The sequence below is a fragment of the Canis aureus genome, chromosome 1 (genome assembly GCF_053574225.1).
Source record: "Canis aureus isolate CA01 chromosome 1, VMU_Caureus_v.1.0, whole genome shotgun sequence".
Taxonomy (NCBI): Eukaryota; Metazoa; Chordata; class Mammalia; order Carnivora; family Canidae; genus Canis; species Canis aureus.
In genome coordinates this window covers 26,569,766-26,641,854 of record NC_135611.1, presented here as the reverse complement: position 1 = coordinate 26,641,854, position 72,089 = coordinate 26,569,766, and the positions used below count along the sequence as shown (strand labels likewise).

Here is a 72,089-nt window from a genome sequence, read left to right as displayed (position 1 = left end):
ATCCCTGCTTCTGACTAACTGGCCATAGATCCAATGATCCTCCTCCTCGTACTCAATTAATTTCCTAGAACAACTTGCAGAACTCAGGGAAACATTTAACATCCATCAGTCCATTACAGGATATGATAAAGGATACAGATGAATAGCTAGATAAGGACACATATAGGGCAAGCCCTGGGAGGGTCTGTCTCTGTGGAGCTGAAGGGTGTCAACATCCCACTGTGGATGTGTTATCAATCTGGAAGCTCTCCAAACCCCCTGCTATTAAAATCTTATGGAGGCTTCCTCATGTAGGAATGACCAATGAATTTCATTTCTAGCCCCTCTCCCCTCTCTGGGAAATCCAAGCTTCTAATCCAAGCTTCTAATCATGGCTTGGTCTTTGTGATGACCAGCTCCCGTCTAGGAGCCCACACAGAATAGAACAAAAAATGCTCCTAGTGCTCTCATCACATAGAAAATAATGAAGATTTTAGGAGTTCTGTGCCAGAAACTGGGGACAGAGATCAACACATACATTTTTTATTATCTCACAAACTCACAGAAAAATTTGGGCTTTCCTCCCATCTTTACAAGTTTCTGGATTTTTTTCTGGTTTACAAGAATCCTTGATTTGCTTCCTTATTGGTTTATTATCTCAGATGTATCAAGCTTATATTTTCACTACATTAATGTCCCAGTTAAGAGTAAATGAACTTTTTCTTCCTCAACAGCTTTAAAACATACTTAGGTTTTGTTATTCTAGTATGATTTTTAAGGACCTCATGGAAATATTTAAGCAATTTTGAGTTTTATAACCTCAATCCACCAAGTCTGGTGCCACAGATCCTTCTTTCCATTTTATTTTGTTCTGTGATGCACAGCTTCTCTCTTTGCTCCCTGGTACTCTTGCTCTCAGTTACCTGCTGTAACATGCAGTGTCTATAAACTGTTCACTGACACATCATTCACCACACTCCTAGTTTTCTGTGCCCCTTAAGTACCTCGGGATGGCCAATTCACTGACTTTTAATGTCATTCAGTTTCTGTGTTCTTTCTGTACATTCACCTTGCCACAACACAGCTGATTTCCTTTCTCTTGTCATATCATTTTTCTTGCTGAAATCAACCATATGTCCTCAGTGACTCTTGCATATTTCCTCCAAAAATCTTTGCTATGTGATGTTTAGTCTTTTGTCACTACAACAGACAGCACTCATAAAATGCTGTTTTTTAATTTGTGCTACAGAGCAAATGCATATGGTCCCCTCTGAATTAGAGAAAATGAACAGGTCTACGACTCATTATGGTAACAACCTTCAAATAAGTATCACTTTTTCCCCCAACATCCTGTGCCCTGCCACACACACACAGAGTACAGCCATATCAACTCCCGAAGTCAGTGTAGGGAGAAACTTCTGGATGATGGCATGCTTTTGACAGTTCGTTTCTGTCTTATCTTTGAAATAAGGTGATAGGCACATAAGACCCTCTAGCCAAATATGGTGGCCTTCTTAGACCAGAAGAATCTTTAGTTGAATTTTGTCATTATTTATTACTGGATTGAAAAGCAAAAGAGTTTAGCTGATGATGAGGATAGCAATATTAAGTGTCTTATTTGCAAGATAATTGGCAGAGCTACAACATCAACCCTTTACAAGTTACCAATGCTTTCTAAAAATATGTATATATTAAAAGAGCATTCATTAAATGCTTCCGTATCTCTTGCACTAACTTGGTACTGCCTTCCAGGGCTCTAGTGTCTGGTTATAGCAGAGGGAGTAGGGCTACAAAGAGCATAGTGAGTGGAAGGAGAACCCACTGATACACTGTCAAGGACTTTCTTGCGATATCTGGGTTTATTACTGTTACCTTCAATGGAATAATAAGCTAGGCCCCACACAAGGGGCCACTGTGCAGATGACTCCGACCTCTGTAACATTCTAACATCATTGCAATTTGTTTTCACATCCCTCCCTGTTACCCCTTTGGCAAAGCCCCTTTTCTATCCACCCATTCCCTAATGCTCCCCTGCTTCCATGGCCTCCTAGCATCACTGTCATGATTGATGATGTTCAAGGCCAAATGATGTTCAAGCTCTAAAGGCTTTCTGTCCTTACTTCTTCCATTCTACACATAACACTTTTCTTATTTTCTCAGCCTCTTACCCGATTATCAGTCCTTTGAGAGACTGAGCAACATTTATTTTTTTCTCCCAGCATATAGAACAGAGATATCATACAAAGATACAGCACAGAACAGAGGTTCAATGTGTGTGCATTGAAAGGATGAATATTGACCCTATCCCTCAAGATCTTACTGGCTTACAGTGACTGATAAAATAATGTTTATAGGTCAAAATGTAATAATGCTTTAGCTTTCTTAGAAAATATTTGAATATATTTATTATGAAGGTATATGTGCTTCTTTCAAAAATTTTAGCAAAGCAGAATTATATGAAGTGGAGGCCTTCTTTTCTTGTTTATCCTCTAGTACCCTGTTCAGAGATCCATTATTGTCGTGTGTCCTTCTGATCATGTTCTATGCATACGTAATCATACAAATATGTTTATAATATATGAGTTGATTTATAATAAAGAGGTACATATACAATGTATCTTTATTTTAATGCCTGTGAAAAAATGCATAACCATTCTTCAACAGTGAATAGTGAACTTCATGTTTCCTTATGACTTAGGTGTATCTACAATAAACACCTATCACCATCACCAGACAATAATAATTCAGACCCTACTATTTCCTGAAATTCTGTGATGCTCTCCCATACTATTAAGCTGGTAAAAATCTTATTCTATTAATGATAGCACTGTTTTATTTCCAATGCCTGATTTTAACATGTCCAGACTCATGCTTAGCTGTCAGTTAGTGCTTTTTGCTACTATCAGTTTTTTTGTTTCTTTTCTCCTAATTTGTTACCTCTAATTTATTATATGTTTGAAAATTAGATTATCAAGCTTGCTGAGGATCTGCCTAAGTTGAGGGTGAAGTCCTAAGAGAGATCTTCAGAGGTTCTTCTCTTAAATGAGATGTGTATATCTTTGGTCATGGGCTCTGTGATTTGAGAGTTACCTTGCAGAAAACTTCCATGACAGGTTGCTGACAGGTGAGACCAGCCAACATGACCGAGACGGGTGTCTTAAGAAGTGTTCCTAGCACAGGGCTTGATTGCAAATTGGAGAGAATCTGTGGTTGCCTGAGATTCAAATAATTCAACTCTGATCTATAAAAAAAAAAAAAAAAATCTTACAAAAACAACAAAAATAAACTAACAGCTACAGGGTTGCTTAATGTTCAAGTCATGTGGATTGTGAAAGTAACTAAGAACCATTGGCTTCAATATTCAGACATATTAAAGGCAAAAGAAAATAAAGGGGCAGGGGCAGGGGCAGGGGGAAAAAGCCCTGTCTATAACTTTGAGCTGCCTCATTTTTTTTTTTAATGGAAAAATTGTTACAAATGGGTTCTTCAGCATATGTTATTAATTTCATTACCTGGCTTTTTGCCAGCTAAGCATCAAGATCTGGTTTTTGTGATTTCAGTTGCAACTAGTAAAACTCATGTGGGCATTAACAGAAATAGACAAGAGAACTCCCCCCTCCCAAATCAACTCCAAGTGAGTATTTGAAAAACTTTTATTTCATAAAACTAGTTGGAACATTTGTTTTTGTTGATGAGAAGAGTTATGCCTTCCTAAAATATAGTATTCCCAGCTTATACCAATCTTATTTGAATGACTTTGAGTAAATTATTTGTACTGACAGATACAAAATATTTAAGTAATGTTTTAAAATGCCTGAAATTTTATAAATGTTCTTGTAATTTTTACTTTTTATTTTGTTAATGCATTACATAGTCTTAAAAAAAATAACAAAGACTATGACCAAAAAAATCTTTCCTTCTAAATGAATAAATGATGATAAAGCTCAGCAAACAGAATGGCAAATTTAATATTAAAAGTGTGCCACAAAACATTCCTTATTAAGCCTTTAGAGATATTACAATTCTGTTATGAAAAGTCACTGGGGAGTCTGGGTGGCTCAATTCATTAAGCATCTGCCTTTGGCTCAGGTCATAATCTCAGGGTCCTGGGATTGAGTCCCAAGGGGAGGGCTCCCTGCTCAGCAGGAACTCTGCTTCTGCCCCTCCCCCCACTTGCACACACACAGTCCCTCTCTCAAATAAAGAAATAAAATCTTTAAAAAAAATTCATTGTCCAAGTCACAAAAAATAGTCCAGAATTAGCATCCTCCCTCATCGTTAAGCTGTCATTTATTGAAACCAATTATAAGCCAGGCACTTTAATTAACAATACCCTTTGCTGTTTATCAGCAATCATTCTGTACCAGGAAATGTTTAAAGTATTTTCTATATATTCCTTTTTAAGAAATCCCTATAAACTTTGACCCAGATATTTCCATTCCCAATTATGAATGTTTACAAATGAGAAACCAAAATCAGAGAGAGTAAGTATATCTTGCCCCAAGTCATATTGGTAATAGATGTGAATAGAGAATTCAAATTCATGAGGGCCTCTTAAAAGCCAAGGTGATGAACTGTCCGAATTTGCCTTGGGCAAAGTGTTGCATGGGATGAGAGATTTTTTAAGATTTCTAGTCTTAAAACTGGAAAAATCCTAGGTGATTGGAGATAAGTTGGCCCAAATGGACCCTACTGTTTTACCTGTTATGCTAGCTCTTTATTTTGCTCGCCCTGCCCCTAGTGGTCTCTCTTCAAAGCCCATCCATTGCCTGAATTTTGCATTCTTTATTTCTTTTTTTAACCGTGAGCAACAGTCCCTATACTACTTTATATTTTTAATTTTTAAAATCCTCCCAAAGACTCAGGATATTTGAAACTGATACATCCATTTCACGGCTGCATTCATTCATTTATTCAGCAATGCCCTTCATGTATCAGGCTAGGGGTTACAATGGTAAATAAGACAAAGTCTTATTGTTACAGAGCTTACGGTGACATGAAAGTGGACAGAGAAGAAACATACAAGTACATTTTATATCTGCTGATGATCAGATGTTGTGAAGCCAGGCAAGGAAGGTAGGAATTGGTCATGTTCTGTTGTTTCCTACCTTTTGGTCAGGGAGGTGTGAGCAGTACTGAGATAAGAAAGAGCTTGACATGAAAGCCATGGGGCTGCAGCTGAGAAAGTGAAGGGGGTGATCCATCAGATAGGAGGTGCTAAGAAAATTGTTAGGGAGGGATTTGGGTATGAATGTGAGCTTCTTCATTTTTTTTTTCCTCTTTCCTTTTCTCTGAAAAGCAGAGCACACAATTTTGAAAATTCTTTCATGAAATCTACTTTGCAATATCGACCTAGTTGCAAGGGCCATCAGGTTAAGAGTTAAGATTGGATGAGTAGAAGGAACTATGAGGTGATGGAAAGAGTTACACCTGAAGTCTCATATTTCCCCATTTTATCCTGTACACAATATACGACTAGTGATTGGAAAAACTGAACCATTCAAGTTGAAGATTCTTGAGCAGCAAAATCAAATTAGTCATGTATTGGTGGTAAGTTCTCTCAGGTTTTTTGGTCCTAAGGTCTTAGTTGGGTGAAGGTAATAATGACAGTGACCATGTGAATATCTTGAATTTGAATGGTAACTGACAGTTCTCAATGCCCTTCTCTTAGCATTATTACTTATTGAGAAAACCCAGTGAGGTAGGCAGGGAGATCATGCCACCATTTCATACATAATGAGGTTGGAGGTTCACAAAATAAAAGTTAGGTGGCTTATTGGAAGTCATATTTGCTGAAAGTGGTGGAGTCTGGACTAGAACACAGTCTTTACTCTTAGGTCAGTGGTCCTATGTAAGGTCTGCATATCACCTTGAAGTGATGACACTATTGAAAAGTATACACCAAAGGAAGCACTTGTCTGCCTTGGCAATGTCAAGCATATCTCACTGTAAAGCCAAAAGACCCCAACACATTCTTCTGCTTCAGATTGAGTTCTATGCTCATCCTGGAAATTCTTTTATTGGTTTGAGAAGAGAAAGGGCAAGTTATTTATCTCATTATGGGCACCTTCCTTCTTGCCATCTTCAGATTCCCATTACCCTTTCTTGCAGAGCATCTATTTAGTCTATATGAAGGTAGATCTGTCAACCCTTTTTTCTCCCACTCTTACTAAGAAAAGTGCAAACTTTAAATATTTCAAACACATTGATTTCAACTTGGAAAAGCATATCACTCTCTTTGTTCCCAGGGTCTCCTCCTTAATTCACATGCTCAAATCTCTCTTATCCTTAAAAAAAATCTATTTCATTCTAACCCCTCTTCATATTACTTCCCAATTTCTCTGATTTTTACACTAAGTTTCTTTTTAAAAATTTGATCCTCTATTTTCTTTCTCCCCCACCTGTTCTCCCTTTAATCAATCATTCACTGTTGTTATGTTTGCTGATCCATGAATTTACTGCTCTCCATCCTTTGAGGCAGAGTTGCAGCCCTCCTGATCTCTTGCATTGAACTCAGCCCCCATTGATCACGTTTCTTTCTAGTGGAATCTGTCCTCACATTGCTACAGAATGAGCTCCCCAGGCCAAACTGATTGTGACAGTCTCCAGTGCCAAGAAGCCTCTGTTGACTTCTCATGACCTGCAATACAAACTCCAAATTCCTTAGCTCGGTACACAAGACTAATCACAAGCTAATCCAAACTTCTTTTTGCAGCTTATTTCCTGTTGTTCTTCCTCCTTTCACAGCTCTACACGGGTGTAAATGCTATTCCCTGGGCCTGAGAAATGCATCCATCCACTCACACCCAGAGCAAGGGGCACCTACTCCCATCCCCCCGTGTGATTCCAAAGGACTCGGATTTACAGCAGTTCTTGCCCATTGTTGTCCCCAAGATTTCGAATCCGAGAAACCACCAAGGAGCCGACACCGATGTAATCACACAAGGGTTTAATCACAAGCTCGAGCTTGGGTCCAAGTATACCCCACGCAGTGGAGCAGGGACTTGGATCCCGAGACTAAGAAGCATAGTAGTGTTATAGGGGTCCATGGCCAATGAGATTGTAACATACGCAGAAAGTTGCACAGTCATGTCGGTCCACACACAGGTGGCCAATTGAATTATGATTCACCCTATAGTGACCATTTGAACTAGCCTATTATTCTGGTTAGAATTGGTGCGCAGGTTTGGCGGGCAAAAGAGGGGTTTTCATTTCTTGGTGGTTAAAGGTCAGAGGTCCCACATTCCTATGTGTGCTAGTTTCTGGTAAGGGTGTGCTTAATAGCTAACCTAGGGTGAGGGAGTGCCTTAAACAATAGGCAGGTCGTGTGGGGGGTTTTACATGAGATGGCGGGTGTAGCACAAAATGGAGTTAGTCCTGCTCTGCTTGTCCAGGGGTAGGGGATTTTTGTTAGATTTCCTGGGTCCCACACCCATATGGCAATACTGTTTTTCTTTTATGTGTTTTTTCTCCATGATGGCTGTGTTTGGTTCACTGCCTGGCACATAATAGGCTCTTCATATGAATATTGGTATGACTAAAGAAATGAAGGAATGCAATCAGGGAACTGGGTAAATTTATTACGTAAATATCAATGCATCTGCCCTTTCTTTTGGCCACGAGAATAAAGAAATTCAACTTTACAATAAGTGACCTACATGAAAGTGTGTGTGTGTGTGTGTGTGTGTGTGTGTGTGTGTATACACATTTGCCCTGGTAACTATTCCCTAAGTGTATTTCAACTACTGTAGTTTTAACAGCTGCCATATATGTAAATATTGCAATAAATTCAAGGTTGCAGCTTTATGGCACTGAAGTGAAAATGAAAAATTCCAGTGAAACACTAGACTACAGCAGTATCATAGCGGCTAAATATTACAGATTATATCACAAGATGTAAAACCACATAAAGCAGTGAACCTTTTTTGACCTCTGACAAAAATGCACCATTAAGGGACTAATAACATGTAGTTTTTACAATTAAAAGATAGGAATATATCACAAACTTTGGATTTTACTGAATTCTCCATTTAAATAGAATCAAACAAAACTAAATATCCAATAATATGTGAATTGTTATTACCCTCTATTCTTTTAACTTTCTAAGTTGTCTGTTACAGCCATGTGTTATTTTAGTAATGGGAAACAAAATAAAAAATAGCATACTTACATAACTGCATGTTCTTTAGGTCAAAGAAAAGTTAACTAATGGCTAGATGTGATTTTAGTTACTTATATTTGATATTTTAATTTTATCATTAATGCATCTAATATTTTTACATTCCTTTAAAAATAAAAATTTAAAAATAAGACTTTCTTCTTATTTTAAAAAATAGGCTTAGTTTCTAGAGCAGTTTGAGGTTTATAGCAAAACTAAGAAGGTACAGAAATTTCCCACATATTCTCTGCCCCCACACATATACAACCTTTCCTACTATCAAAATACCACAGCAAAGTGGTACATTTGTTACAATCAATGAACCTACATAGACTTATCATTACCACCAAAGTCCATAACTCACATTAGGGTTCACCCTGGGAGTTGTACATTCTATGGGTTTGAACAAATGTAGAGTGACTTGCATTCACCACTATAGGACCATATAGAGTAGTTTCACTGCCCTAAAAATTCTCCATGCTCCTCCTGTTCATCCTTCTCTCCCCTCTAACTCCTGACAACCACTGATCCTTTTATTGTCTCCATAGTTTAGCCTTTTCTAGAATTCATATAGTTGAAATTATCCAGTATGTAGCCTTCTTAGCTTGGCTTCTTTCACTTGGCAATATCATTTAAGGTTCCTCCATGCTTTTTTATGGCTTGATAACTCATTTCTTTTTAGTTCTTAGTAATATTCTATTGTCTAGATGTACCATCGTTTATTTTTCCATTCACCCACTGAAGGACAAATTGGTTGCTTCTAAATTGTTTTACAATTATGAATAAAACTGCAATAAACAACTGTGTGCAGGTTTTTGTGTGGACAGGATTTTCAACTCATTTGGGTAAATACAATTGCTAGATAACATAGTAAGAGTATGTTTAGTTTCAAGAATGATTTGTTTGTTGTAGTGAATTTCTTAAAGACCAAAAAAAAAAAAACAAGACAAAAAAAACCTCTTAAGAATAATTACCTATAATTATACTAATCATAGCAAACCTGTTAATATGTTGACTTATTACCTCCTGTGTCTCTCTTAGTCATATAGTGTACACATTTTGTGTCTTTCTTTTATCCCAATCTTTAAGTCTTTCTCTGAATTTTGGAATATTTCCTTAAGAAAGTGAGCATCTACATAGAGATGATTCCAAATTTAATCTCTGGCCCTGACCTTTCCACTGAGTTCCAAACTCACATAAAATTTTCCCTTAACAACTTCAGACATTTCAGTCTAGTGGGCATCTCAACATCCATGGACCCAAAGCTACAACTGATTTCTACCCCCACCCCACACTGCCACTTCCTTGCTGAACCTTTCCCTTCCAAGTGTTCCCATCTCATAAAATGACCAAAAATGGGCCTAGTTGCTTAGGTCAATATCCCAAGGATCATTCTGAACTTCTCTCCTTGCACCTTCTTACATCCACCTGTTGGCACTCCTGAATCTTGTCCTACAAACCTGTCCACCACTCTCCTTGTGCCTATCATAACTCTAGCCCAAGCCCCAACATCTCTTCTCTAGATTGCTTCAATCACCTTCTCACTAGCATCCTCATCAATATAGTAAGAGTCATTTTGACTCATTGAATGACTCAAAGGTGCCAATCTTCACACTTAGATTGAGATAGAAATATTTTAACATGACATTTAAGGCCCAAGTCTACCTCTTTCTTTCCATTTTTCAGTACTACGCTAGTAAATGTTTAAAAAGTAGGAGTAATCAAAAGCCCTGTTTAGTGGCATTTGCTGATTTCTCTGAATGATTTCAAGCTGCTAGCATCATATCACTGAATGTGGGGTTAGAAAGAGAGTCCTATATTTAGCTCTTGGGAGACAATATGAGGAGGCTCCAGCATGCAACTGGAACCCCAGCATAGAGGTCTTGTTTTTGTGCCCAAACTTTCCTTCCTACCTTAGAATCTCTGCATCTGTTCCACTAGGACCACACTTGGCTGATTACATCTTGTCATTAACTTGTCAGGCTGAAATACCACCTATGGTGACTAATTTGATGTGTCAACTTGGCTAGATTACAGCACCCAGTTGTTGGGTCAAAAATCAGTCTAGATGTTTCTGTGAAGATATTTTTTTAGATGTGATTATCATTTAAGTCATTTAGATTTTGAGTAAAGCAGATTAAATCTCATTATGGGTGAACTTCATCCAATTAGTTGAAAGCCTTAAGAGAAAAGACTGAGGTCCCCAGAAAAAAAAAAAAAAAAAAAAAGGAATTTTGCCTCCAGATTGCCTCTGTACTCAAGACTGCAACATTAACCCTTCCCTGGGTTTTCAGTCTCCCACCTGCCCTGAAGATTTCAGACTTGATAGCCTCACATGCATATCAGCCAATTCCTTAGAAGGTCAAATGATGGTATGCCTGGGTGGCTCAGAGTTGAGTGTGTCTGCCTTCAGCTCAAGGCATGATCCTCAGGTCCAGGATCAGGATCAAGTCTTGCATGGGGCTCCCCACAGGTAGGCTGCTTCTCCCTCTGCCTATGTCTCTGCCTCTCCCTCTGCATCTCTCATGAATGAATAAATAAAATCTTAAAAAAAAAATAAGGTCAATTGATCATTAGATAGATAGATGGCTGATAGATCTCTATCCTAGTGGTTCTCTTTCTCTGGACAACTCTAATATATCACCTCTTCAATAATAATTTCCCTGAAAATCCCCTGTCACTCTTTAACAAATTTATTTTCCTTATTCTATGTATCACTTTCTATAATATCTTGTCTGTTTATTTATGTACATGTTTATTGTCTATTTTCCCCCCAGCCCCATGAAAATATAAGTCCTGTAAGAGCAAACACCTGGCCTGCCTTGTTAAGTGCTCCATCACAACCTCCTAGTAAAACATCCAGCACAAAGGAGGCATTTAAAAACAAAAAAAGTTTGTTCAATGAGTAATTCTTAGAAGTGCAATTAGGGGTCAAAAAGATATATTTAAAAAATTTAAAACTCTTACTACCTTACATGCTTTATAGAAAGCTTGAAACAATTAAAGTGACCAATATTAGTATCAGACTCCCTCAACATTTTTTCATTTACATCATAAGTGATTGTTTCAGAAAGGCTCTGATAATTTCTTAACCATCCTCTCTTGCTTACAAGTCCATTGCTAGAAAGATCATCTTTGGCTTAGAAAATGTGACACACAGAAGTGGCCCACAAAATGATAAGAACATCTTTTTACTTTTCTCCTAAATGACCAACTGTGCATTGGAAGGTTATTGCTGATGGACTTTAAAAAGTTCTCCTGGGCAGCCCGGGTGACTCAGGGGTTTAGCACTGCCTTCAACCCAGGGCGTGATCCTAGACACTCAGGATCGAGTCCCATGTTGGGCTCCCTGCATGGAGCCTGCTTCTCCCTCTGTCTGTGTCTCTGCGTCTGTGTGTGTGTGTGTCTCTCATGAATTAAAAAAAAAAAAAAAAAAAAAAAAGTTTCCTTTTTCACCATCTTAGTTTTTTTTTTTTTTTTTTTCCTCTTCATCATAGTTTTGAGGTCGGAAAGGGATCTACTGCAAAGAGTCATGATCCTGCTGATAAAAGATGAGATGAAAAAAACGATTCCTCCAGGCCCAGTACTACATTGAAACATCAACATAAAATAAACTTGCTCATATACTATAGCACCTGTGCTGTCTCTTTCTTCTCTTTGACTAATTCTTCTATCATTCTTAGACTAGGGACTCCTAAGGAAGGGTGGGTGACAAAACCCCTCTTTTATGAGGGATAGTCTGGGGGCAGGGTTGGGTATGCATGAAATCCCACTGTACCTTCCTTATCCCCTACCCCACTAGACTCTGGGTCATGGTGCTATCTTATTTTAAGTTGATAGGTAGTTAAAATGTATTTGGTAGTGAAGGCAAACATGTTTTATTGTATTCATTAGTCACATCTATATTCCTATCAATAAATTCTATCTTCAAACTTTGGTCCAATATCTTATTGGCAAATTTGCTAATTGGCATGAGTTATATGTAATGGCATAATCCTGTGTCATTTTTCTGAAAATGCTTTCCAAGTTTATTGCTGACTCCTTAGTTTTGCCTATGATAGGTTTTGATATATCATGGTTTGGGTACTTTATGCACTCGAAAATATTGAATATTTTTTTTCTCCCTTGGTGGTTACTTCCTTTTTTTTCTAAAGTCAGGGCTCAGATTACTATTTATATAAATTATTTCTTTTTGTGAGTTTTATTTCTTGACACTACTTTATAACGTATCTGAAATTCATTTGGATGTAATATTAAGATCTAGCGTATTTAACCTGCTCTCACAGAATCATACATTAATTTTTTTCCTGTGTGGTTTATTTTATTTTAAAATTTTAGTTTTATTAAATGATTTAATTTGGTTTCCTAGAATTATTTTTGCTTATTTTTATTTGTGATGGTAACTATGCCATGTAATAAATACTTACAATTATTGAGATTTGTCTCTAGATCTCTTATCTCTTTGATCTGCCTTTTGATTCTTGAACCTAGGAAACTCTGCTGTGTTATTATAGTTCTATATTATGGTTTTAATAGCCAGTAGAGCAAGTCCCCCAGCATTCTTCTTTTTCAAAAATTTCTTTGATTTCTTACCTTTTTATTCTTCTGGATGCTTATGAATTCAAGAAAATCTGACTAGGATTTGTACTATTAATAATCTAACTTGAGAAAAACTGCCATCTTCACAACACTAGGGCTCTTATCAGTAGAAAGAGTGCTGCTCTTTATTAAAATAATCGTGGTAAAGTGGTTAAAAGATAAGGATGATCAAGTCAAAACTACAGAGAAACTGTAGTTGAATGTCCACTGTAGATGTAGATGAATGCCCACTTTCGGGATTCAAGGCCAAAATACCAATCTCCCCATTTTCCACCCATACACAACTGAACATTCTCATCCTTATTGCACTCACATTCTTCATGATGAGAAAGATTTTGTCTTCTTTTAACTCTTACATGTACATGCTGTAGATTCAGATCACTTACTCAAATTCTCTACTGCATCTATAACATTGTATGCCTGGAAAATGCATTTTAGCTTCCATTTGAAGGGAAAAGGAAGCATCATATATCTTACAGTACAGGCAGGAGATTACAAAAGGGAAAAGGAAAATGATCAAGTTTAGCTAATCTCATAACTCTTTTTTTAAACAGAGGGTAAACTAAAGCTAAAAGCACTCAGATGTATGAGCCAATTCTCTCCCTGATCCTGGAGAGTTAAAGGTTGCGTGTTCCCCACGTTCAGGCTTGCTTCATGTAGGAAACCACAGTGAATCTATTATGTGAGAGCTCTTATTTCAGGATGTTGCTGCAAGAATTCCTTAGAGTTTTTCTTTAACCTTGAGCAATCCCTCTAGACGTCATTCACTAGTCACACAGAACTATATATAATCATACATTACAAAAAGTTTTCTTTATCTTCAATTAGATTATGAAACAGTATATTTTCAAAAATGTTCTGTTATTCTTCCCCCTAAGGTTTATAATTATTGCCTTTATTTATGACTGAATGGACAACCAGAATTCTTACATTAAGAGAATCTCTCAATAAACTTCAGCTCTGGCTAGCATAAATACCTGATTTTTATTTGATTACTTATAATCAGATTGGACTGTGGGCTCTGAGCTTCCCATTGCATCTTTTTCTTTTTTATTGGATGTTTGGAAATATAATAAAAAATAAAAGATAAAGCATGGAAATTAGGAAAAATGTGGTGAAAATAAGGCTTTTTTTTTTTTAAATAAAGGGTTTTAAATCTATTCCCTAAATATGAATTTCTTACAACCAATTTCCTTCTCACTAAAGAAAAATTACATCCTTGGTTCCTAGCAAAAGAGTCAATATTAGGATATGTTTTACAGGGACATAAATGCTGGACATTTTCAGAAAAACACATTTTTTTTCTCAAGTGGATTAATGACTATATTAATTCACTGGATAATGACAATTCTTATTCCCTTCTACTTTTGCAATAGTGTAATCATTGCAACACTTTCAATCTAAGAAATGACTGTATCTACTTCTTTGATCATGTTTTGTGATTATATCTTGTAATTTCCATGCCTGCCTGTCAAGAATACCATATTGAATCGAGAATTATTAATTTTGAGAAAAGCAGTGTATACTGTTACTAGCTTCCTTTTCAAAATGAGACTAAAATCTGTAGAGTATCTTAGAGGTAACTGCTATCAACAAGGAATTCTTAGATTAGCATATATATACATTTATAATTTTTATAAATTAAGAACATGACAAAGCTCATGCTATATACTAAATATATGAATTGTGTTCTAAAGTCTCTATTAATCTCAGGATCAAATCAAGATTGTCAAACATGAAGATGAAGCTGGTACAAATTACTCTTTGGAGATACTGTGTTATGGGATTCTATCATCATTCTCTGTGCTTTAACTGGAAGGTTTTCTATAGTTTAGGGCCCAAGGATAGAGCTAGGAGAACATTTCATAATGAGTAAAGGATTTGAAAAGGTGGCATTTAGAATACACTAACACTCTACCTCTTTCATTGCCAGGGCTTTTAGAGCATCACTAGAAATAGTACATTTTACCTAAAACATTTAGACATTAGCAAGTGTTGAGGAAAAAAGTGTACATTCTAAAAAAACTGTTCAAATCATGTTTAAAGTACTTGTGTTCACACAAAAAGAAAAACAGATTTAGGACATTAGATATAATCAACTTGCTTTGTGTTAAATGATTATGTGCTACCTAGTAAAGGGAAATAAGATCTCTGTGGCATTTTTTAAATGAAAAAATCTATTTTATAAAACATGAACAAATCTTTATAACCAATAACAAGGAGAACTGGTATGTATAGCATCAATATTCACTTATTTATACATTTTTATTAATAGTTTAATACATACCAGATAATGGTAAAAAAAAATTTTTCAGTGGGTTCCTATTGTTTACTAGATCTACGGTTCTCAACTGTAGTGGATTCGCCTAGAAAGGTTTTTTTTTTGTTTTTTTTTTTAATGATTGTGCTTGAATATCTGCCTCGGTTTACAATTAAATCAGTATCTCTGGAGGTGGAGCCCAGGTATTGGTGATTTAAATAGTTTCCCAGGTGAATCCAATGAGCAGTGAGTTGAGAATAAATATCAAATGCCTGTATTTGACATTCAAGATCTCCGCTGTTCAAGCCTTCACTCTCATTTTCCTGTAAAAACTAATGTTTTACTCAGAATGACCTAATAACTATAATTGCTTTGTATTTTCCAATCTCTCTATACATCTTTGCTAATACTCTTCCTTCTTTAGACTTACATAGCTCCTACCAAAGTCTAACCACTTTCAAGGTCCTTATATGAAACAAATAATTATTGAGTGCCTACATACAGTCTTACCTTTCTATGGCAGTATTTACATTGCATACAGTGATGCAACTGACAACCAAGAGGTAATGTGGGTAACATAAAATGCAAGAATAAGATGGGGTTATGATAACAGACAGAAAAGCTATTATGAAAACACATTGCAAAGGCACCTTGTCCAGACTTTGGGGTTCTAGAAAGCTTCCAAGAGACTGAGCCTTGAGAGATGAGTGGAAGTCAGTTAAAAGAGGAAAAAGATGTCCAGAAGAAGGAAATTCATGTGCAATGTATTGGAATTAAGAGAAAGTATGAGTTCTTTCAGGGCTAGAGAAGGGGGTAAAGATGGGAAATAGTAAGCAAGTCTAGAGAGAAAACCAGAGGTCAGATTTTTCAGGATATATCAGTGTATGTCAAGATCTCGGACTTTGATTAAAGAACAACGGTGAGCCAGAGAATGGTTTTAAGACAACAGATGCAGTTGAGAAAGATCAACTAGGGGATAGGCTGGAGACATGGAAGCCAGTTAGAGGTTATTGCAGTAATTCGAGATGGGAGATTACTGTGCTTGAGCTGTGGCATTCGGTAGATTGAGCTGTGACACTACCTGGCACCCAGTTGAATATGCAAAATTGCTCTTTGTAGGAAACTCTCTAGAAAGTGGAAGAGAGTGTTTTCAAAGTCATCTACAGAGAGGTGGTGTTTGAAGTCATGGAAGAAGAGTTTTCCAACCAAAATAAGTTAGAAGAAGGCTAAGAACAGAATGATAGGAAACATTGACTCATAGGGAAGCATAAGGAAGAGGCATTAAGAGCAAAGGACTGAAGGAGACCAGGAATTGACAAAGGCATCAAGTATCAATGTATTAATTAAGACAAGCTTCTTAAAATTCTTCTTTACAAACTTACCTGTGAGTTGCATAGGTATCTTTTCTTGCATTGTTACATATTTGTGTGAAATTGGAGTATTGATTAACTTAATTTTGTATCTCATCCTAAGCAGAAAGAAATAGAGTTCAGTGTAATTATACTGTACTGTATAATTAGAAAAAGAAAAAATAAAAATTTTAAAATGTAAAAGAATAATTACAAGAAAGGGGATGCAGAAGGAGATGATGGCAGAAAACAAAAAGTGTGGTCCTAACAATTGATTGAGATGAGGAATGGCAAATATATTCTCCAGTTTTTAAACTAGATGGCAGCTATAAAGAAAGAGCTATACCTGTCCCAGCTAAGACAGATCATGGGTGGGACATTTGGGTGACTCAGCGGTTGAGTGTCTGCCTTTGGCTTAGGTTGTGATCCCAGAGTTCTGGGATCGAGTCCCACATCAGGCTCCCTGCAGGGAGTCTGCTTCTCCCTCTGCCTATGTCTCTGCCTCTGTGTGTGTATGTGTGTGTCTCTCATGAATAAATAAATAAAATATTTTAAAAATGACAGATCATGGGAGCTCAGATACTGTATGATTTTTCCCTCCACAGAGCTCTTCAAAATTGTAATTACATGTAATTATGTTGTTAGTTAAAGTTTACCTCCTTCCAAGGCTGGAATATAAGCATCTAAAGGTCAAGATCTGTATCTCCAGTTATCAGAATAATATCTGATATGTGAAACAAGTTTATTAAATAGTTACTGACTACATGAGAGAGGGGACAGAGGTCCATAGGAAAAATGCTGAAAGAGAAAAATCTGAGATGAGGGGAGATGGAATTCAGAGATATGGGAAGTATAGCCCAGAATGCAGGAGTCAACATTGTGAAAATTAAAAAAAAAACACAAACCCACTAATAAGAGGATAGACACATGTCCTGGTTAGGACAGTCCTAGTTATCTGTCACCCTAGCATAATGATTGAAAGTCCCTCATTTCATTCTCAAAATCTGTCAGTTTGTATGACAAGTAATATGAACACCTTAAATAGATATTTGGGTGGAGTAGTAGGTAGAAAAATCATACTTACGTATTAAAATAATACAACCTTCCTTACATTTTATTCAGGATGAAGGTTTATGGTATGTAAATTATAAATAGAAATCACCATAACATACCAATCATTCATAAAAGTTAATGTGTTAGATTTCCTCGATAATCTACTTGGTTAATGACTACCATTATTGTTTCATTGCAAGAATATAAAACTGCTCATAGAATATTGTTTTTATTTTCCCAAATCCTATTTTCCTCAAGGCCCAGTGGAATTTTTAGGAGCCTAACTCTGCTTTCAGTGGAAGATACTACCAGGCTGTTCTGCTACTTCAAACAGCTGTGTGTAAACTCCATTCTTGAATATCAACCACCTAAATTTGCAAAGCCTTTGGAATCCTTAAGATCAAAGCATCTTTTAACTGTACATTTCTATTATTAATTTGGGTATGAATTTAAAAGTTGGCCTGGTAGGTAGAATTGAATTGCACTGCTGATTTTATTAAGCTGATCAAACTTCACTAACTTGTAACAATTCTTTTCTATCTACTGCTCAGGATAAACAGATGCTCAAACTAATCCCAGAAAATACCGAGTAATAACTTTTCATTTCAGTGTGGGCCATGACAGGCACAGGTGAGGACAGTTAAGCAGTTGCAGGCTATCCTGGTGTTCAAAGCAGCCAGCAATCTCTCTAGAATCTTGTTATTACTGCAGCCAATGCCCCTGTTGGGTGAAGAGCTGGAATTTTTTCTTGCCTGGAGATGCTATAAATTTGTCTTATTCTTTTTGTATCCATAATACCTGGTGCAAAATAGTTGTTCATTATCATATATTGAATAATAATCATATATTGAATAAATGGGCATGTAGTTGGCATTGTTTTTGTTTTGTTTAGTAAGTTTTTTGGGCAATGGAGCAGAATTTAGATAGCACACACAGATCCCTTTAAAATATGTTTTGAACTGTTAAGATTATTATCTCCCTAGATCCCCAAAACGAATTTGGGAGATCTTGTAATGAAAGACATTTATCAGTTTTTTTAAGAAGTAAATGAGGCTATAATTTTGAAAATTTTTCTTGGTTTGACAAATTTTAATCATCATCATTATCATCATCTTCACAGTCATCATTGTTTTCATTTAGCCAAACTTTCCCTGACCTTTGCCATAGATTCTCGGACTATCCCTGAGTGGTCAGTGTAGAAACAGCATTCTTCGTTTAGGGCAGCACATAACCCTCCCTGTTGTAAGAAGGCTAAGTCTAATCCTCTTCTGTTTTGAAAGACAACCTTGGACAAGGATGTTAGGGAATTTTGGAGGTGGGAGATAGAGGTTTCTATCCATTCCATGTTTAGATCAATTGTTGCTTTAAGACTGTCGTAGTGGAGTTCTGGAGCGACTAGTGAGGCTATACCTGTCCCTGCATCTGCTAACTCAAGTCCCAACAGCATAGCGATGATGACAGCTGAGATGGGCTCTCTTCTATCTCATTTGTGGGTGCCTGCATTGAACCATTGAAGCACCTGCTCATCTGAGTGATAAATAATTTTAGGAAGTAGTTGAACTAATACACAGAAGCCCTTTGTCTGATTGAGTGTCTAGCCATGAAAACAGGAGGTTAAGCCTGTAGAACATGCCCATCAACTGTTTTGAGGAGGTAGGTGATAGTCCTGGCTGGATATAGATTTGGTATCATTACATAGGGACTGGTATTGGGATGAGGGGGTGCCTATACAGAGCCCCTGACCTGATATTGATTGTAAAGTGAGTCCTTGAGTCTTTTGCTGCCATCTACAGTCATTGGGACTGAAGGTTGTTTTATATTAACCTGTTATTGCAATTCCTCATAGAAGAAGGGGTGGATGTCATAGCACAGCCAGCAGGATCGGGTAAGAGCGGGCTTAGTTGTGTTGAGGAATTTGTAAGCCTGGGACATTAGGGTCAAAAGAGGGTGCTGAGAGGGGTCGAGGGGAAGGCAAGTCAGAACTGGGGTAGCCCCATCGGAGGGGTTACAGGAGGATTTTAAAGGGGGTACTACAGCAGTTCTGACCACTAGTGGCCTTGTTTTTGCCTGAGATTGGGATGGCACTAGTGGCACTAGTGCAGGGTTGGGGCCTACCCCTTGAGTTTGACTTAAAGGCTTTTCAAGTTGCCTGATCATGAATTGGACTCCATAATCGTGCTCGTGTAGATAAAGCCAGAGTCCCCATAGGAGTCTTATTCCCCAATTTGTATTCTGTTTCCCAGCCTCCATAAAGGAAATGGTGACCGGGTTACAGAGGAGATGGGAGTTTGCTCCCATAATGCCTGAGCATGAGAGGCCTGTGGTGTTTTGTTGGATTTTTATAAGGCCGTCTGGAACCTGTGACAGCCAACAACATGTCCCAGTTTGTTGCAACCCCATGTTTTACAGTAGTAATCCTCGGGGCCTCCACATTTGGAGACCTTATTATGGTCAGATAGAAAGGGGGCCAGGCATGCCTAAAAGCAAGTGGCACAGAGGGAGCTTAAGCTCCACACACTGGCACATGGTACTTGGCCAAGGAGAGCCGAGGGGCTGTGGCAGCCCCGGAAAAGTTTTGGGTCACAAAAGTCAAAGGTTAGATTGGGCCACCAGGTTCCCCTAGGGTGTATTCCTGACAGCTGGGTGATTATTTCCATAGAACTCGGGGTGAGGATCTGCCAAGTTAGATTTAGTGGTTGATGAGGGTTGGTTTTAGTCGCGAGGGGATACAGCACAAGTAACATTAGCAGGGTACATGAGAATGATGCAGTCTTAGCTTTAGGGGATTGTCCTTGTCGGGTTGGCTTTTCCATTCTGGAACAAAGTCCTTGAGAACAGCGTGTGGATCAGCTGGCTGGACGTGGGTGTAATGGACCCAAGGAGTAATCCCGTCGACCTCGATAGTGGTGGGAGTGGTCAGGATCATGATGTAGGGTCCCTTCCAGTGTGGTTGAAGTGTCTGGTATTGGTATCTTTGGACCTACACCCAGTCACCTGGCAGACATCGATAGGGGCCCGGGGATGGCCCAGTCTCGTAGAGGGCCCTCAGCTTAGGCCACACCTGCTCATGGGTTCATTGTAACATTTGGAGAGAGAAAAGGAGTTGGTGATCATCAAATTCAGCAAGCACCTCAGGTTTTAAATTAGGAAAAATAGGTGGAGGAATACCGAACATGATCTCATAGGGGGTCAGTCCCATCTTATGTGGGGAGTTTCATACCCTATGTAGGGCGAAGGGGAGGAGAGTCACCCAGTCCCCACCAGTCTCTGGGGCTAATTTAGTTAAGGTCTCCTTTAATGTTCTGTTCATCCTCTCTACCTGTCCTGAGCTCTGGGGCCTATATGCACAATGTAATTTCCAATCTGCCCCAAATACTAGTGCCCCTCCCTGTGTTACCTTAGAGACCAATCCTGGTCCGTTGTCTGATCCAATTCTAACAGGAAAACCATACCTCGGTAAGATGTCTTCCATCCTTCTTGTTCCCATATGAGTATTCCGATGCATTTTGGATAGGACTCGTCATCCTAGTTCCTCTGGCAGGATGTTGCTAGAGTCTGCGGCCTTCAGGAGTTCAAGGATGTCTGTTTTGTTTTTAACAGTCTCTCCTTCTGCTGTCAGAAGCCCTCTCTCTCTGTAAAGGGCTCAGTGGATGTGAGCAGTGGTGAAGGTGTACCTGGTGTCGGTGTAGATGTTTATTCGTTTACCTTCCCCCATGGCCAGCGCCTTGGCCAGTGCGATCAGTTCTGCCCATTGAGCCGATGTTCCGGCTGCCAACGGCTCTGCCCAGATGATCTCCCTTTCCGTGGTTACGGCTGCCCCCGCATATCTGATAGTCTGTCCTGACCATATCTAAAATTCTTTTCTAAGGATTTCCCTTCACAAACCTTCTACACACACACACACACACACACACACACACACAAAACCTTCTACACCTTCCTTTGCATTCAGAATTTGTCCCAAGCCATTTTTTTTTCAGACAGACTCATTTAGGACAAAATTGCTTTCTTTTAAAAAATTTTAGAAATTCTTTTTCTTTACCTTGAACGAAAATATATTCCCATTCCTTATATCTTTCTTACATATCTCCTTTCCTACATACAGAGTTGCTTCCTTTCAGTCATCAGTCTTATTTTAGCAGAGTTTCTCATTCTTAGAAACCTTAGTCTCCAGTGAAAACTAAGGAGTAACCGATTTTGAATTGTCACACCAGAATTCTTTAGATGGCAAATTTATGAAACAGTTAAGTACAAAGCATGTTCACCAACAGATTCAAATGCACGTTTCAGCACTTTTTCCTGTTTGGAAAAGACCTAGATGTCCAGTGAATTTAATCCCATTTGTTTTCTTTTGATGTCTGGAGTGGCCTGGTTAACAAAAGCCATGATAATTGTGGCCTTTGTTTCTGGGGCTTCTGGGTTCATAGGTGTGTACTGCCTAAAAGCCTCTATGATTCTAAGAAGGCTGCTGGACTCTCATCCTTACCCTGTCTCACAACATATACCTTGGCCAGATTGGTCGGCTTGTGCGCGGACTCCTGGAGACCTGCCCCTAGAGTCTGGCGGTGGACCCGGAGTCTCTCCTTACCTTCAGCCGAGTTGTGGTCCCAGGTAGGGTGGAATAAGGGGAAGGCAGTGTTTATGAGGTCTGGGTTTTCCAATTATATAAATCACTGGTGGAGAACGGCCAATATAACATTGGCTGTCCACCGGTCTCCTCGGGGGTCCCATGGGGCGGAGGGGAGGGTCGGTGGAGTTGGCTGGCCCTGCATTAGGGGGTGGGGCCGCCCGGTGGGTCTGTCAGCGTGTCTCCGCTGCCTGCCCCTACACAGGGACTCCCTCGTCAGGGAGGGGTGGCGCCCCTTCTGCAGCCCCCGGTGCCTCTAATGGGGGGGGGGGGGGGAGGCCGAGGGGGCGTCGGGTAGGGCGGTGGGAGAATCAGGTCCTCTGGGGAGGAATCCTGCAAGACCAGATAAAGGGGATTTTTGGAAAAAAAAAAAAAAAAAAGTCTTAGAGTCAGTCTCCTCGGCCTTTGGCAGGGCTAGAGTCTTGGTAGGTCCTGCTTTGGGGGGTAAAAATGGTTTTAGCCAAGGAGGGGGATTCTCGATCATGTCCTGCCAGGCCAGGATGTAGGGCCCCTGGTCAGGGTGGCCATCCGGTTTATCCCTGAAGATCACGGCCTTAACCTGTAAGATAATAGGTAGGTGGAAAGTTCCACCTTATGTCTGTGCTCAGATTGTGAGCTCTTTCCCTAACGTCGGAGAAGTGGGAGAGCATAAGAGACAGGGGGGTGGTTTGTGTCTGCCCCATTATGTCCCCAGTCCATACCAAGGCACAGACAGTTATGACACTTAACAAAGACACAGTAACACAGACAAATGCACAGTTAACAAGGACACAGTAACACAAACAAACGTTCCCGTGCGGCCGCGGAGACAAAACAGAAAGTAACCCGAAGGGCTGGCAGTCGGCCCTCCTTACAGATGGGGACCCCGTCCTCCAGGCGGGGGCAAGGGACGTCTCCCAAGACCCCCCAGATGAGGACTCCGTCCTCCTTACATATGAGGACCCCGTCCTCCGGTCGGGGCCAAGGGACGTCTCCCAAGACCCCCGGTGGATGGCCTGCCAGCACGTCTGTCTCAGCCAATGTCGACCTAATACAGATTGGAATTCCTACAGGTAAAAATACAGTTTAGAGCTCTCAGAGACTATGCGCACAAAAGGTGGAAAAAGTTGAGTACTCACCAGGCGTGAAACCCTCCGGATGGGGTCCTGGGGGCCTCTCGGGTCCCGGAGGAGCCCCCAAATGTTGTGCACAAGATTGCAAATCCGAGAAAACCACCAAGGAGCTGACACTGATACGAGGACACGAGGGTTTATTTACAGGCTCGAGCTTGGGTCCAAGTGCACCCGACACAGCGGAGCAGGGACTTGGACCCTGAGGGGGGTTACAGTTGGGTTTCTATGGGCTGGTCTAGGGGATCTTCTCAGAAGGGGGGGAGGAATTTCTTAAGCTCTGTTTTCATTCCAATACTGGACTTTCTGTCAAGGGCGTTCTGAGCTCTGTTCTCATTCTGATATGGGACCATCTCTGTCAAGGGTGTTCTGCAGTTTTTCCTGTAAAATTCAGCTCTTATTCACAGGGGCCTGAGATGGCTGTACTTGTGTTAACGTTAAATTTGAGGTGGAATGGCCTTAATTTTCTTGGCCTCCAGTATTACCTTGTTTACTGAGTATAATGCCTTAAACTATTGGGTGTCAGGGTTAACTCATTTCTGTTCCTGGTTCTATTAACTCACTAATTTTGTGAATAAAGAGAAGTCACTTAACTCACTGAGCCTCTTTTTTTTTTTTAAATCCATAAAGTGCTATCATTGTCTGCTCCTCTGTGCTCCCATAAGACCTTATAGTTACCTCTATTATTAGAGCTGTGTCAAGTGCCATTCTAATTTTTTAACTCTATTAACTCATTCAATCTTTACAAAAGATGAGGTAAGTTTTCCCCATTTACCCTCTCCCTTCTTTCCTTCTTCCTTATTTCCCTTACTTTGTTTCATAGCATATTTAAGCACATTTCCAAAGGCACACAGTTACTAAGCAACAGTCAGGATTTGGCAATTTGATGCCAGATTCCAAACCCCAGCCACCATTTTCCATCTTATTTTATTTTACTCTATTTTAATTAAATGAATACACATCTTTCTTCACCACTAGAATAAGAGCTCCTTTATGGCCAACTATTTTATTTTGTTAATCTTTATCTTCCTCATCCTCAAGTATTTTGTTCATTCCTAGCACATAATGGATGGGCCATTAGTATGTGTCAAATGCATGGATGAATATTTGCCTTGCTATCTCAAAGGTATTTAACTACTGTGGAGAGGTTATGTTAGATTGCAAAGGAATTTTGCAGATAAATTAAGGCCCTTAATCAGGTGGCTTTGAGTTAATCAAAAGAAAGATTACCTTAAGTGGCCTGACTTCAGCAGATAAGCCCTTTAAAAGAGACTCTACAGGAGCAGTAGAGATGTTCCTACTGGCTTTAAAGGAGTAAACTGCCATGATGTGCAGAGGAGTCACATGACAGGAAATGGTCAATGGCCTCTAGATGCTGAGGGCTTCAGTCCTCTGCCACAAGTTGAATTCTGCCACCAACCATGATTCAGAAGAGAGCCCTGAGCCTTAGACAAAATCAGAGCCATGATGGATAGTTTGAGGTTAGCCTGGAGAGACCCTGGGTAAAGGGCCCAGTTAAACTGATGGCTAGACTCTTGACCCATGGAAACTGTGTGATAATAAATGCATATTGCTTTTAGTTGAATTTGTCATAACTTGTGAATAAAAGGAAACTTGTCCAAGGCACTCTAACATTACAGTTTTGGTTCTATTGAATTCCTAGAGTTTGCATGCTATAGTGGCTGGAAACATGAAGACAGAAGACAGAATGCTCAGAGTGATTTAACTAGAATAAAACATGCTTGTTGGAAATCTGTTCGTATTCATCCTACTCCAAAATCTGCTTTGGACATCAAGCACTGGGAAATCAGTTTTTTCTACTTCCTAGTACATGGCACCCATCGTCATTGGTTTGCACAAGTTTCCATCCTGTTTTATTTTTCTCCTTATTTCAGATTCCTCTCCCCTCCCCAGGCACCTTCTTTAATGTTGTGCTATATGTCTTTGGCTGTGTAATGATCCTCATAAGAGTCCAGTGTTATTGAGCTATTGTATGTGTGTGCCCTTACTTCATATGATTGATATTGTGTAATAATTCTTATTCTATTTCCAATTTTATTCTATCATGTTTGTGATTTAAAGATCTAGCCACAGTAGTACTATTAATTTGTTGTTTCTCACTGTTGCTGAATGTTGCTGAACATACCATTTATCTATTCCCCTAGTTTTTGGAACTCAGGTAGCTTCCAACACTCTCTTCCTACACCAAATCCTATGACCAACATCTTCAAACATGTCTCCATATGGAGCTGTGCTAGAGAAATGCTCAAGTGGTATTAATGGATCCTACGGAATCCTTAGTTTTATGAGTGCTGTCAGTTGTTCTCCAGAATAGCTAGCTTACATTCAAACCTATGGTGCATGAGAGTGCTTACTTGCCCATAATCTTACCAAAAGAGTATTATATGATTTTCTAGTTTATTTAATCTGATGGGTATAAAATCTCATCTCATTAACCATTTGAGTTTCCCTTTCTGTGACATGCCAATTTATTTACTTTGCCTATTTTCCTCCCTCTTCTCTTCCTCCCTCCTCTCTCCATCACTTTCTTCTTTGCAGAAGATTTGCAGAAGTTCTCTATGCATCAGATATTAATATCTGTTCTTCTAAATATTCTAATTATCTTCTTTAAGCCTGTCACCTGTTTTATTCTTAATTTTGATATACTGATTCATTTCTTATGACTTGAGACTTTGGAGTCTTTTTTTTTGTAAAATCTTTCTCACTTCAGTATCCCAACAATTTTTTTCTTTCACATTTTGTTTTCAATTCAGTTTGGAATTATTTTTGTACACATTGTGAAGAAGACATACAATTTTAACTTTCTCTCTGTAATGAACTAATTTCCTTCAATACATTCAATTAGCAAGCTATTCTTTCCCCACAAGTTTGTGGTACCACTTTTTTTTTCTTAAGATTTTTTAAATTCATTCACGAAAGACACAGAGACATAGGCAGAGGGAGAAACAGGAAGCCCAATGTGGGACTCAATCCTGTGACTTGCCCTGAACAGAAGGCAGATGCTCAACTGCTGAGCCACCAAGGCATCCCATGTGGTACCAATTTTTAATCATGTATCAACTACAAGTAAAAACAGACTAATTTCTGAGTGATTTATTCTGCTTTGTTCTGTTTGTTTCTGTGCTAATGTCATTCTGATTTTTCAAAAAAATAAGAACTATGTAATATGTGTTAAGTCTGGATACATAAGAAGCAGATGCCAAAATGGGGGAGTGGGAGAGCCACCAAACTATAATGCCAATCTCACCTCAAATGCAGAAGAGAAGTAAGGAAGAAAGCTCTTAAGCTGCCATGTAGTTCTAAAGAGAGTTTTGCAAGGCTATTTGAGAGTCCTGGAACCAAAGTTGGCCACCAGAAGCATTCGATGTCTCCCAGTAATGGCATGCCCTAGTATCCCTTATGTCTTACAACATTCAGGCTGTCATGACAAATATAACATAGACTGGGTGGCTTTAACAGCAAACATTTCTCATAGTTCTGGAGGCTGGGAAGTCCAAGATCATGGTGCTAGCATATAAGGTGTCTGGAAAGAGCCTGCTCTCTGGTTTGCAGATGGCCATCTTCTCTTGTATCCTCACATGGTGGAAACCAGAAGAGGAAGCAAGGCCTCTAGGGTCTCTTCTTTTAAGGACACTAATCTCATTCATGAAGACTCCAGCTTCACAACTTAATCACCTCTCAAAAGTCCCTCCTCCCAATGTCTTCACACAGGGGATTCGATTTTAACCTATGATTTTGGGGAACACATTTAGTCCATAGTATCTGCCATGCTTAATAGTTGACAGGGAGCAAGTATGTCCTTGAGTGCAAACAGCAATGGATTTTAAAGTGAAGCAGCTGGGGGATGGGTCAATTGAGCAGACTTCTGAGAGGTACATTTTTTACTGTGAACTATAGTCCACATGTAGATTCAATAATGAATCTTCTTTTCAAGACTGATTTAGCAATTCTCAAACCTGTATTTTTTCAAACTAATTTTAGAATCATTTGTCAAGTTCTTAAAAACAACCTACTAAAATTTGTATTGGAATTGTATTGAACTTTTGGAATAATTTGGGAAGAATTTATATCTTTAAAATGTTAAGCTTTCCCATTCACAAACATATCATACCGTTTATTTATTCAGGTGTTCTTTTAAGTAGTTTAGTAGGTTTTAAATTTTTTCCCATAAAAACCTGTATATTCATTGTGGTTAAATTTTATATAACTTAGAAGACCAATTGCTACTACAAAGACTATTAAGCCTTTATCTGGTTTATTACTCCTTAACACATAACTGTTAGACATTTTTATATATTACATATAAGAAACAATCCACTTTTTTTGGCTTAAACTCTGTCCTTATGATTTCCATCTCTACTATTTAAGTGGACAAATCTCTTTGTACAAAAGAGTTCCACCTTTCATTTTCTTTTAATCTTATTAGTTTATTAATTTACTCATTTATTAGTTAATTTATACATACCAGTAAAGTTATTTTGAAATCTATATAATCAGTAAACAACTAAAGTTGCCAACTCTAAGTCTCAATGCAAAAATTGACATTTTCTCATTCCCTCTGTTGTTAATTTGACACAGTACATCTGTTTTTATCATTGACTTTGGTTGTTTTTGTAGGTTCTGGAAATATTGAATTTTCATTCCCCCTTAAAATTTCCCCATGATTTTTAGGCCATCTATCGGCCACTTTCCTTTAGCTCAATAAAGACTTAAGAACGGTGTCTGCCTAATCCCCTATCACCATATAAATAGGCAATAAAGAATTTACGGCAGGGTCAAATCTTATGGGGAAAATATTTAAAAGATCATTAAAGTAATTATTCCCTGGAAGCCAAGGTAATTGTTTTGGAATCAGATTTTTAGAATTGTATAGCAATGGAATGAGCATAAAGTTGAGAGAATTAACCACAAAAAGTATGTCTTTGGCACTATACTTAGCAGTCTTCCAAAAAAGATGGTTTAGATTTCATTGTGAAATCATACAGATGAAATGGCTTGCACCATGTTACTGGATTTACAATCAGGCTGAAGACAAAGGTGTAAAAATCCCCTCTGGTTCACCTGACTTGCTCTCAGGTGTTGATCAAGTCAACTTTCTTCATGACTAGGTTTTCTGGTTATGTTATACTTGTCACCTACTTGAGGATGTCCTAGGTAAGAAAGAAGGAACTCAGCCTGGCACACTGGGGCTTCTCAGTAAATCTATAATTCCCACCCAGGCTATATGTATACAAACCTTTCAGATAGCTCATTTGGGTCCTTGTTGGCCAAGCCTTGGGTAACAGCATGGATGGCCCCAGGTAGCACTCAGCATTGTAAATAGGCTCCCATGCCATAGATGAGAGGAATCAGTCACCAAAGAACCACTAAGCAGGGACTTCTTCAAGCATATACTATTTCTGTACCTGGGTAAAGACTTAATGGACAAAAGATGTTGATAAACTACTTAAGAAATGCAGAAGAGCGTGTAAGTGCCAAATTATTACTAATTGACCAAAATGTTAATACAAAACCCCAGGATATGATAATTTATACATTTATTCTAACAAAAATATGACTGAAGTCCTAGTGTTGACTGATTAAATTACATTGGACAGTGTATTTGTTTTCTATTGCTCTCATAATAAATTACTACAAATTCAGTGGCTTAAAACAACACAGACTTACTATGTTACAGTTTGGTGAGTGAATCAAAAGTCTGAGTTTTACTGATTGCTCTGCTCTGGGTCTTACAAAGTCAAAATCAAGAATCCTCTAGCCTGGCTTTTCTTATCTGGAGGCTCTTGTGAAGACTCTTCCAGACTCAGGTTGTTGGCAGAATTTAGTGGCATGCAGTTGTAAAATTCTCAGCTTTCAGAGGCTGCCCATATTCCCTTGTTCATGTTCTCCTTCATTTTCAAAGCCAGCAGTCTTGGGAGTTCTTTTCACCCTTCAAACTCTTTAACCTTCTCTTAGGTCCTACCTCCAGCAGTAGAAGCTTCTCTGCTTTTGAGGACTTAACCTGATTAGATTGGACCCACTTGGATAATGCAGGATACATTCTCTCCTCCATTACCTCTGGAAATCCCTTTTGCTATTTCTCTTAATAATCACAGGCTCCATTAGGGTATGAGCATCCGTGGACATCATTCTGCTGACCACAGAAGGTAAATTATGAGGGAAAAGAGATTCCACTAGATCTGGTTTGTGTGCACCCACATTTTAGCATGCCTGGGAAGAGGCAACACACTTGGGGAAGAAATTCATTATATGATATTCCCAATGGATGGCTCATTTACTAATCAATCACCTTCCAGTTGGGAACCAAGTTCAGTAGCCCTTATAGTATCTTTCTTTTCCATGAACCTGTCAGAGATCAGGGTTTTTCAAACATGCACAAGACCAAACAGAGAATGTGCTAATTTAGTTGCTTGTGTAGCTTTTAGTCTCTGAAATGCCTCAGGAGTATTATTCAAAATTCATTATCCCAGTCTCTGTCTTTGATGCCTACACTGGTGTAAAATTATCTCCTTGAAATTAATTTTTAAAGTAAAATAGAAATAGGCAACTATCTGGGCAGAATTTTTAGCTTACTGTATGACATTGGGGTAAACAGTAGCTCTTTGGATCAGATCTTTTGCCCCAGGTGCCCCTTGGACCCAGAGTTACCAAAAAGCTAATGAAAATTTCTATTATTTAAAGTAGCTTGGAGGCACCTGGATAACTCTGTTGGTTAAGCATCTGACTCTTGGTTTCAGCTCTGGTCATATCAGGGTCATGGGAACAAGCCCCACATGGGGCTCTGAGCTCAGTGGGGAGTCTGCTTGGGATTCTCTTCCTCTCCTTTTGACCCCCCCCTTTCAAAAATAAATAAATCTTTAAAAAAATAAAGTAGCTTAGACAATAGAAATGAGGAATTCACTAGAAGCAAATTCCCCCAAGGACAAAGATAAAGGAATTTATTTACTGACATATACTAAGCTCTTAGGTAGTCCCTGGAACAGAGTAAGCATTCAGGCAATATTTGTTAAGCAAATGAATGATGAATGAAAGAAAGGAATGCTATTATCACATGTAAATTAATCTAACCTGGATAATCTGCTGTGATTTTGTTTTTTTGTGTTTGTATAAATGTTGATGATATAATGTCAAAATAAATACATATAGGGTGATTTCTTTAGTGGAGACCTCTGTATAGTTATTAATTTTATTTATTAATTTTGTTTATTTTTTAAAAAGGATTTATTTATTTGTTTTACAGGGAGAGAGAGCACATGGGGCAGGGGCAGAGACTTAAGTGGACTCTGCTTTGAGCACAGAGCTAGACATAGGCTCCGTCTCACAACCTTGAGATCACAACCTGAGCTGAAATCAAGAGTTGGAGGCTTAATGGGCTGTGTCACCCAGGCATCTCTGTATAGCTTCTTTTAAACCGTAGCTTATTATAAATCTATTATTACAATATGACAAGCTCCATGAGTGTCTTATAAACTAAATCATCTCAGTGCATGAATAAGAGTGTTTGGTCATCTCTGAATTCTGAATTATATGTACTAGCAAGATGAAAGGCAAGGACTCAAAATCAACACTTACATAATGACAACACTTCACGGTGTTCATTGTTTCAAATCTCTATGTTTATAAGACTTGCTCATATTTGTTACATATTTCAAAATTTCTGTTTTAAAAATGGGCGGAGAAAGAAGAGAAAGTGACTTGCTGAAATATTAATGATGGCAAGATCATGGATAATTATTTTTGTTTATAATTATAAATAAACACTAGGAGCATAGGAATACATTTTACTTTTATAGCCAGAACACAATATCCTCTACAAGGAGCAAAGAAGTAGTCTTGGCACCTCCCCTGACCCCAGCAGCACTGTTTCCCAATGGCCATTAAAGTGGCACAAGAGGCAAAAAGAGGATTTCACAAATAACACAGAACTAAGATGCAAACTATAAAAAGAAATAAATCATGATTTGATAAGCCAATCAACATTTCTTAGTAGCTTATACAGTCTTTCATAATAATTTTTATGTTAATGCTTGTATCACAATGGTTGTAAATTGGATGAAAATAAGTACAAGATCGAAGGACTTAGTTAATACTTTTAAAGACGTGTATGTCTTCAGTTCATTGAGTTTGACAGACCCCTAAGAACGGGTCAGAAAACATCCACAAGGCAAGTGACTAGGAAAGTTTCCATTCACTATGCTTTCTTTCTTTGCATCTGGTAAGGTGGAAAGAATTATCATATATTCTTCTGGGGGAATACATACTTCCCTTTGGGGTATTTCACCACAGAAGTGTGAGTGAATAGAAAATAATTATCAGAAAATCAAAGATTTTAAAGTTTACAGAATCTTATGCTTCTTATCAGCCCAGATTAAAATTTGTATTCTTCAAGAGAAAAGGTAGTTTGAGAATTTGGACTGACAATCAGTTATACCCTATAAGTGAGAGTACAAGACTGGGTTCTTTTTCTTTTTTAAAGATTTTATTTATGTATTCATGAGAAACACAGAGAGACAGAGAGAGAGAGAGGCAGAGACACAGGCAGAGGAAGAAGCAGGTTCCCGTCGGGGAGCCTGATATGGACCTTGATCCCCAGACCCAGGATCACACCTTGGGCCAAAGGCAGGCACTCAACCACTGAGCCACCCAGGCATCCCAAGACTGGGTTCCATTTGGACTAAATTAGCTGAAGCTGAAGGGGAAAGGGAGAGAGCATCACCTCCTCCGAGGGACTTGTCAGCACCATAGAGCTGCTGTATCAACAGGGAAAAGTGTCTATCTGTCAAAGACAAATCCCTTTTTTAGTGTCGATCACAGAGTGTCCATGCTTGGAACTTTTAAAACAATCAAGTGGGCAGATTATAGGTGATAGTTAATTCTGTATTTGAACTATTCTGAAAACTAAGAAAGCCATACAGAAAAAAATAAAAACAAATAAATAAATACAACAAAACTACAAGCCATCCAAAAATATGACATGTGTACACTAAATTTACATATGCTTTTTCTCATAATCTTCCAAGAATTAAAAGGATATTTCCATTTTAGCTTATATATGTATTTGTGTATATATATGTGTGTGTGTGTGTGTGTGTGTGTCTGTGTGTGTGTCTGTATGTGTATGTGTGTCTTTAGGAGGTCTCATACAGAAGGAAATATTAAAAAAAAAAAAAACCCTGAATACAATTTGATATGGGATGCATTTAACAGCTGGAAAGATTTCACACTTAGAGCCCAATTTACAAAACTCTGGGGTTGGCATTGTTTCAACTCTAGTCCTAGAAGTCATAATTTCCCAATGATTTTTTTTTTCTGGATTTGTAAATTATTTGTGTATGGAACATACATCATTTCAAAATTGAAGCTATGATAGCCGAACCTGGCTAGGCATAAATGAATAACTTCAGAAAAAATTCCTGAAAGCATCATTCACGCACACTTTCAGTTTCATTTCTTAGCTATCAAAATTCTTTCTTTTCATAGAAGCCATCTATGCTTTCACACTGCCTATCCTTAATTAGCAGAGTAAACTTGCTTTGTTAGGAAAATGAAATGTAAACTTCCCACATGGTAAGGAGTGACAATAAAGAATAGAAATTCAATTTTGCTCCAATTGTGTGTGTGTGCATGTGTGCGGTGTGTAGTAAGTGGTGCTGGGAATGTGGAGAATGGCTAAAATACTAGTGAGGTTAAGATGAAGAGACACGGAAGGACCCAAATAGGTTTGTTTTATCTTGTAAGAATAAGGAAGGAAAAGAGTGGCTGCCCAAGAGATTAGGGCAGGGAAGTGAACAAAGTCCATGCTGCTGTGGATTACTTAATCTGTTCCAGGTTCTGCATTCCTCAGACACTGAAACATAATGGATGGTAGGAAAAAGGGGACACTCTATTCTTCCCCTTATAGGTTCGCCAGGCCAGAGCTTCCTTTTGTGCACCCAGATTTCTCTAGATCCAAGAAAATGGACCAAAGCTTGAACTCCATTTTCAAATTGTAATTCGATGCGGCTTCAAAGAAAATTTTACAAAATTGCCAGTAATACAGCCATTACCATCAGACATCAAGCTGTGTCAGCCTTGCCTGTACTTGTTGAAATTTCTCACTTTGAATCTATGAACCATTCTCTTAAACACTACTTGGGATTCCATTTTGAGCCTCATGTTATTATACAAATTTGGCTTGATGTCATTTGTCTTACCAATTATATTCAAATGCTTTTTTAAAAGGAATTTTGAGCATTTTTGTCTTCTGAGAAGTACCCTGATGTGATGAAAATGGCAGAAATCTGGGAGTCATACAAAATGTTTATACGCTAGGGCTGCAATTTTTAAGCTGTGTGATTGAACAAATTACCACACCTCTCTGAGATTCAATTTATTTATTTACCATGTGTTGACTAGATTATAGTTAAGATATAGTATTATATGCACACATATATAAATAAGATAGCACCTGAAACAATACCTAAAAGATAATGAGGGTTCTATAAATCAGCATTTCTGATCTTATGTCATGTCAAATGCTGCATTCATCAAGCTTTCGAGTTTTGTAAGAGGTGCCTCTGGAACTAGAAAAAAATTTTTTAGAATTTATCTTTAGCATTAAAAGATTAGATGTGTATATTAGTGTATCTCTCAGTCTAAGAGAAATAAGGAAATGAAACTAAAGCAAACCCATAAATGTGCATTTTATATCAATTGTTGATAATAATTGATTATAAACTGAGTAGTCTAAAAGACGAATTTCTCAAAGAAATGCAAATGGGCCCCCTGAAAGCCTGATTGTAGGTTTTTTTAGGCCTAAAGTCTGGTTCCATTAACAAATTATGGTATACAATTATGTTGTATACCATAAATCCTAAAAACCAGCCCTGATGTAACTGGGCAAAGGTGAAGATCTAGAAGATTTCAAAATATCTTCTATTACTCTGCCACCCACTTTCAATAGATCTTTGGTCACAGATCTAATTAAATAAATGGAAATATGTTTTGCCCCCAATGATGTTCTACTTAATTTCTGGCCAGCCACTCTGAGCTGTGTCATGAAAACAGGTCGCACAACTTCTGCTTGGCTCAGGACACACAAGATTACAAAATCTGCTTATCCCTGTTTTGTTTTAACACCTGTGAAAAAAATACAAGACTGTCATGTGGCACACAAAAGGCTCAGGTATCTCCCTGTTTAGAAGTTGGCAGTCCTGAACAGCAAGAGGAAATAAGGTTGTATTATTAATAAACACCTGCTGGTTCTATTATACCCATTGGCTCCATCCCAACGAAATAGTTAATCAACTAAACCTAACAAAGCAATTGTCTAAACCTGAAGGCAGTCTGTGTTACCACATGGCTGTGAGTCCACCCTGTGATAAAATCTGAGAAGCCCATGTACTGTACTGTTCTGCAAAGTAGGAAAGCAGAGTGTATCCCTCAGCAAGAAGTTAAAAATAGCAACAGTAATCATAGCATGATTTTCCCGTGCCAGGTACTGTTGTAGGTGGATACGAGGGACACCACAGTAAATGAGAAAAGAAAGGTCTCTGCTTGCCTGGAGGTCACATTCCACAGGGAGAGACAGGCAACAAACGATGAGCCTATGCCTAATGAGTCCCCTTCCTGTTACTCTCAGATCACTTAGCTCCGTTTCCCTCAGGGCATTTATCTGAGAGATGATGACTCTACTGGGTGGGGAGGGGACAGAGGGGCACAGAGAAGACCACCACAGGGACACAGAAGACGCCTGACTGAAAAGAGACCTTTGAACAAAGATCTGAGTGAGAAGGCACCAGGACTGCCTTCTCTCAGATAAACGCAGTTGTTCAGAGGATGACATTCATAGTATATTCTTCTCATTTAGCAGGGTTAGCATTTTTAGTAAGCCTTGAATATGTGTGAAAACCTCAGAACCCACTCCTTAGGGAGGCTTTGGAGAATCATAGTGATGCTGCTTTAAAAACATACTTGGCCAAAATGGGTTTTCCACTTTACGTTCCCAGGACTTGTTGCAGGTTAGGTCTTGTTTCTTGAAATGTTTAAGGGCTCAGTATTTAAAGTAGTATGCAATATATAAATCCTATTTTCACATACAGATCAAATATTTGAGAGGAGACCAAACATATCTAGCGGTGGGGGAGACAAAGGATAGGAAAACACAACTTTAGAAAAATATTACTGACAAACGTATTTTACAAATTCCATTTCAAATTAGATAAAAAGAGAAGATAAATTAATTAGCAGCTAATCCTGTGATTAGATATAAGCTGCCTGAAGACAATTTATCTGTTTCCCAGACTGTATCTGACACAAAAGACTTCAACAAACATTCATTTAAAAAGAATAAAAATAAGTCATAACCAAGCCATTGGCCAACAAATGCATTCTAAGGAAAGAGAATAGTAAAAGTTCTAGGGGCATCTGGGTGGCTCAGTGGGTTAAGTGTCTGCCTTCCACTCAAGTCAGGATCCTCAGTCCTGTGATGAAGCCTGCATTAGGCTCCCTGTTCAGCGAGGAGTCTGCTTCTCTCACGCCCTCTGTCTCCCCTTCCAACTTGTGTGTGCTCTCTCTCTCAAATAAATAAATCTTTTTAAAAAAATAGTTCTAATATGCAAACAAAATGTACACTGAGAAATGCATTAATATCAAGCAAAGGAACCACAGAAAAATTAAACAGTAGCATTCCTTCCTCCTAGGTGAAAAGATAGCAAATACTAAATAAAAACCAGATCATAATATCTTATGCATCAAGTGGTTGGGATTTAGGGACATACATTCATTATTTTTATTATATAGAATATTTAACACCCTCAAAGAACCTTTCCCTTTTTTCTGTACTAAGATAGTAAAGATGAAGATAAATTTTAAAAATATCACTACTTGTCTATACCTGAGGCATTTAGCCATGAGAAGCCAAGGATTTATAAACTATGGAAATAGAAGAGGCCGGAGACCCAAACTACAAATCTGGTTTCTTTTATATTTCCCAGTTGGACTATGAGAACTGAATTAAAGAACTTCACTGAATTATTCTGTTGGCATAAGTGAGTCTGGCCAGAGGTTCAGAAATAGAAACACATGGCAGAGGGCACAGGGGAACCTCAGACAGCGGCCTGTGGCTTCACTCACACGCACCTACCCCCCTCTCACACTGAAACACACAGAAGACTCTCACTGGTAAATCAAGAGAGCAACCACTTCAAACTTTTAAAATTAGAAAAGGCATGCATGAACACTCTGAATCAGAAATATTTCAAGAACATTATAAGAATAATTTGTCTATTTCAATGATTATTTAATGACACCATTATTTACCATTGCATAAATATAATTGGAAATGAAAGACAACCCTAATCTATTATAGCAACATCGCCTGACACTTCTCTCTTTCTTTTTTAAAAGATTTTATTTATTTACTTGAGAGGGCAGGGGGACAGCACAGAGGGAGAGGGAGAAGCAGACTCCCTGCTGAGCAGAGAGCCTGATGCAGGGACTCAATCCCAAGATCCCGGGATCCTGACCTAAGCATAAGGCAGCTGCTTAACCAACTGAACCACTGAGGCACCCCTGACACTTCTCTATACTAAAACAAACAGATTCAGACCTGTACTGGCTATCATGGTGATTTTTTAAAATTCATTAGTGATAATGCTCTCTTATTTTAACAAACAGAAAAATAGTATTAAAGGAGAGTCATCATTTACTCCAATGACTACTTGAAACACCAGATCTTAGAGAATTAAATCAGCATCCAAGGGACCATTAATTCCATTGCTAATGAAATGTGTATATGTTAGAAAAGTACTAAAGTTAAAGAAGAGAATTAAAAGGGAGAATGGTGACAATAAGATGTAATAAATATGTGATCAAGCAAGTGAAATGTTAATGGTAGAATCTAGGTGTTGAGTACATAGGTTTTTGCTACAAAATTATGTCAACTTTGCTGTATGTTTGAAAATTTTCTTAATAACATGGGAAAATACAATTGGGAAAACATTAAGTGAAAACCAAGAAAAATGAGTTAAAAACCCAAAGGTTTGGGATCCCTGGGAGGTGCAGCGGTTTGGCACCTGCCTTTGGCCCAGGGCGCGATCCTGGGGATCCAGGATCGAATCCCATGTCGGGCTCCCGGTGCATGGAGCCTGCTTCTCCCTCTGCCTGTGTCTCTGCCTCTCTCTCTCTCTGTGTGACTATCATAAATAAATTTAAAAAAAATTTAAAAAATTAAAAAAAAAAAAAACCCAAAGGTTTAGAATGGTGGAAGTAGTAGTAGTGCAGGAATCCTGGTCCATGAGGGAGGCAGTGTAGTGCAGCGTCTGAGAGCACAGTTTTCAAAGTTAAACATTTTCATCAAGAATCAAATCTCAGGGGGATCCCTGAGTGGCTCAGTGGTTTTAACACTTGCCTTCGGCCCAGGGTGTGATCCTGGAGTCCCAGGATCGAGTCCCACATCAGGCTCCCTGCGTGGAGCCTGCTTCTGCCTCTCTCTCTCTCTCACTCTCTGTGTGTGTGTGTGTGTGTCTCTCCATCTCTTATGAATAAATAAATAAATAAAACATTGAAAAAGAAAGAATACAATCTCAGCTCTATTATTTGCCAACTGTGTAACTGACGTGATTACTTTGTAAGCCTCTATTTTGGCATTAGCAAAATGGAGATGATATTGCCTACTTTATAAAAATATAAACACAGAAAAGTCTTAGGAGAATATAACATATCATTCACAATTGCCACTACTAACAATTATGAAACCAAGCAAAATACCACCAGGAGGGGTATAAATAAATTAGCTGCATAAATACTGATGCCTTGAATGAAACACAGAGTGTTAATAGTATGGTACATTAGTTAAGATGCTTGGGGGCGCAAATAATGAAATATTCAAGTAAAGGTCCAAGTAGCATTTTTTACATATCTCACATAACAAAAAGTCAAGAAGTAAATTATTTTAGATTGGTTAATTCAGCAGCTTAAAAAGATCAGAGGACTGGAGGGAAATTTGTTTCCTCTCATGATCGTATGTTGCCTACAACAGCTTCAGTCATAACTTCTCAGTATATCCAAAAGCAAGAATAAAAAAGAAGTTATCCTTTGTACATCTCTCTTGTTATCAGGGAAAAAAGTGTTTTCCCAGAAACCCTATGCTATTTTTTCCCCTGTGTCTCATTAGCCAGAAATGGATCATATGTTCACCCATAAAATTCACCAACAAAGGAGAATGGATTGCAAGGATTGGCTTTGAATAGTCATAATTTATCCTTTGGATTTGGACAAGGGACTCATCTTCTCTGGGTGCAGTATTGCCTAATATCTAAAAAAAATCAGGATTGCATTGGTAAGAAATATGAATAAAATAGCTGTTGAGTTGGCAACCCACAGTTGCATGCTACATATGGAAAAATAATGATCATGTTATTAAAAACACAAATCACATGCTGATCACAATAACTATGTGATGTAAAATAACAAGAACCTTTGTGATATGAGGGAGTTTTTTCAAACTACTGGGACTATTTCTACAGCAAAGTTCTACCCAAATATTCCACACTGATGTTGATTACATGGTGAATCTATGCTTCATGCACCTCAAATTAAAAAGCCTGAATGATAAGCAGAAAACAAGAGATCCACTTTTTCCCCCTCCCTCAACTCTTTTTTTTGGAGAGGTGAGGGCAAGGGGCAGAGGGAGAGGGAAAAGAGAATCCCAAGATGAATCCATATGCAGTGCGAAGCCCAACACAGGCTCTATCTCACAACCCTGAGATCATGTCCTGAGCCGAAATCAAGAGTCAGATGCTTAACCAACTGAGCTACCCAGGTGCCCCAAAAGAGATCCATTTCTAAGCAACAGGGATCCCTTTATCAGAATGTCTCTGAAATTAAAGTGTTTTTGCATTATATTTGTTTCTCCAGGGTAAATTTTAAAATAAATTGATAGACTGGTCCCTATTATAGAATAAAAGCTTATAAATACCGGTTATGAAAAAGATTTTGATTGCAGTGTTTACACTTGTTAGTTATGAATAATTACACCAAGAAATTGGACATACATAAATTGCACAGTTTATTTCAAGCTTATTCCATAAAAATGTTCCAAATATAGAATACAATACTCTGGTCTGAGTTTGGTTAATGTAAAAATACAGCTTACTAATATTTAAGGAGGTCATTTAGGGCATTGTTTAAATTGTGTTACCTGAAGGGGAATTGCAGGAAGGTAGTCAAAAGGTACAAACTTCCAGTTACGATAAGTAAGTACTAGGGATATAAGATACAGATAACCGCTATAGTTAATAGTGATGAAAAATAAGCAAAAAAGTTGTTAAAAGAGTAGTTCCTAAGAGTTCTCATCTGAAGGAGACATTTTTCTTCTTAATTAGATCTGTATGAGATGCTGGGTATTAACTAAATATTATGGTAATCACACCACAATATCTGTAAATCAAATCATCCTACTGTACACTTTAAACATATCCAGTGATGTATGTCAATTATTCCTCAATAAATTAGAAAAAAATTTGTTAACTAAGACTAAAATTTAAGTAGATTGTTCTGTCATTAGATGCTAGGAAGGTGGTAGAGTAGGGCAATGTACATACGAAGCTTTTAGATAAACAAAGTTTTACATGAATAGGGAACCAGGCAGCCCTTTAGAAAACATGCCCTAGGTCCCCAGCTGATAGTATTTTGTGAGCCTTGTATTCAGGCCAAAAATCTTTGGAAGTCCTTAGGGAACTACAGTACAAACGTTTCAGCTAATTTAGCATCAGTTAACGGGGACTTGCTATATATCTTCGGGTCTGGATTTCTTTATTTCCAATTATTTAATGGATTTATTGAAAAACAGCTTTATTTCAAAACTCTTATAAAAAAAGTTCCATGTAATTTTCTTGTTTCGTACACTGAGAATATATGTTACTGTTTTGAATTAAATTCACTTCAAATCAACAAATATTTACTGAGTTCTTACCATTTTTAAACCTTGTGTTAAATGATTCGGAAGAACAATGGCAGTTAAAACATAACCCTGGACTGTTAGGATTTCTATTAACTGAGAATTGAGTTATGAGTATCCTCAAAAAATCTTTCTTTGACCTGTTCTGTCTGTTGAAGGCTCTTTGGGGGGAAACATGCCTCTGGATTAAACAAAATAAAGAAGAAAGATAGGACAAAGGAAAAGCATTGAGAGAAACATCTGCTGTTCTTATACACATTTATATTACTTAAAACCCTTATTTAACAAAGAACATAGGTTTCTTTGTAATATAGAAATAAACATTATTTAACATTTTTGGTAATACCAATGATAATCTCCATTCATAAATCTCTCAGAAGTTCTGATGTGCAAGTTGTAGGCAGCCTCCAAGATGGCCCCACTGATTCCCGCCTCTTCATCATACCCTGACCCTTGTGTATCACCCTCCTCCATTGTGCCAGGGTTGGTCTGCAGAGAGAATAGAATATGGCAGGAGGGAAGTGTATCACTTCTGAGGATAAGATGTGAAAGATTGACCTTTCCTTGTCAGGATTCTCTCTACATATCATCTATTATTTTTCGATTTCCATCTCTCCCTCTCCCTTGTTACTTGCTGTGGGGAAAGCCCCTCATGTCATGTCATGAGGCAGCCCTATGGAGAGGTTATGGAGAGGTGAAGGAGAGCTAAGGCCTGCCAGCTCTTATAGAGGGTGAAAGTGAATCTGGCAGCCCCAGCTGAATGTGTAGATGATTATAACCCTGGCCAGCACCTTCTCTGCAACCTCATGGAGGAGCCACTTGAGCCACAACCACCAGCAAAGTTCAGACACTGTGAGAGATAATAAATGTGTATTATTTTAAGCTGCACAGATTTGAGTAATTTGTCATGTAGCAATAGGTATCTAATGCAATGTACACTGTCATCCTCTGACTGATAATCCCCAGCAGAGTCCAGTTCAATTACTGGAAAATTTATTCAACAAATAGTTTTTGAGCACCTGCTGTTTCCTAAATTAATTTGTTTAGATTTTCGACCTTGAAATGTGGTTTTAAGAAGCTTATTATTAAAAAAAAAAGAAGAAGAAGAAGCTTATTATTCAAAAAAGGAGGAAAAGAAGGAAGGAAGGAAGGAGGAGGAGGAGGGGAGGAGGGGGAGGAAGAGAAGGGGAAAAGAAAGAAGAAGAAAGAAAGAAAGAAGAAAGAAGAAAGAAAAGAAAGAAAGAAAGAAAGAAAGAAGAAAGAAAGAAAGAAAGAAGAAAGAAAGAAGAAAGAAAGAAAGAAAGAAAGAAAGAAAGAAAGAAAGAAGAAAGAAAGAAAGAAAGAAAGAAAGAAAGAAAGAAGAAGAAGAAAGAAAGAAAAAGAAAGAAAGAAAGAAGAAGAAAGAAAGAAAGAAAGAAAGAAAGAAAGAAAGAAGAAAGAAAGAAAGAAAGAAAGAAGAAAGAAAGAAAGAAAGAAAGAAAGAAAGAAAGAAAGAAAGAAAGAACGAACAAGCCATTATTCCTCAAAGCCAGGGATCTTTAGGGTATATATTTCACCTTAGCTATTAACATGAGCTTCAAAAAGTATTAAAATAAATTATTTTATATCTGAAACTTATAATTATCTGCCTTTCGAATAACTTTCTGATTGCTGGATATGTAGGTTTGGGATACTTATTTTAGCTTATTTTTATTTGTTATATGATTCTAGCCAATATAACAAACTCTCAAATCCCAGTGGCTTAAATCTATCAAACTCTTTCTCACTTGTGTTAAGTGCAAAGTAGCTATACTGGTAAGGGGGAAGCTTTCTGTGTGGTTCCTCAAGTACTCTGGCTTTTTCCTTTTCATGAGTCCTTGGCTGGTCATTTACATCTTGCCAACAGACCAAAGAAACACTATGAAGGACCAAGTAGCATGTTGTTATGTACCAGACCTGGAAGTGGGAGACATCACTCCAACCAGATTCCATTGATTGGATCTTTCTTCTCTTCCCAATCCTACGCATCTTTATCAATCCTACAGCTCAGAAAAAAATAGTCTTGTTCCTGATCTTTAAGGCCAGACTATTCAGATTTGAAAAACACGTTCTTATTCAATTGCCTGTTTTAAAAATCAAAAGCTTAATTTTTGTTCCTTGTTTTTCTGCTATAGCAAGTTGAATCTCTTCTTGTTTTGTTGCTGCTGCTGTTTGTTTATTTTTAAATCCAGGTAGAACTGGATTGAGCAGAACTGGTGGGAATACCAAATTTTCTTGCACAATTTTTTTAAATAGGTAAGACCAATACAGTAATAATAATAACATATTTCCTTTGAAATACAATTTTGGCAAATTTCTTTTGATTTGTATTTAAAGTACAAATGAGGGACACCTGGGTGGCTCAGTGGTTGAGTGTCTGCCTTTGGCTCAAGGTGTGATCCTGGGGTCCTGGGATGGAGTCACATTGGGCTTCCTGCAGGGAGCCTGCTTCTCCCTCTGCCTATGTCTCTGCCTCTGTGTGTGTATGTGTGTGTCTCTCATGAGTAAATAAATAAAATCCTAAAAAAGAAAAAAGTACAAATGAATTCTGAATACTTAGGCTGAGTACTATATAAAAAATGAGTAATTTTTCCTCTGGGTAGTCATTTACATATAAAATCACTTTATATATAAATTAAATTTACGTTAATATTTATTTTATAATCATGTGATTTACAGTGTTGTTTTAAATCATAGTTCTATTCTTAGTTTTAGTTGTCTCTTATATATGTGTATTCATGTACATATACCTACTACATGTATTTTCATATTGCATACACACCCGCACTGACTTATAGACCATATGTTTCTTTTTTTTTTAGGATTTATTTATTTACTCATGAGAAACACACAGAGAGAGAGAGAGAGAGGCAGAGACACAGGCAGAGGGAAAAGCAGGCTCTGTGCAGGGTGCCTGATGTGGGACTTGATTCCGGAACTCTGGGATTAGCCCTCAGCCAAAGGCAGACGCTCAACCACTGAGCCACCCAGGTGATAGACCATATGTTTCATGTGGTTCCAACGTTATTCTGCTATTCAGAGAAGGGCCACTAAAGCAAAGACCATAGGTTATAAAATTTTCATAATTTCTTGGCATGACTATTACTGCTTCCCCAGAGTATATTAAATTAGTCATTCTACTATAGAAAACCTTCTGGGGCACGTGGGTGGCTCAGTGGTCGAGCATATCTGCCTTTGGCTCACGTCGTGATCCCAGAGTCCTGGGATCAAGTCCCACATCGGGCTCCCCGCAGGTAGCCTGCTTCTCCCTCTGCCTATGTCTCTGCCTCTCTCTCTCTCATGAATAAATAAATAAAATTTAAAAAAAGAAAAAAAGGAAACCTTCTAAACTTTTCCCCCTTAAAATAAAATATATTTTTTGATGTAAAATAAGCAGGAAACAATCAAATCTTCCATTTCTGGGCCAACTTTGTAATTTCACAGTTTTATTTCAATTATGCTACAGAAGAATGAAAAACTGATAAATCCCAAAAAAAGAAAATTACAGAAAACTATGAATCTTACTTTTTTTCCTAATAAAGAAATAATTCACGTGATTAGGTTGATTCTGGTTTACACAAGAAAGGAAGCAAAACGGCCCCTAAATCTGGATAAGCATTTAGCAATAATATGAAAGGTGACCTAATTTGGAATTTAAAATGACACCCAATGGAATATTTATATTATTACAGTGAACAAACATATGGCACCAAAATTTTTTCCTTGAAATGTAACTTTTCAAATCACCCTGAAAAATGACCAGATTAGTTATTTCTTTCACAGTGAGAACGAGGTTTCATTAAATCCTGAGCAAATTCTTACTTTGGGAGTAATTTATTCTTTTTTCTTTTTTTGTCTTGGAGATTCAATAATGACTATAATAATCTCTTTAGTCCATAATCCAGTAGTCTGAGAACCAGATAGAAAAACAGACAAGAACCTGAAATAGTCCTTTCTAGTTTTATTTATTTTCTTAAAGGGCCTACAAGAAGCAAGTTTATGCCTCTTTCATCCACATGAAACGAAGTGTTAACAACCTGTAAACGCTCCTACCTCCAACACCTAGAAATTCAAGATAAAATAAACTTTTATTTTAGATAGATAGCAGAAATGCACAAAAAGAATTGGATTTCCCTAAGTGCTTAGGAATAAAATGAGAACTGACAACAGAGTATTTAATTCCTAAGCTGTTGTAGCTGCTATGGTCTAGGATTTATAATTCAACATTACAAAATACCCAGAGATATAATCCCCCATGACCAAGATTCAGGGACCATAACAAACTGAGTAATTAGACCCCAATAACATTAATAATAGAAACAGTCTGACACAGCATACAAAATAAGTGTTTTTAAAAATAATTAAAAGCATAAAAGTCAGAGTTGAAATTACACAGAAACCAAAGGGCATCATGAAAGAAACCTTGGCACACTTGAAAAAGGATCAAATAATAGACACTGACAAAACAAAATTTTATGAACTGTAAGATAGCTATGTTTCTTCTAAAAAAGAGAGAAATAACATATTAACCTAAAGACAGCAGAGATAAGGAGTAAGAGTCAGAAAATGTAAACAAGATGAAGGAATACAGAACATAGGATGAGAAGATACACATGTCTATAAGTTTTAGATGAAGAGGGCAAAAAAGAGAATAGGAGAAAGAGAATATTTAAATATTTAATTCCTGACTCTTTTTGTAAATTGTTGAAGACTTGAGTCCTCACACTGAAGAAATCTGAGTTCTAAGCATGATAAATAAAAATAACTCCAAACCTAAACAAATAGTACCAATATTACAGAATATCACAGATAAAGAAAATATCTTTAAAAAAAATATTTATTTATTTTATTCTATGTTAGAGATTGAGAGAGAAAGTAGGGTGAAGAGCAAAGGGAGAGGATCTCAAGCAGACTCCACACTGAGCAGGGAGCCAGACATAGGATAGGGCTCCATCTCACCACCCATGATATCATGACCTGAGCCAAAACTAAGGGTCAGAAGCTTAACCGATTGTGCCACCCAGGCACCCCAGAAAATATCTTTAAGAAAAATAAGGAAAAAATCTACCATCTATAAAGGTACTATATGATTAGACTACTAGTGGGTTTCCCAGAGCCATAATAAAGTCAGAAGAAAATGGAATAACAAATTCATTGTACTGAATAAAAATAATTGGAAACAAAACTGTTTTTCAGGGAAGAGGGTTTAAAGGTATATTGAGACAAAAACTACGAGGCAATTTATCATTTGCAAAATCATCATTGAATATAATAAGTAAAAATGTATTTTAAGAAAGAAATTGAACCCAGAAGGAATATGGAGAATGCAAGGGGCAATAGTATGAAATGAATTTGGTCAACAAGTAATTCTAAATATTTGGCTATATTTTTTTAAGAGAAGAGAAACCAAACATATATTTGTAGTATTTGTTTTGTTTAGAAAGAGAGAGTGTGTGCAAATAGGGGAAGGGGACAGAGGGAGCCAGAGAATCCTAAGCAGGCTCCACACCCAGTGCAGGGAGACTTGGGGCTGGATCTCACAACAGTGAGATCATGACCTGAGCCAAAATCAAGAGCTGGACACTTAAGCAACTGAGCCACCCAATTGCCCCTGCCTTTGTATTTTTGAAATGATTGAGAGTATAAACATAAAGTAGAACTAAAATACTAGATAACTGTTATATATAGGAGACATGCTGGAGTTAATTTTCCAGTGATCCCTTCCTGACTAGGAGACAAGTTAGAATTTCTGAGAAACTCGGGGCACCTGGGTGGCTCAGCGATTGAGTGTCTGCCTTTGGCTCAGGGCCTGATCCTGGGGTCCGGGATTGAGTCCCGCTTGGGGCTCCCTGGGGGAGACTGCTTCTCCCTCTGCCTCTGTCTCTGTGTGGGTCTCTAATGAATAAATAAATAAATAAATCTAAAAAAAAGAAGAATCTCTGAGAAAATAAAATTTTTTTACGAGCACAATACATGCTAAATTTTAAGATTGATCTTTAATAAAGTAGAAATAGGCTATTCGGCTTCCAAACTACATTGGGAAGAAAAAAAAAATGAATAAGGAACTTGATCAATATAATAAGGCAAGCAAGTAACAAAATAGTAAAATAGGTTGAATAAAAAGGATTTTCTATGGTTCCTTATTTCTAAGAATTAGATTCAAAATTCTTATCATGGAATAGGAATATATATATATATATGAGACTATTTACCATTAATTTTTCAAGATATTATCCAAATAGAAAAGAACCAACCTATATTATTGTATTATATTTAAAATAATTTAGTTAAGATTAAATTGTAAACTTGGAGAGTATTAAATAATATTATTATCACCAAATCATCTAAAAATTAAGCTAGATTAGGCTCTCAGATAATTAGATAATATTTTGTGAGGTGGTTTGTTGACCTCTCCTCTAGCAGAGACTATCTGGCACGATTAAACCAACACAAAAGAGTTTTGGAATGCCTAGTTGTACTTGAACAGATGTGGTTGGCTGAATAAAATAGTTCCTTCTGATGCAGTTTCTACTTCCATCTTCTGCCCAAGGTTGCTAACATGATGAGACATGTATTATATATTTAATAATACAAGGAAATTTTAAAAATAAAAGAAAGATATGCTAGTGTTATATTCTACAGTCGCTCTAGTTCATTTTGATACTCACATAGCACTGGTTCTGGTTAAATTGGGATGCTTGTGTTTTCGTCTCTTTCCTCTTGACGGCCCATACCCAATCACTTGGGCTCATTTAGCCCCTCCCTTCAGCTGTCCAGGGTGTGACCTAACTCTGCCCTGCCAAGCCAATGCTATAAAAGACAAAATATCCAGTAACCCTCTTACAATAAATGTACCTGCCATGTATTCTGTTCCTTATAAGGCTTTCTCTTTTCAGCTCTCCAATGTAATAGCAATAATATTATCAAAAGTGTGACCCTCTTCTACTTAGGCAATATGTGAATTTCAATTGTAGTTTTATCATGGAACCTAACACTTGTGTTCAGGGCTGAAGTAAATCTCTAACCAGCTGTGAGACTGATGGGGAACCATTAACCTTACTGAGCCTTTTACTATGTAAAAGGGAACATAGTACCTGACCTGCACACCTCCAATGATTATTGTGAACAGTAGATGAAATAAAATATGTCAAAGTAATTTAAATTATGTAAATCTCTATAACTTACTTTTTAAAAAATCTTATTCAAATGATCTGTTTTACGAGAGCCAATTTTGAATATGTTAAACTGCTTGGACTCTCAATATTTTAAAGTGGATGTTCCATTTGAAACACATAAGTAGACAGTTGTCTACACTTTCTTTCGATGTTTTGGAAGGCATCTTGAAATTAACTCTCATTGAGAAATCCAATTACATCCAAATAATAGACATATTGATGTACTCCCTGACTTCTAATCACCCAGATTCAGAGAGGCCAAAATATAAAATATGACAAACAAAAGACAGTCATCTAAAGAAAATGGGAGTTTTGCCACACTCATTTATTCTATTCAAGAACCAGTAATGGTCTATGAACTAACTCAATGATATGATAATTGAAAACTTAAAAGCCTTTTTATTATTTTATTTATTATTTATTCTGCAAGTCCAGCAACGGAGCCAATTGGAGAAGTAAATATCAAAAATTTGGGTCTAATATAAAAAGTATTCCCTCTCTTAAAAAGGAATGATTCCCACTATTTAACTATAATACACTGTAAAGTCAGGAATACCTGTTACTGGTTCAGTTGGTTAAGCGTCTGACTCTTGATCTCAGTTCAGGTCTTGATCTCAGGGTCATGAGTTCAAGCATAGCGTTGGAAATAAAATAAAAAATAAAGTCAGTAACAGATTCCTTTAATGCAAGCGATGTTACTTAACCAAAAACTGTTATCACCACAACTCAAAATGTATGTTAAGTAGAATCAATAATAAGTTTAGTAACTGATTGAAAAAACAGATATCAGGTCAGTTTCAAAATTAAGGCTATACACACACACACACATTTTTATTCTCTATTATTTTTTTTCAAATAATAGTAAATAAGACATAAGTGATATTTACACGTATTTTTAAAAATATTTTTAAGTAGGTAATGGAAAAGAAAGATGTCAATATCACCAACTAGACTGGTCAACATAATCCAGAAGAAGGAAAAGCAGTATGACAATTTGTTGGTAGTGAATAAGTAGGTAAAAATACTTCTCTGTGTGTGTCCTCCCTTAATATGAAATCATTGTGTATTCTGCTAGCCAAACAACAAAAGCTACTCTGCAAGCCCTAACATTAGAAACCATGAAAGTACAAAAATGGATAGAGCTTCAAAGCTCTATTATTATTTGTTATAAATTAAATGCAATTGTTTTCTTACTACCTTGTGTGGCCCCATGGCAGATCTCAGGAGAGAGAAAGAGTCTTGCATTCATCTGCCAATGTTTTGTAAAAAAAATTTAAAAATCCAGTCATAGTATTTCTATAAGTTTTTGTAATGCACTTAGCTGGTCCACTGGTGGCCCTTTCCATAAAATAGTTTTGAAAATAAATATCTCAAAATGTCAGAGAAAAGGCAAAATGCCCTTTTAACCAATGAAAAGTCTCAACTTTGAAATGTATCTTCATTACAGGGAAGACAAATCTTTGAAGGTATGCCTGTGTAATAAAACGCCGTACCAACATTGTAGGTAAGTACCGACATCCTGGTTACTTATTTGAGGAACCCCGGTGTTTAGTGGAATACCAGAGGTCTCAGGCACTTAGCATTTTAAAAGCAGAAAATTAATTGCCATTGATCCTTCAATTGAGATTTATGAACACAATGCAGTGTGAGAGTGGAGTTGGTTTTGTTGGTTTAACCTGCGCCTGTGATATTTTCACCCAAGCCACTGCATCGGCACTCACGTTGTATGTTCCACTTTGCCTTTTTGAAACACTGCACACATTTCTGAGTTAGATTTTTCTAGTTGTTTTCTAAAAAGGTTTATGATCACAGCTGCAGTAGTTATGGGTGGGTTTATAGTACATTGCCCATAGACGGGCCCATATGTCCAACAGAGTTTGTTTGATACCATACCTTCCACAGACACGGGGCAGTTCTTGAGGTGTGCCTATAAACCTGCCGTTAAATGGACCAGCTGTACTCATAAACTTACATTAGCAGCCTCAATCCACCCGCCTTACAAAAGTCATTGGCAATAAATCTATGTTCAGTCTATATATACACTTTTAAGTATTTTTTTACACTTCTGAAAAGAAAATATAAAATATACCCACGTCTTCTGTGATCCTGACTGAAATAAGAGCTGATTTCTTTGGGGTGTATAAACAATGTCTTTAAAGGCTTCACTTTCCACTTCTTTGCAAAATGTCTATCCTTCTTGACAGCCTTTATTCTTTAGCTTAAAAAGAAAAAAAAAAAGCAAATGATAAATTTGGTTGCTTTCTTTTTTTCCACCTGAAACATTTTGATAAGAAATTTGAGGGCTTGGGCATGATTCACTCAATGGTCATCATTTCATGTGTTTAGCGTGGCAGGTCACTGGGAACCAGGAATGAGCAACTGTGAACACAATGACCCACACTGATTCAGCTGTGAGGATATGCTTCTTCAGTATGATCACCTGGGACCACAGCACTTGCAAAGAGAGGGACCTCCTCCACTCTCTTCATCTGCCATCAAAGACTGGCAGTGATTACCGAGGCCTCTACAGGAAGGACATTGTTAGAAGAAGCTACTTTTCCATCTGAAAACAGAGTTCTGGTTTATTCTGTTCATCAGCTTTGTTTTACAGCACTGTACTTCTCATGAAACTTCTTATTACTTGTTTTAGTTCTTTTGGGGGGCATTTGTTATGGTTTTATATCAGAAAAAAAACTTGTATTTGAAATCTTAGGTAGAAATTCTAGGTCTACAACTTATTAAAGAGTTTCCCAAAACAGCCTATTGGATCTCTGAGCTTCCTCTTCCACAAAATTTTCACTTGTGAAACAGTGAGAAATAAACATTGGTGGAAGCTCATATCTATGCTTCCCCTCCCATTCAGTCACAGCATCATTTTAATTTTTCTACCTCATTCCAGAAACTATTGTTTTTCCTACTACTGTCTTCCACTCTAGATGAGGAGAACAGCAAATGCTTCTTTCCTGGACTCTTGCAAAGTCATCCCATCTAGTAATCCCCTTTCACTTTTTCTACTTTTCAGATCATCTTTCTTTTTTTTTTTTTTTTTTTAAATTTATTTATTTATGATAGTAACAGAGGGAGAGAGAGGCAGAGACACAGGCAGAGAGAAGCAGGCCGCACCGAGAGCCCGATGTGGGATTCGATCCCGGGTCTCCAGGATCGCGCCCTGGGCCAAAGGCAGGCGCCAAACCGCTGCGCCACCCAGGGATCCCTCAGATCATCTTTCTATGAGATGCTCACGGTCTATTCTTTCTCTTGCTCAAATCACTTTAATTCCAAATGGATGCATATATTTAAAGGTTTTTCTTAAATTAAAGACATTTCTGCCTATTTTAATGTGTCAAAGATACATTTTTTTTTCCAAAAAAAAAAAAAAAGAAGTTTGGAAAGAGTTTTAAATTTCTTTGAGGATATACATGGGATTTCCAACTAAAGCAAATTTAAAAAGCCTTCTATGAGTTTTGTTTGCCTCAAAACTCTCGTCCTGAAATGGCTGTGCTTTTGAGAACTTAACAACAACAGATTTTCGGTTAGTTTTGCAAATATAATCAACAAAAACTTATTTTAAATAGTGTAAGTGATCCTTGGAGAAATATATTAAACATTGTATAACTTTTCTAAGTACTATCTCTGTGGAACAACCCAGTGGTGACAAAGTTGGGAACAGTGGGAGGAAGTAAATACAATAGCTCTCATTAAGGTCTCCTTAAGTAACAATTATTCAGAAGTAGGCTAGTTTCTCTCTCTGTGTCTTTCTGACTCTCTCTCTCTCTGTCCCTCTGCCTTCCCCTCACTTTTTTAAAGTAAGAAAAGAAGAATTTAGATGTCCACCTCAATTTGGTGGGGACAGGAGAATAGGCAGTCAGAAATTCTTTTCCTTTCCTTCTTTGGCTCAGCACAAAGTATTTCAGATGACCTTGCAAATGCATTCAACATTATTAGGGCCACTCTTTTCTTGTAATACCATTTTCTTTGGTCCCCAGATATTCTACTATCCTGCCTTCTGTCACTTCTCTGTCTCCTGAAGAAGTACATTTCTTCCACATGGCCATTAAATACTATCTTTGCTCAGTGTTCAGTTGCTGGTCTTTCGCTCCTCTCATTTTATATCTTTCCCTAGGTAATCTCATTTATACTTATATCCTTAGTCACTGCATCAGCTCAGGTTATCCATAAATTTATCTGTGTAACTAAGACCTTTTCTTGAGCTACATGTGTCTCTATCCAACAGATGATTTCACAGTCTCCAGCCAGTCTCAAATGTATCACAAATCCTCTATGCTGAAAACCAAAATCATCATCTTCCCTTCCAAACCATGACCGTTTCCTGTCACAGTGAATGGAACTAACATCTAGTAAGTTACATAAACCAAGAGCCTGAATTCATCCTTGAAACTTAGCTTTCATTAATATCCTTGCCACATCTAATCTATCACCAAAGTATGCTAACTTATCTCCTAAATAAGCTCTGAAATCAATTCCTTTTTCTTTATCTTTATTACCAACTCTATAGTCCAGCAACTGTCATCTCTCAGTTGGCCTACAAAATGTCTTCTTTCTGGTCTACTCAAATTCACACTTGCCCCCGTGCAGTCCAACTCCACGTTTATTCAGATGTTTTCTTCCCTTCCACCCTTACAACTCCTCAGTTACAACTTTTCATTGGCTTGCCATTGCTCTCAGAAGACCAATAGTCCCTATGGTTTATAACACCCAGAATAATCTTGTGCCTCTCTTTTTCCTCAGCTCCATCTTCTACTACTATCCTTTTTATTCTCTCAGCTTAAGTTTTGCTGGCCATCATTAATCCTTCTTAATCACCGTTTTCCCCTCTTGTTCCAAATCCTCTAGGTCTTGAGTATTCTTTATTTTCTAATTTATGGAGTTTAAACCTATTTACCTTCCAGAGTTAGGATCCCAACCCCCCAAACTAGATCAAATCTACCTTATTTACCTTCCAGAGTTAGAATCCCAACCCCGAAACTAGATCAAATCTACCTATTATAATCTTTAGTTGAATATATATCTTCATTCTGGTACTATCAGAATTTCAATTTTACATTTTTTGTAAAATTTTTGTGGCATTTTTTGTTGTTATCTTTTGAATAGGCTTTAAATTTTCTGAGGCCATTGACCAGTTTTGCTCAATACGTAGCACAGAGTGAGTGGTCAGTGATATTTGCTGTAAGAATTGCTTGATAAATAAACATGTCTACAATGGCAGATCCACCTTTTCACAGTGGCCACAATGCCAGTGTTCCCTCTGCAAGAAGCTATGTAATGAGGAAAGGGAAACATGGACCATGGAGTTAAACAAATATGAGCATGAAACTTCCTTTTCTACCTGCCACTTTGAAGCCTATGAACTGGCCATCAATTTTCTTCCTCAACAAAAATTGTACTGGGGCACCTGGGTGGTTCAGTCAGTGAATAGTCTGCTTTTGACTCAGGTCATGATCCCAAGGTCCTGGGTTCAAGCCCTGCCTCAGGCTCCCTGGTCCTTGGAGTGAGGAGCTGCTTCTTCCTCTCCCTCTCCTTCTGCCCCTCCCTCTGCTTGTACTCTCTCTAACTCTCTCTCTCAAATAAATAAATAAAATATTTTTTAAAAGGTAGTGCTAATGAAGTCCTCTTTCAGGGCTATTATGAGGTAAGGGACATGGAATAGGCACTTTTTGGATAAATAAAACAAATATTCATTCAAACAAAAGCAATTTGTAAGCACCTACTATGTGTCAGAGATTATCATCATCATCATCATCATCATCATTTTTGCTTCTCAGTGTGGATATTTATCCATTGAAATCAATATCAGCTGTGTCATTTGTTAACATTCAGTGTTGTCTTATAGTCTTTTCTGTGTGTGTATGTTTTGTTTCCTCAAGTGATTATGTATAATGCACTAAAATTCTTTCTTTTAAATGACTTTCACTTCTTATTATTAAATATTTCACATAATAAATAGTAGTAGTAAATTCATGTTGGTTGATTTGTTTAATAACTTCATTACCAATTGCACAGCTAATTACAAGGAAGGAATACTTGAAAAACAAACAGGTCCATAATCTTTGCTCTTAGAGAATTTTTAAAAATCAAATCATAGGGAGTAAATAAATACCCAGTTCACATGAGAATTGTTTTAAAGTATAAATATTACAGTGTATGTCAAGAACTTTGTCATCATAATAGAATTTTAATATATGAAATGTAAACTTATAATAAATTAGTAGTTGCCTATAAACACCTTTAAAAAATTTATGGCTCTAGTTCTTTTCCGTGTCCAAATCAGCTTTTAGGAGATACTCTGAAAATTAGAAACATTTCCTCAAATATCCTTTACGTGTTTTGTGGGAAGCATAATGGTAGTGAATATGGAAAATATTCTATTTTATTTTGAAATAAATCCTCAATGGAATTATTCCATGCCAGGGGTAAGCTATGAGTTTGTGTTCAACAGTCTTAGCTATAATTTAAATGCAAAAAGCTAGATGACTAACAAAACTCGGCATTTAAAAAACAAACTAAAGCCTTAATTCAATTTAAAGTATCTGTACATGTTGCTTATCCTTCCTGGATTGAAGCAAAATGCAGACTTTAATCTTTGGCTCAAGGAAATGGTGTTGCTAAGGATCAATTCTGGGCTATGAATTCACGAAATAAAACTTGCATTTTTCCATACTTATAACATTTACTCTTAAAAGAACATTATAAAATTGTAGCTGTAGTGCCAGATCATGAGAGAAACTTAGAGACATTTTAAAAGCATAGAGAAGGAAAAAAATCAACTCCACTTGAAGGGTTTATGATCCAAAAGAAGGGAGTGTCTAAAGTCAACACTAAGGGCAAATCAGACAGGCTGGAGTCTTTGGGATTCATCTCAGCTTATCTGAAAGAAGCTTAAGAGAAAATTCCAGCAAAGTAACCTCTAAGTAAGACTTATCCTTGAAAGGGATTTGCTATTCCAGATTCTGAGTGCCATATGGGTTCCAATGCCAGGATTTGTCTCTCTGGTGAGGTCTTTATTAAAATCATACCTTAGTCCATCAAAGAGCTGGAGAATCCATGAAAAGCTGTTCCAATAAAACTTAATAAGCCCCTGGTGAATAAAAAGGATGGTGCAAATATTCCTCCAACAAAAGGTATCAGATGAGGGAAACAAGTCATAGCCTTTTCATCCAAGAAGCTCCAAGAAGTATCTGGCATCTGAAGGTTCTCCATGTCTCAGGTAGGGTGGGAGAAAAAGGTCTCCAGCAAAGGCTGAGTGAGTAAAAGGCAGCTCTGCCCAGGCTGACTTAGGGCAATAGCAGAAGGGGAGGTAAGTTCTAGAACAAACCTGCAAGTGCAAAAAAGCCCCCGGAAAAAGAATTCGATTGGCAGGAAATGATGTCTTATTTTAAGTAGCATATTTTTTATTTCTAAATTTAAAAGACGATTTAGAGTTTGATCCTATAGTTCTTGGGACTTGCCTTTTCTATCACTTTTTTCCATTGTAAGGTTCATTCTTTTTACTTAAAAGGAAGTCGTTTTTTTTTTTTTTTTTTTTTTTAAGATTTACTTATTTATTCATGAGAGGTACAGAGAGAAAGACAGAGACATAGGCAGAGGCAGAAGCAGGCTCCTCACAGGGAGCCTGATGTGGGACTCGATTCCGGATCCTGGGATCACGTCCTGAACCAAAGGTAGACGCTCAACTGCTGAGCCACCCAGACATCCCTAAAAGGAAGTCTTTATAAATCTGAAGATTTAACAATCTCTCCACAATAAGTTGCATGAATTTATTATGCAAACCACAAACTTTGTTCTTTGATTTTTATTTATGATTTTTTTACTTAAATCTATATATACTTTCTTTTGTTTTCAGCCTTTGCACTTCATTCCAAGATCAGCTTGACATTCATCTTTAAGTTATTATAGTTAGCTCTATAAACCACATGCATAAATTTTTTAATAGCTGCCTCATTTTTGCATTTTTAAAGCAATTACCTCATCATTATTTGCATAATCAATTATTTCTTCACTGATTCGGAATTTCATCTATATCATATTCATTTTACTTACATGTATGTATCATCTCCTTGTTTCCAATGATCTGCTGTAAATTCAAGTGGCTATACCACAGTGTTCTAAGTAATAAGATTTATAATTTATTTTAATATCTGATAATGTAAACGTGCCTCATTACTATTCTTTTAAAAAATATCTTGGCTCCTTTCTTCTATGTATTTTTTCAGATGAATTTTTGAATTAGTTGTCAAATTTCTGAGTAAGAACTTGTGGACTTTGGTAGATTTCATTAAATGTATACATCAACATGTGGGAGAAGTGACAACTTATAATGTTGAAAATTCCTATCCTAAAACAAAATCTATCCCAAGATTTATGATTTTATATTTTCTTGCTCAGGAAAGCTTTGTAGCTTTGTTTTCATTAGTTTCTGCATTTTTCTTATAAGTTCATTCCAAATTAGTATATATTTTTGTATATTTTGTATCTCTTGAGAGAGATCTTTTTAATCTATTATATTTTGCTAAGTGATCTTTTCCAACACATAGAAAAATTAACTTTTTATATTGATTCTAATATATACTTCTTGAAGAATATCTCCTTCTATACAGTGTCTATTTTCAAATGCTTTATAATTGATGACATTTTAAGTTTTAGGTAAGAGAAAAACCCACAGACTTCAGCATCAAAGATAGCAGGTTGCATCTTGGCTCAAATGTTTCTTCACTATGTAAAATTAGAAAGTTTTACATTCTCTGAGCCTCAGTGTCCTCATCTACAAAAGGGAATTGATTTTTCTCTTGGAATGGTCACTGTGAGATGAAGTTAAAGAACTTTTGTAAAGCACAGAACTCAAATATCATATGCTTTAGGAATGGAAGAAAAATATGAATTCCTTCCTCCCCGTCCTGTTCTCAGAAAATATGACTTGGGAATTTCATCTTAGTATATATGAACTAGAAAAAAATAATTGTATATAAACACATACACATATAAATAATGTGTATCTATATTATTTGCTTAGATAAGTTTTCTCCTGGTCCAATTAGTTGATGGCAAAATGAACTTCTATGTAGGTATGTGAGTATGCATTTTATGATCAATAGTATTATTTGTTTTTAGGGAGAGAATGGGGGTAGGGGCAAAGGGAGAGGATCTTCAAGAAGACTCCTTGCTGAGGATGGAGCCTACAAGGGGCTCAATCCCAGGATCCTGAAATCATAACCTGAGCTGAAATCAAGAGTCAGACGCTTAACTGACTGAGCCACCCAAGCACCCCTCAATAGTATTACTTTAGAGATGACATACCAGTGACTATAATTTCAAAGTGAATGAATTAAGTCACAGGATTTATCTATAGAACCACAGCCTATCACATCTGCAAGATTGGTGCGCTCCCTGCTCCTAATGACAGTCAGCACTCATGAGCTTCACTCATTAATTGCCCAAATGCTCACTGAGTGAGCACCAATTACCAGGCGCAGTGCTGGACACTGAAGTTATGAAAGTTGACAGTCTTCCCGCTGAACTGTGTGGCATTCCCAACTGAAGCGATTAGCTGGTTGACAGTTATAAAGCAGTGGTTTCCTCATCTGGATCTTTAGATAAGGTATCTGATGCCCTAGTTCTTTACCCTGAGCAGCTTCTCCTATGAATCTGATTTGCTCATCGTTACCAGCTTAATAAATGGTTCTCTGCCCAAGTGGACTGAAGCAAACTATTGAGCATTCCACTTTTGTTTCTGAAGTTACTGCCCAATTCTTTATATGATTTTAGGTTGAGGCCTCAGAAGCTGACCCAGGATAAATGGAAGCTACAGACTGCCAACTGTGCTGTCAGCTGCACGGTGGGGTCAAAGGTGTTGGCTGAGCTTGCAATTTCTGACAGTGTGCCAGCAGTGAAGGTATTTGCCCCATGCATACCACGTCCCTTGGTGCTGCTGAATGCGCCAATTTCTGGCACTGCCCAATCTGGAGTAAATAAGTACAAAGGAAGATGTTTCCTTGAGGCCCTTCCAAATACATAAAACTACCCGCACCTCCATAGCACTGCGCTCTTTGCTCCGGGCACACCCTCATACATTAATAACAGGACAGAAACAAGTTTCTGTTTCCCCCGAGTTCTGGGAAGTGGCATGACAGCTGGTTGCCCTGAGCAGAACACATATTCCATCCCTGTGGAGGAAAAAAAAAATCCCCATAACATTCTTTTATCTATTAAGCTAAAAGGGGTTTACTGCACTCTTTTGGTTTCAATACATTTATCTAATTTCCTCCCATTAAATTCTTTTTTTTTTTAAATTTTTATTTATTTATGATGGTCACAGAGAGAGAGAGAGAGGCAGAGACATAGGCAGAGGGAGAAGCAGGCTCCACGCACCAGGAACCCGATGTGGGATTCGATCCCGGGTCTCCAGGATCACGCCCTGGGCCAAAGGCAGGCGCTAAACCGCTGTGCCACCCAGGGATCCTCCTCCCATTAAATTCTTATCAACAAAACGTTGTTCTTACTTTGAAAAAAAAATTTACCTGTGATCAAATAATTTCAATGCTGAATTTCTGACTTAAAGAGAGAGAGAGAGAGAGAGAGAGAGAGTTTAGCATCTAGAAAAAAAAATCTATTGACAAAATCATTTGACAAATGAGGTCAAGCCTGAATTTGGCTAGAATCATTGTCTCATCAGTGTGAAAGAAGTAGCACTGAAAGAATAGTCTTTTTCTCTTAAAGATGCACCCTCTGACCTACATTGTGGCATAGGGAAGAGCTCAGTAACCATAAATGTCACCGATGACTCTTACCCCAGTTTAAGTCTGGGTTTTTCTAAATTCTTATGTAGTATACAAATTATCTGCTGAAGTGTAGCCAAGGGCGCCACGTGAACAGTGCAAGAGACGTCAAAAGGGAGTGAAACTTGGATATGGAATGGCAGCCTTTAAATAGCCCCACTGTGTACATTGTGACATGAGGTCAGTGGCTCTCCAGCCCTTACTGATAGGCTACGAAGAAGAACCCTTGGCAGGGTTTAATCCAGAGCAAATATCTGTTCATTCAATTATCATTATATTACCACTCAGTTACTATACTGTCATTTAAGATTTTACTCTCTCCCCTTTTTTGGTTCACTTTCTGCCTTCCCTTCTTCTAGAAAATGGTAAAAAAAAAAAAAAAAAAAGGGCGGGGGGCACCTGGGTGGCTCAGTGGGTTAAGTGTCTGACTTTGGCTCAGGTCATGATCCCAGGGTCCTGGGATAGAGCCCTGCATTGGGCTCCCTGCCTGGTAGGGAGCCCACTTCTCCGTGTCACTCTGCCCTTTCCCCTTTGGCTCTGCTTTCTTTCAAATAAATAAATGAAATGAAATGGAAAGAAAGAAAGAAAGAAAGAAAGAAAGAAAGAAAGAAAGAAAGAAAGAAAGAAAGAAAGAAAGAAAAAAGAAGGAAGGAAGGAAGGAAGGAAGGAAGGAAGGAAGGAAGGAAGGAAGAAAAAGAAAGAAAGAAGGAAGATAGAAAGAAAGAAAGAAGAAAAGAAAATGGTAAAAAATTCAGGGCCTAAATGATTTGCCATTTAATCAGTTTCGAGCTCTCTATAATAATTAATTTAGGCACAATTTTGAAACTTCTCATGGAAAAAAAGGACACAATTAAGAATTTTGAGTTTTAAGAGAAGATATCATAAACCAATTTTAATAGCATTTTTGCTAATAAAATTTTGAGGCATTGGATGAATTGAGATCCATTCATATGAAAGAATGTGCATGTAACTATGGAAAAGGATTTAACATTTATTAGCTTCCTAATATGTGTCAAGCACTAGGCTTAGCATTTTACATATGTTTTCTCATTTACTCTTTCTAACAGCCTGAAGAAATATGCATTATTGCCCTTAATTTACAGGGCAGGAAACTAAAGACTCACAAAGATTAAGTAAAGTATTCAAGGTTAGAGAGAAACTGCTTTTAAGTGGCAGAAGTTGGATTAAAATTCAGCTTTCCTGGATTAAAATCGATGTCTGCTAACCCCAGACCTCCTTCTCTTTCTATTACACTCCACAGAATTTCCCAATGAAAAATTGAAAAGGTAAAAATGACAATTTAAAAATATTCCCCTCAGTAATAAAAACAAAACAAAACAAAACTTTAAAAAATAATCATAATTGGGCAGCCTGGGTGGCTCAGTGGTTGAGCGTCTGCCTGCAGCCCAGGGCGTGATCCTGGAGACCCAGGATTGAGTCCCACGTTGGCTCCCTGCATGAAACCTGCTTCTCCCTCTGCCTATGTCTCTGCCTCTCTCTGTGTCTCTCATGAATAAATAAATAAAATCTTTAAAAAAAAATAAAAATAATCATAATGATGTACTATTGACATCCGTTTACAAAACTATTTTCATGCAATAATGAAAACTTTTATCTTTTAATAGTAAATTATCTGAATGGAAAGTTTGTCTCCATTATCATTAAAACAGTTTAAATGACGTTAATAGTTCTAGCAAAGTTAAATTTATATTAGGAAATGCAAAAGGCATGCAGATTTGCCACATTAAGTGTAGGATATACTTACCTTGATTTATTTTTTTAATTCTTAGTGATCAAGAGAAAACAAAAGTTCTTTCTTCTATCCTCTGTCAGCCTAGTCACTCATATTTGATTTAACATCCCCAACTTCCAAATATATTTTTTTCTACTGATTATGCCTATATTTAGAAAGGACTACAAAACCATACTGAGATCATTTCAGATATTTGTTAATGTGTGAATGGTGGAAACACCGGTAAAACCAGGTGAAGGTGGGCCTGAGGATAGTGGGGAATCAGAACAGCTAAACCTCTCCTCCTTTTCTCCATTTGTGGTTGGTGGTATTAATGTTTCTTCTCAAGAGGGAAGTGCTTCCAGCTGGGCACAAGATCCCCACCACCCTGGATAAGCCATAGCCTGAGCACTGTTGGGAACGGCCCCTTTAAGAACACAAATCCACCAGAAAGCCCATCAGAGGATATCTTCCTGCCAACCAAAGGTGTTGAGCCCTCTGATAAGTCAGAAATTGAGAACCCATGTTTACTTTTCCTTCTGTCATGGTAATGAGCCTGGAGTAATAAGGAAAACAAAACTTCCTGAAAGCAATTCGCCTTAATTTTGTTCTCTGGAGCTATTTCCAAGAAATGCACTTCTATGGAATGTTTGTTCTTTATGGCTAGGCTGTTCCTTATGGTAAACTGCATGTAGCCATTGGCCACTTGAAATAGCTAGCACTATAGCATGGCTAGTGCTACGGAGAAACTGAATTTTTTTATTTAACTTAATTTAAATGAATTTAAATTTTAAAACGTATAAAACATATTTTTGTTACACACAATAGTATTGCTTTGGTAAATACTGCATTTCACTTGAACTGCTGCATGACATAAGATATTATGGAAGTTCAATGTTATTTTTTGCTTCTTTAATGTAGCTCCTAGAAATTTTAAATTACATATATGACTGACATATTTCTATTGGACAACAGTGTTTTAGAGGAAGTAGGGCAAGGATTCTCATGTCTGACTGCGTGGGATCAAAGCCTACACGTCCACCTACTACCTGCTGGGCCATTAGTTTTACTAATTTACTTAGCTTCTACATGCGTTGGTTTTCTCATCTATAAAATGGGCATGATGATACAAGTGGTTACTTCATAGGGTTATAAGAACTTGATGCGTGAAGTTTTGTAAAGTGCTTAAAACAGCACCCAGCATAAGGTGAACATTATATATGCACTCGTAAACTAAAAATAAAAGATTATTCCTCTCTTGAAGAGGTTCATCAACATTCTTTTAATGAAGGCTAAGTAAGAATAAAATGACTACAATTATTCTAATGTCCTGAACTGAACATCTGCAATAGATGAGGAATTAGAATATTTAGCATTTTTTTATGAAGTCCCATAAAAAGGGTGCTCAACAACAGAGGTGAACCAAAACATCCGTTTTTACAAAAATTTAGTTACCTTAAAATATATTTTAAAACACTTTGTATAAGGCAAACAAAACCCCCCAAATATTGTTCTTATTCCTGCAATACTTTCCTCTCTCTTCCAAGACTGTTGGAACTGTCAGAGCACAGAACAATTCTTAGGTGTCACTTGCTGTGGATGACAATCAGCCACAATCATTTAAGAGATTTTAAACTTGGCATGTGTCTATTTTACCATAATAACCAGTTGTGTCACTTAGACACATAATTAAACTATCTGAAAAATAATCACTAAAATATACATAAAGGCTCAGTCAAAGAAATAAAGTATAAAAGGTTCTTTTAAAATTTTATTTAGAAAAAAAGAAAATTTTATTTAGACAGATGAAGGGATAGAAATTTCATCTGTAACATTTCACACTCTTTTCATATACTTAATTCACTAACTAGGCATTTGTTGAACGCCTGCTGGTGGCCTAGCCCCGTGAAACAAGCCACAGTCTTTTTGTTCAAAAAACGAATCTTCTGGAGAGTCAAAATTAAGGCAAAAGTGGACAATTCATGATTGCAATTTTTACAAAACAGGTCTATTTGGAGTGGCCTACCATTAAAATATATTCATGCTTTTGAGTTTCTCTTCTTGCACAAGAGTTCAAAAAGATAATTTCTAATTGGAGAGGGTAGTTGTCTCCATAATTAATCAAGTTTCCTTTAGTGGAGCTACAGGTAAAGAACCATGGTCAAGATTCTATCCATTATGTTTCCCTAAAAGATCAAAATCCCACCTCACCCCCACCCCCACCAGCAGCCACACACACACACACACACACACACACACAGAGATACCCTTCAAAGTGAAAATAAACCCCCTAATCAAGCTCAGTAAGCCCCGAAGTAATCTGTTGGTAAAAATGAGGACTAGATTGTACTTATGCTATCTTCCGATGTAGTAGTACTCCTGCTACTTCCCCCTCATCTGTGAAACACATCTGCAATTTTTTTACTAACGATATTCCAGCCTCTTTCATAAAATAGCAGTTGTGTTCTGGTGTTTTTCATTTTGAACCCTGAGAGCATGTCTCCCATCTCATCCACCGCCACGTTGTTAAATCCAAAGTAGAAAGAGAGAGTGATCGCTCTGGTGTCTCCAGTTGGCAGCGGAAAATGTGTTGTTTTCAATTACTGTGTCCAAAACTCAGCCAAAGGGAAAGCTTTTCAGGATGATGCACCTAGAGAAAGAGCTACCACAAGTGTAGCTGGAAGGACAGTTCACAACTGTCCTTGGACAACTCCACAATGCCCTAAGAAGGGATTCTCAGTAGTGACAATAGCCAAACCTGAACACCTCCCTCAGGTGTACCAATCCGCCTAAAGGAAAATGTTTTGTCTTCTACACCCAACATTACAAGCAGACGTGGCCTGGATCCCTACAGAGCCCTATTTGACAAAGGAAGTTCATTGGCCTAGCCTTTTGCTCCAAAGGATGTCTGCTCTCCGCAATAGTAAAAGTTAACACAATACAGAAGTCTCGCTAATACAAAGGATTTGCGATTAACACTCTACATCAATTCTGATTTTCCATATTTTTTTAGTAGAACCAGGTTTGCTAATAAATTGCCAGCTGTTAAAGTCACTAAGCTTATTTTCATCACAACCACCACATAACAGGACCCCTGCAAATACTTGAGGCCTGCTTTTCTCTCATTGTATACTTTATATTGTTTCAGATGAAACATACCCTCTGCCAACATTTCTGGGGCTTCGTCCTTAATGACTGAAAATACAGTTACAAGCTTCGAGCGGTAAGTTGGCAAACCTGCTGTCAGTGTGGCATCCAAGAGTCTCCCTTCGAAAGCCTGGAGATGATTTCAAAAGAGAAGGAAGGAAAAATGAAGGAAAGGGAGAAATAACCAGAAGTCAAGGGAGCACTAAAAACTCTGATCAGTTGTCACATTGCCAAAAATCTAGATTTTTCAAATTACTGCTTCATCAGAAGGCAGGTTCGAAAGAAAAAAATAATGGAGTGATGAGTTAGAAACAAAAAATGGAAGGAAAAAAAGGTGGTGCGATGTCAACCTGTTTGCAATTCTGTCACAATTAAGGAAAATATTAAGTTTAGATCTTGAATTATGATCAATACCTATTCTTCAGAAGAGTCACAGATTTTGTCTTTTCCTTCCTCACCAACCCCCTCCAAGAGAAAGCAAAGAATTTATGAAAAGGGGATTTGTAAAAAATAAAATCACACCAACATTTAGGATATTTGGAGGAGCTTTCATGAAAATCACATACTAACACCTCTAACTTCTCAACAGCAGTGAGCTTTGCCCCTAAGCAAACACAATTTTCATCATGCCACTGCTCCAGCTACAGTGCTGGTCTCGACAAGTTGTGGTCCTGGTAAAGTGTTATCGTTGGCAAATACGGTTGGTGGGGAGACAGCTTTGGGATGCTCCCTCCCTAGTGGAGGTGTGCAAATTGACTACAGCACCTGTGGGAGAGTCAGGTACCTCTGACCCAGATTCACTCTGTTTTCTAGCACCTTGTCCTTTTGTTCTGTAATGAGAGCCAAATGTTCCCTTTCTCCAGTCGCTCCTGCCCTGTAATGTGACGCCCATCAGCCTGGACAGCCCCCGGCCCCTCCCCACTCCTGGGTCCTGTCACTACCACTGGCCTGCAATTGAAAGGGGTTTAAAAGCTTGCAGTTCTCTTGGGTGTCGCGCTAATGCTCTCTGCCCCCTTGAGTTCTGAGATAGCTGTGCCCTGCTAAATATTTTTCCACGATGAACCAGACTCCCAGCAGGTCAGTTATGAAAGCTAAACTTTTATTTACTTATTTGTATTAGCAAGAGATTCATCATATTTTTCAGGCAAGAGAAACTCTTCTCCCAAATGAAAAGTCCAATTAGTTTTTCTGACACTACGTCAGGACTCATAGTAGGAAATGCTGGTGCCTAACTGGAATCACCCATGCTGTATTCGGAGCACAGTTTCCTTTTTCAGCTGCTTTTCCCTCATCTCAGGGAAGGCGCAGGGAAGCGAAGCTCTAGCAATGTGCCAGAGCAGCTCATGCTGTGCTCCAAATCACATGGCAAAGTGTCAGGGTGTGGGCTGCTTTTTCATCCCTTACCTAAGCCTGTCTCCCCAGCTGACCAAAAGCCAGTGGCCGCAGAGGTCAAACAACCACACATCTGCCCCGCAGACAGATGAATCTTCCTCTAAGACAAAGCAAGTCTTAGGTTTCAGAATAAAAATTTAGGAAGTCAGAGTGCTGTGTGCAGAGGATCCTTGTTAAGGGTCCTAACACTGTCCCACCATAACCGACTCGACTCCAACCTGATACATTAAAATGGCCTGAAAAGTCCAAGAAGACCTTTACTTCTGTCACCCTTAAATAAGACCACAAGAAATTTGCTCTCAAATTGTTCAAATCAGGCCCTGCTTTTCACTTAACATTATACCATAAGCATTTTCAAGGCATCTTCTGTTCCGTTTCTGTGATCACCCTGTTGGCTTTCTTATGGTGGTTGTAATGTCATGTGCTTTTGAAAGATCACCTCTCAGCCAGGGCAAACAGTTGGACTACAGTTAAAGAAACCAATTTGATTTCAGTATTCCTGGCAAAGAGGAAGAACCACATTCAAGAGCTGTTTGGAAAGGATGTTTTAAATATAGTTACAATTTACCTGACACCAGGCATTGTGCTAAGGACTTCACATTCATTACCTCATTCAATCCACACTAGGGGCTATGCTATAAATACTATTGTTGCCCCACTTTGTGGATGACGACATTGAAATGTAGAGAAAGATGAATTTCCCTATGCTGATATGTATGACTGAGTTGGGATTTGCATTACAGTCTCTCTGATTCTGAAGCTTGGGTTTCTAACAGAAATGCTGAGCAAGACTTGGTGACTGATCAGACTCTGGGGAAGAAGACAAGTCTTAGGGTCAGCGTGATGACACTATATTGAATCTAGAAATACGAATTTAGACTCACTAAATACACAGTTAGTCCTGAAGTGGACTTCAGTGATTTAGATCAACTCTACCATTTTACAGATGAGGAAACTGAGGGTCATAGGTGATCCAATCTATGCAAGCTTACAACATGCAATACTGGCTGGAAGTCAGCTCCTCCAGGACCTACACTGTTTTTCCACTCTACCAACTTGTTTGGCCAGTGGGCCGTCTTTATTTTCAGTGCAATTCTTTTCAAAAGTTTTGACCATTACCAGAACATTGTATCCACAATCAAGTCTTTATAACATGGTAATTTCTATACCTGCCATTGGTGGTACTTCTGATCATACCTTTGGTTCCTTGTCACTTGCAAGTGCCAGCTATAAGGCCAGAGTAGGGAAATATTAACGTATTCTACATCAAGGTCACTGAAACAAATGAATCAACTGGCAAGTCTGCTTACAACAGTTTGTTCAGTCTCCAGAAAATTAGTGAATGGTGAAACTGCCATTCTGTTTTCCAGTGTAAGTTTAGGGTATTTTTCTTTATGTGCATGTTGAACACTCTCTGTGCCTTTTAGTTTTGTTGAGGAGGAAGTGTATTACCTCTTGGCCTGCGTTTTCCCAACTCACATGGGACAGATTAGCCAAGCATATCTTTCTCCTGACCAAAACACCCAAATTTCTAATTGAAGGAGAATAAGTACCTATTTGTGTGCATTTGTTTTGGACAAATATTAATTTGCTTGTATGTGTTTGGGTGCCATGTTCTGGGCAAATGCTTTGCCTGTGTGCATATATGAAATTCTTAACACTATTATTATATCTACCTTTCAGATAAGGAAACTGAAGATGATTTTGTTGTTGTTGTTGTTCAAGGTCATGCAGCTAAGTAGACTATCTGGCTATCTCTTTACCTGCTCCCTCCAAAGCTCCCAATCTTTCCACCACAACACAACTCCTTCCATTTTCAATTGTTCAAAGGCTCCTTGTCACCAAAGTTTGGACTGCTGAGGGAGACATATATCCTCTCAGGGTCTGGCCTCTGTACCTCCTGCCTCCTCTCTCCCTGCAAGCCCTAGAAACAAACATCCTCTCTGCAGCCACAGGGTCCTCTGCTGTTTCAAACCTTCTAAGCCATTGACCACATTTTTTTACTTCCTAGAAGTCTCCTCACCAAACTAACAGCTACTTTACAGCAAATTAAGGAAATGGAAACATATGCATGTTTAATCTAGATCAGCTCTTTTATTTCTGGAAAGCACTAGTTTTTCTCCACTATCTTATTTTTCTTGGTTTTAGTGTCATTAGAAACTGTGATTGAGAATGAAAAACCTTTTCAATGCAAACTTAAAGAAAAAGTCAGTAGCCTTTGGACCAGAATGAGTACTTGGGTCTGCTGCTGCTTTAATGCTGCTTCTCCAGGCATACCCATCTCTGAGAGCAGAATTCAGGCATCCAGCCCAGTATGATGCACAAAGAAAACCATTGCTGGTTGGCAAACCACCCACAAGGATGGTGGGAACTGATTCAGTGCTCTGTCAGGTTCTGCCAAAGCCAACAGCAGGGGCCCAAGGTACATACACTTCACCTGGGAGGAAAGTTTAAGTCTACCCTAGGCAAGACAAAAATATAAAATGATACACAGTATCTTGATGTCTCAAGACTATACAGGGAAACTATACAGGCTGAAGAAGAAAGTATCTTTCCCCAAAAGGTAGCACATATGTGAGGAAAAAAAAGAAATATCTAAAAACTGTGATTTCCAGAGACAAGGCTTTTAACAACTTAAATAAAAAAAAGAAACTTGATGAAAGCAAAATCAATAATATAAAGCCTCAAAAAAAAAAAAAAAAGCCTCAAACATAGCAATGGAACCATGCTCAGAAAGTCACAAGTCTAGATGATGATTTACTTCTCTTCCTTCTCCCCGCCACAGAGACCTCTCAGTTCTTCCCGTCATTCTTGCTTTAACCTCATTAAGAATAACATAAGTTTCTATCCTTGTCTCCAAGAAGCATAGAAGCTTCTATCAGGTGGAGATATGAACCATGTCCTTGTCACAGGCATGATTTTGGTTTTTAATGCATAGATATCCAACTACTTTAAGAAAGGCAACTTGTGAAAAACTCAAAACATTGCACAGCTTTTCAAGATTACTGATACCGCTATGGGACTAAATCTTATTATTCTGTATTGCTGAAAAGTATTTTTTTGGAAAATTCAATTGTGTATCAACTGACCTCCATAAAATAGATGCAAAAAGTGCCATGCTGAGAATAATTTTGGAGGAGAAGGTGCTTTTTTGATCATGGAATATGACCCCTATTTCATTTGTTTCTAAGTTCTGTTTTCATTCGCACTTTTCTTTGTTCATAGCAGAGACCTTCTCTCCCAAATAGCCTGGAGAGCTAAGATGTTCATACAACTTCCAAAGTTCCAAATCATTTTCTCTTCTTCACAGATCTCTTTTATTCTTTCTAGATAGCACAGAAAATAAAGTAGAATTTGAAATAGTCCCTCAAACGTTCCAAGTATAAAAATGTCCAAAGAGAATGTTTAAACCCCAAAGGGCAAGTGAAGAAAGCAGGAACTGGAAGGCAAAGGCAGGAGAAATTTGAGGAACTCAAGTTTCATGGGGATGTTAGAAAAAAGAAGTAAATGTAGACAGATATTGGTGCCAAGGCACAACATAAAATAAATACTCAAAAGTTCAACACAGACCTTTGACTATCAAACAACATATGGAATTTCCTTTAAAGTCTGCTGGAATTTTCACTAAAAGCATATCAATAAGCATAAACAGCAGTTTATCAAAGGTGACCTAGCCCTATGATACATGTTTATTTACTGATTAAATGTATTATTGAACCTGTAATGTGCCAAGACCAATGAAGGACTAAGAATATAGACTCTTTTCACAAAGTTTCACATTTAAATAGGGAAAATGAGCATTTAAATGAATAATAGGGAGTTACAGAGGAGGAGGTATACACAATAATCAAAGCATGCACCAGAACACAGTGGAGCACAGAGGAGGGAGTGGCTAATTATCTGCAGAGTGGTCTGAGAAAGCTGTCCAGAAGAGGTGATTCATAAGTTGGTCTTGATGGATGAGGAGGAGGATCAACATTTCAAAATGACAACCAAGGCATCACATACCACAGTGAAATCTGGTCATGGAGAGCAATTTCAGGTATGAAAACTGGATGAACCCTTCAATTCCATTGAACAAGAGCATGTCCAGAGCTTACTTCTGTCTTTAGCAGTATGTTGAGTCTCTGTGGATATTAAGAGAAGAAAAAGAAATAAAAGACAGAACCTTACCTGCGATGATTTGTAATCATAATAGGGAAAACAAGACATGTGAACTATTAAGAGAATAATATAAAACAGTACCATTAAGTGCCAAAGTTTGTATATAGACACTAAGTACTATAAGAGATCAACCTCTGAAATCTTACTATTTATAGTATTACTAGGTAAGACAATGGAGGGTCTATTTTTAAGACATATAGTGGGTAAGAAACTGATAATTAGAGCTCATTTCATTAATATTTGTTTCAGATAGGTCATCCAAATCAATAATTGGAAATGTAATGCTTAATTGTTTAGTGAAAAATTGGCAATGAAGCAAATCTTACTAAGAGATTATTTGCCAAACAAAGTTCAGTATTCTTTCGTGTAACCTATAATAGAATAGACTCTGAACTGTCTTTTGCTTTTTTCCATGATCTAGCTGAACTTCACGACAGATTTTGAAATCACATGGTCGCTTCTTGTTAAACCTGAATAGGTATACTTAAGCAATTGTCGAGGCTGGGAATTGGATATCAGATGGCAAATTAAGGCTAGGATTTCATTGAACCAAGGTATGCAGCTCTTTCCTTGTCCCCTACGTAGGGTTCAGGCCTTGTCAGGCCATGAATAACTGACAACAAAAGAGCAAATCAGCAAAGACAAGGGCCATATAACTGCCCATCTGTTGTCCACTGATAACCAGGGAGGGAGTGTAGGTAACGGACAGGAGAAAAAGAGACTCTATGGCACAGCTAACAAATTGCTGCATAATTGCCTACACAAACTCAGCCAAGAGTTCTATAAATTTAAGAATCATCTTAATATCTAACAGATTTTCCTTTTAATGGGCTAGCTCTAACAGCCTTAAATGTCTTTACTTAATCTTTGAAAATAGATTGACTAATTGTAACTTTCTTTTTAAAAAAGTTTATTTAGTATGTAAATATGTCAGAATGTTGGCTCTTTAGCTAGAGGGAGTGGAAGATAATAACAGTCTTTGGTGGTATTTGGGCACTTAACCAATACTTAGTGCCATCGATGACAGTGTGAAGCTGCAATGCCAAACATAGCTGGTTATGAACACTCCCTTATCCTTTTGAAATAAAAATTAAGACCAAAATGTAGGCTTTACCTCCAAGGAGACCTGAACACATCAGCCCAGCACGTGCATTCAGAATTTTCTTTGTAGATTTTCACCATTTAATTCTACTGCTCTCAAGTTGATCTAGGCTATGGTTCTCTCTCTTTCTCTTTCTCTTTCTCTTTCTCTTTCTCTTTCTCTTTCTTTCTCTTTCTCTTTCTCTTTCTCTTTCTCTTTCTCTCTGTCTCACTCTCTCTCTCTCTCCCCTCCTTCCCGCTCTCTCTCCTCCCTCTCTTTTCTCAGGTAGGAACTTGAATCTCTTTGTGTCTTCTTAAAATGTGATGCCATTCTGAGAATAACTTATTTTATCTCCATAAGGATGAGATGTCATGGTTGTGGTCAACCCATCTCCCTGCCTATAAAAGAGGTTTTGGTAGATACCTCTCCTTAGGATCGACCTTACTCTGCTTCACAAAATTTGCAACCAATCTCTCATGACTCCATCTGTCATGCCTTCCGAGGCATGACGTTTTTCTCTTGTCCATTTCTACATCATGAATACCTTCCCTCAGGATTGAAACCTAAGGAAAACATAAGTAAGGAGGTTCCCACTCATTCCTACTTTACTCCCCATGATGGAGGTGAGGACAGTATTGATCATTCAAAAGAAAGAAAACCATAGGAGCACCTGGGTGTAAAGCTCTGACTCTTGATTTTTGTTCTGGTCATGATATCAGGGTCTTGAGATAGAGCCCCAAGTCACTTCTGAGCTCAGGACGGAGTCTGCTTGTCCCTTTCCCTCTGCTCTTCCCCCCTCTTTGCTATATCTCTATCTCTCAAATAAATAAATAGATAAATAAATAAATAAATACATAAATACATAAATACATAAAATCTTTATAAAAAGGGAAAGAAAAGCCTTTATCCACAGAAATGAAGTAGTAATGATAAAGTTTCAATCACTAGTCAGCAAATTAAAGAATTTGGCCAAATTGGAGAGCCTTTTCTAGTATTGCTGACATTATCTCATACTATAACTGGCTTTTCTCACTGAGAGCTACTGACCTTGCCCTTTTGTTCACTTCTAGAAAGATGATTTTTCTACCAAATGACAACACAAAATAAACAAAACACCATACTCCTAATGGCAGACAGATGAGAGAAAAAAATAGTCTCTGGAGGCTTCTATGATTTATTCATCTGTCCTAAATACAATTGTATAACTAACTTTCTACTTGACAATTATTAGACTAACACTAATATACAGTCCTTGCACTTTATTCCTAAATAGAACATAGACTCAGAAATCAGCTTAGTTATCAGATATATATAATATAAAATATAATTATATATTTATAATTATTTAATTAATAAAATACAATATATAACATATTTAGCAAATATAAACTATACTATATAATATTTATTATATTAGATAATATATTAATATCTCAAATCCCATATTGACTGAGGACCCAGTTACAAGACACTTCTCTCCAAAAAATACAAGAACCAGATCTGAGGTCTTACTGATTTAAACCCTTCTGAGTCCCCCTAGGTCCTTTCAGTGCAGCTGTAGTTTAAAAAACAAAGAAAAATGTAATAATACATGGCAGACTATATAGGCTTGAGATGCCATTACGATCGATCTTCTAGACTCTCCTATACTTCAAAAGCATGGAGATTTTCACTCCCACTCTTCCCTGCCCCCCTTTTCCACTGGCATTTACCAAAATAAAAGAGGAAATGAAATTATATAAACCACTTTCATGACATATTGTTGGTCTGGCTTACATTCCCAGTAATCTATATGTATAATCATTTTATGGCTTGAAATATGATTATGCCTCACATTTTTAAGATAAAATGGATTTTTTGAAAAGGAGAAACCAAAGGAAAAGAGGGAAATATTGGGATTATGGGACAACCTTTAATTCAAAAGGTTTTTCAGTTGTATCTGTTCTCAGAGATTGCAAATCAGACACCCAATCTCACACAGAGGCTGTGAGATGTCATGGGTTGCAGAAAGGATGAAAATCCTCTTGGGCTCTGGATTTCCGAAGTTTTGTGGGTTTGAACAAAACCCTCACTGCGATTTGGACTTGGGTTTTTGTGGTTAATATATGATAATAGGGTTATTACACAGTGATCCTTGAGCTTTTAGGTCAGCTGTGGCAATCAATCAAGAGACACTTCTTTTTTGGCAGCACACACTTCCATAAAAAATTCTCTGGCAAAAAAAAAAAAAAAAAAATTTCTCTGGCAGACTCAAGTTAGTAATGACAGAGTAACCTCTATGTCAAATAATACACTGGATAAATTTTGCATGTGCAAAAGCTCTGACAGAAGCTCTGGCGTTCCGGTTAAGTAGGAATCCAAGCTTCAAAACAGCATAGAAACCTCTTTATTCTACCCAAACTAAAGCTAGTTAAAGAAAATACAGTATATCCATAAAAGTTTGTTTAAAAATACACTTCAGGAGTAAGTTCACCTTTTGGTGCCTATTCTCTCTCA

General features: G+C 37.6%; 1 long non-coding RNA gene across 1 annotated transcript; it reads left to right on the top strand.

The window, feature by feature from the left end:
• Nucleotides 1–22,943: 22,943 nt before the first annotated feature.
• LOC144311298 (uncharacterized) lies at nt 22,944–50,314 on the top strand. The gene is made up of 3 exons (XR_013376849.1): nt 22,944–23,077; nt 48,735–48,791; nt 49,634–50,314. It is a non-coding gene; the product is annotated as an uncharacterized LOC144311298 (long non-coding RNA).
• The last annotated feature ends 21,775 nt before the right edge of the window (nt 50,315–72,089 follow it).